The following is a 72,089-nucleotide window of genomic DNA, read 5'->3' as shown; positions in this document are numbered from 1 at the left end:
GGGAATCATTGAATGAATTTGAATATGTATTAGGCCTCAGATTTTCAGGAAACTACAGGAAAACATTAGAAGTCAGATAATGAACTGAACTGTACAAGTCGCCAAACTCATTAAAGACACAGGTTATGTGGACAGTCATTCACTTCCTTCAAGCCCCGGGTGCACTATACCTAGGAGGTGCAGACTTGGTTGTGTTAAATTGCTTTAACCAACATGATCGGATGATTAAGCATTCTCAGCACTGATAGAAGTGCACCTGGTTCTCAATATCATAGCATAGCTGCAGCAGGTTTCTCATAGTTAAATGCCTCTAGGTGTTTTTGGAATCAAGCCTAAATCTATAAATTCTGTTTAGATTTTCTTGTATATTCCTAGAGAGGAATGTTAGCCCTTGAAATGCCAAAATTGCGTAGTATGTGTCATTGGGAGTAAAGGGCACCAGATGCACAAGGGAAACACAGATTGGGGGTTATATCAGGGTTCCAATAGGTATTTCATTGTTCCTTTTGTTGTTGGAGGCTTCAAGAGTAAAGAGTTGGCATGTCCCCTTCAAACATTTGGACAGCTATTTTACATTGAGACTGTCTGTTTTTTCCTTAGAGCTGACAAAATCTTTCAGGAATTTTCAAGTCTGGCTTCTAGGTTGATTTGGTAATTTTCAAAAACTAACTTCACTTTCATATAAATCCGAAAACACGTAAATCAATACTATTAACATTCTTAAAGACTGCAACTGCCTTATCAACATAATGTAAAAGATGGATTCTTTGGACAAACCCGCCGAACATGGCTGTAAAGAAATCAGAGCGAAACTAATATCCAATTTCTCTGAATTATTTGTGAAAAGTGTTGATTTGTCGATGCCCAGTAGGAAGAGAACAAGTGCAAACTGCTCGCAGTAGCTACCATACACAAAATATTGTAAACACACACTCACCCAGCCCTTGGCACAGGACACTTGCCTAAGAGTGGTCTGTTACTTCCAAAGACAGGTTGAGGACTCAGAAAAACTGGAAGCAGGAAAAGGTAAAGTAGAGAATGGAAATCAGTGCAGGATCGGATCTCTGGTAATGGAGCATCAAAGGTGAAACTCTGTTTTCCGTGGAAGCACACTCTCAAGCGGGCAGCAGGCACAGGATTGAAGGTGATGCGCTGAGTGTTAGAAGAGTGCACAGCAGATGCTTGGCTGACAGAACTCAAGGAAATCAGCTCAAAATATCCCCACAATTGAATCTGAGACCAAGATCCGAGCTGCCAAATCTGAGCTAGCAGAGGCAGCGGAAAAAGAAGGATAGGGCTACGGATGATGGCTCTTGCACAACTCAGGGATCTAGAGTGCGTTGTGGGTTTTGGTGGGCACTTTCAAGATAGCAAATAGAACTGTGACCTCAGTGAGACAGCAACCACACTGGCGCGTGAGGTTGAGTTTATCGATATGTCCAATGGCCACATCCACTGCATGTGCAGGACCAGGGTTCAATTTGACATTTTGCCAATACAGCACACGTGGGGCACAATCAGAGGTATCATGCATCTGGACTGAGGGTTCCAGGCGCCGTTGGGTTTCAAATCAATATTAAAATATTTAGGATCTTCTACATTCAAAACCTGGATTGGGATTAAATTCTGGTTTGAGGCAGAGGATGTGGAACAGCTCTGTGGTTGCTTTCGTGAACCCATTACTCAAGAATTAGAGAACTAGGAAGAGTGGTCAAAGTCCACAGCATGAGAAGATGAAGCATTTCTTACAGCATTATCACCCAAATGCAGATTCTACATTTTGGACGGCACTGACAGGGTACTGCACCGAGGACAGAGAGGTCAGTCTGCGGGATCATCCCAGCAGGCACTGAAGTATGACATCCATACATATGCTTCCACTGGTGTTTCTGTAGACAGAGAACTCTGGGAAGAACTGGTAACATTGGGACATTCCCATGGCAGTAGAAAGTACAAGCGCACTCTATGTTGGCTGTTTTGGAGACACTTCAAAATGACATACAGAAGAATGCAGAGCTGAAAACCTATAGAAGCTTCATTTCCACTAGAGGAATTGCCCTGCGCCCTTTCAGAATTGTGAGATTAGTGTAATAAAAATGAGGTTGAACTAACTGAAACATTATGGTGTGTTCATCACAACAAAGGCATCACCAGGATTTAGTGATATACCAGACAACACACACAGGAACAGGGCATGGCATCAAGGTCTAGGGAAAATTGTCCTCACAGAAATACCATGGAATTGCGTACACCAAAGAGTCTAAAGTTTGCACTTAAACAAGCCCTATAAGTCTATATTAGATACATGATATTACCTGACCTGTAGAATAAAATAAGCATAGTAAAAGAAACAGGAAGAACCATTTTCAGTTCCAAAGAGATTAAAGGCCCAAAAAATAAGCTTTCAAACAACTAAACGGCAAAACGATACCAGAGGAAGCTCTGAAAATTGAGGTGAGGAAAACACTGATGAACCACCATGCCTCAGAATCACAAAAGGCAGAATACCAGAAAAGGGGAAGAGAAACTCTAAAGAAGAACCCAATAGTATCAGAAAACTCAATGGATGTGATAAAAACTGGGCTAAAGTCAATCCTAAGCAGACTACATAATGCAGAGGGACTCGTGAATGACTGTGAAGACAGGGGAACTGAAACACCTCCATCAGAAGAAGACACAGAAAAGCAAGTGCAAACCAACGCTAACATCAATGTTGAATCCTGGATTAAGACAAAGCAGGTAAGAATAGGACTCATAGGATTCCCAAATGGAAAAGAAAGAGATAAAATAATAAATTCTGAAAAGGAATTTGTAGAAAAATCAGAATGAAACTTGCTGAAAGCCAAGAAAGTATCATGTGTACGAATTCAGGAAGTACACTACGTCCAAAAGAGGTGGAATACCAATAGACCAACAAGCAGCTGTAGAATTCAAACAAACAAATTTCATGATCATCCCAGTGATGTAAAATGCACCTCGAGGAAAGCAACTTAGTCACAGCAGAACCTCCAGAGGGGTTTCAGCTGATAGCTAGTGAGAAATTTTGCAGCACGGGGAGGAGTGCCAGGACATAGACCATATCCTGAATGAGAAAAAGCTGCAATCTTGGGTAGTGTATGCCAAATGACCACCTTTTATAACAACGGCAGAGCTAGGGAATTTCACTGACCGGCAAACCTTAAAAGAATTCAGCAGTTTGAGACTGATCCTAAAACAAAAATTGAGAATCCTACCCTGAGTAGAAAAGTAGCAAGATGAAATGGAAATAACAAAACCATTATTGCAAATGCAAGAAGAGCCTCATTTGCAAAGAAGTAAGAAGAAGAAGGCAAGGAGGACATCAAAATCCTAAAGATGGGAGAGAGTAGCCGGAAATCATAGTTGATTTTATGCACTATCTTAAGTGAATCAGCTTACATGACTTTCTGAAGCAAATGGAGATTTGCATGGCCTAATGTGTTAGCCAAACAATCAGACAAACCAACAAACACCAAAAGGTTACAGTTGGCTGACATATACCAAACAACCATGATTATTCAAGACAAAATACTCAAAGTGATGTCAAGAATCATTCAGCACCCATCGACCTATTATCGCTGTTAGCATGTACACAACACACTTGAATTCCAAAAACAGACTCGTGCATTACTATTCATAGATACTTATCCAGAAGTGCATATCGTGAGCCAACCCAAATGACGGTTTTGAATATGATTGGTTCATAGAACGTGATATAGACTTACAAGTCTTCCAACAGGATAAACGAATGTCATATTCTACCCTACGTAGAGAAGAAATGGCATAAGCCTATAACAAAGACAAGTAGCTCTGCAAAACTGTACTAAGAGCAAAAGAGACAGACTTGAAAGGGCACATTGGGATTTGTTTCACTTCGAGGAATTTCAGCCCCCATGAAACAAATGGATCCATGTTCTGTGAGTGTGGATGTTTCAGCAGAAAGCAACAGACGGATATGTATTCTGGGTGAATGGATATTACACAAACATGACTTTACTTTAGTGGGTCTCCGTGTACTGTGAACTTTTAGAAAGTATCAAGACGTTTGAAAACATAAACTAAAAATGGACACACTTCCCTCCGTTTGTACTGTGTATACAGTCTGGCCCAAAGGAAAGCGGGAAGAAAAAAGGACGATTGGATGCCAGTGGATTGAATCACATTTCCTTTAGGAACCTCTACTCTAATGCAGCCCCTCCCCAACACTGAAAAAATGCAGCAACCATTGGGGATGGCAGTTACCGGATGCAATTCCAGATGGAATGTTGCTGTGTACCGTGAGGCTTGTTGTGGCTGGTGGATCCATGGTAACTGGGCAGAATTCTGTGGGTGGATCAGTGTGATGGAGGGTCTGCCGCCCTCTGTGGAGCTTGGCTTTGGTGTTTTGCTCGGGAAGCTGTGCAACTTTGAGTTCCTGCTGCTGCCCAAAGACCTGAGTTCACGGGTCAGTTTCCAGAATTTGAAAAGGCAGACAGTGGAATATCTGCCTGTCATCAGCTTACTGGTGAGGCTGAGTTACTTCCAGACTTGCCAAGTCCTGTTGAAGTCGACTTTATGGGAGACACGAAGAGAACCTGGCAGAAAAGCTGGCTGGATGGATTGAGCTGAGATGCGAACATATTGATGAGAGTTGTTCTGCTACAATGGAGAATACCGGCATGGAGGCTTCTCTAGAGAATTCCAGACTCGAAATTCTTTCATGAGAACTACTGAACCTCGATGATACTGGTAGAAATATATGGAGTGTCAACGTGCTCTTGAGAAAGTTACTCAAATCCCTGCTTCAAGAACGGGTCCAAGATTCCTGATGTCTATAAGAAAAGAGATGGTGGAGATGATAAAAGTGCTCATGTTCTTGGAAGAGGTCATGAGAATCCACAGGTCCCAAGGGGCATTTACAAACCATTCAGACCAAAATGCACCAAGCCCAGGTAAGCCTTTTCCCAGGTTTGGGCATAGCTATCAGGCACTTGCACTTCCCACCCCTCCACTCAGTCATCCATTTTAAAGAATCAGATCCTGAGCTGCAATGAAGCCAGTAGGAGAAGAGCAAGCCCCTCCTAGAATCAGAGTTCCTCCAACTTCACACTCTGTGAAGAATGCTGAATTACTTAAAAGTCAAATACTCTCGACTAAAATAGATAGGTATTTAATACTCAGCTCACACAAAGAAATGATGACCTTCCCGTAGATTCAGCAAATGCTGTGGTTAAGTCTTTTTCAGGTGAAGGGAGTGTGGTATGTGAGGGGAATCTTTGACTGAACTTGAATATGTATTAGGCATCAGTATTTCAAGACAGTATAGTCAAATATTATAAGTCAGATAGTGAACTGAACTGTAAAAGTCGTGAAAGACATTAAAGACACAGGTTATGTGGGGCGTCTTTCCCTTCAGACAAGCTCTGGGTGCAAGATATCATGGGGGTGCACACTTGGTTGTGTGAAATTGATTTACCCAATATGATCGGATGATTAAGCGTTCTCATCAATGATAGAAGAACACCTGGTTCTCAATTGCCTAGCATAGTTGCAGCAGGGTTCTCATAGCTAAAATGCCTCTAGGTGCTTTGGAATCAAGCCTAAATGTATAATTTTGTTTGGTTTTTCTTGTATTTTCCTAAAGAGGAATGTTACCCCTTGAAATGCCAACATTGGCCAGTATGTGTCATTGGGAGTAAAGGGAACCACATGCACAAGGGAAACCCAGGTTCTCGGTTATTTCGTGGTTCCAATAGGTACTTCATGGTTCCGGTTGGTGTTGTTTTCAACAATAAAGAGTTGACATATCCCCTTCAACATATTGGATAGCGATTTTACTTTATAACTGTCTATATTTTTCTTATAGTTGACATAATGTTACAAAATTGATAGGTCTGGCATCTAGGTGGATTTAGTATGTCTCAAAATCTACCTTCATTTTCTTATAAATCCCAAAACATGTAAATCAATTCTATTAACCTTCTTAAAAACTGCAACTGAGTTATCAACACAATGTGAAAATTGGAGGCTAAGAACAAACCCTCCCACCATGGCTGCATATTAAACAGAGCTAAACAAACATCACAATTCTGTGAATTATATCTGTAAAGTGTTGATTTATCGATGCCCAGTTGGCAGAGAACCAGTGCAACCTGCGCTCACTCCCACCCATGTACACAGCAATGTAAACATCCACTCACCCAGCCCTTGGCACAGGACACTTTCCAAAGTGTGGCCTGTTACGTCCAAAGACAGGATGAGGCCTCAGAAAACCTGGAAGCAGGAGAAGGCAAAGTAGAGAATGGAAATCTGTGCAGGATCTGACCCCTGCTGATGGAGCAGCAAAGGTTAAACTCTGTTTTACGTGGACGCACACTCTCAAGCGGACAGCACAGATGGGATTGTAGGTAATGCGCTGAGTGTTAGAAGAGTGCACAGCAGATGCTTGGATGACGTAACTCATAGAAATCAGCACAAAATATTCTCACAATTGATTCTGAGACAAAGATCCGATCTGCCAAATTTGAGCCAGCAGAGGCAGCAGAAAATGAGTTATAGAGCTACAGATAATGGCACACGCTGAGTCTCAGGGATCTGGAGTGCATTGTGGGTTGTGGTGGGTTCTATCAAGAGAGCAAACCGACCTGTTACCCCATTAAGAAAGCAACCACATTGGCGTGTGAGGTTGAGTTTTTCAATATGTGCCATGGCCACATCCACTGCATCTTGCAGGCCCAGGATCAATTTGGCATTTTGCCAATAGAGCACGTGTGGGGCTCAGAGATGTCGTGCATCTGGTCTGAGGGATTCAGTGGCCCTTGGGTTTGAAATCAGTATTAAAAGCTTTAGGATCTGCTACAGTCATAACCTGGACAGGGATTATGGATTGGTTTGAGGAAGAGAATTCAGTACAGCTCTGTGGTTGCATTCGTTCACCCATGACCCAAGGATGAGTGATCAAGGAATAGTGGTCAAAGTCCACAACGTGAGAAGTTGAAGCATTTCCTTCAGCATTATCTCCCAAATGCAGATGCTACATTTTGGATGGCACTGACATGGTACTGCACAGAGGACACAAAGATTGGTCTGCGGGATCATTCCAGCAGGCCCTGATGTATGACATCCATACATATGCTTCCACTGGTGTTTCTGTAGACAGAGGAGCTCTGGGAAGAACTGGTAACGTTGGGACATTCCCATGGCAATAGAAAGCACAAGCGCACTCTCAATTTGCTGTTTTGGAAAGACTCCAATATGACATACAGCAGAATGCCGAGCTGAAAATCTTTAAGCTTCATTTCCAGAACAGGAAGTGTACTCTGCACTTTCAGAAATGTGAGGTAAGTGCAATAAAACGAAGTTTTACTAATTGAAATTATATGGTTTGTTCATCACAACAAAGGCAACACCAGCAATTAGAGATATACCAGACAACACACACAGGAACAGGACATGGCATCAATGCCTAGGGAAAATTGTCCTCACAGAAATATCATGGAACTTTGTACACCCAATGGTCTAAAATTTTCACTTAACAAAGCCCTATAAATCTATATTAGATATCTGATATTACTTGACCAGTAGAGATAAAGAAGTAGAGTAAAAGAAACAGGAAGTACCATTTTCAGTTCCAAAGAGTTTGAAGGCCCAAAAAATAAGCTTTCAAACATCTAGACTGCAAAACGCTACCAGAGCATGTATTGAAAACGGAGGTGAGGAAAACATGAAGTACAACAGTGTCTCAGAATCACAAAAGGCAGTTATCCAGGAAAGGGGAAGAGAAACTCTAAAAACGAGCCAAATAATACCAGAAAATTCAAGGATGAGATAATATCAGTGCTAAAGTCAGTCCAAAGCAGACTTGATAATGCAGACGGACTCGTGAAAGACTGTGAAGACAGGGGAACAGAAATCCCTCGATCAGAAGAAGACATAGAAAAAGAAGTGCAACCCAATGCAAACTTTGCTGTTGAAGCCTGGGGTAAGACAAAGCATGAAAGAGTAAGATTCGTAAGAGTCCCAGATGGAAAAGCAAGATTAACAAAAAAGTCTGAAAAGATATTTGTAGAAAAATCAGACTGTAACTTGCTGAAAGACAAGAAAGAATGAGGTATACGAAATCAGAAAGTACACATACCAAAGGAGTTGGAAACCCAATACACCTACATTCAGCAGTATTATTCAAATCAACAAAGTTCATGATCTACCGAGTGATTTTAAATGCATCTAGAGGAAAACAACTTAGTCACAACACTACCTCCAGAGGGGTTTCAGCTTATATTTCGAAAGGAATATTGCAGGATAGAAGGAGTGACAGGACATAGACCAAATCCTGAATAAGAAAAAGCTGCAATCTATGGTAGCCTATGCTACAAGACTGCCATTCCTATTAAAGGCAGAGCTAGATAATTTCACAGACCGGCAAAACTTAGAAGAATTCAGCAGTTAGGAACTTAGCCTTAAAGGAAGATTGAGAATTCCACCCTGAATCGAAAAGTAGCAAGTAGAAATGTAAATAAGAAAACCATTATTGGAAATGCAAGAAGAGCAAAGAGTTGCAAAGAATAAACAAGAAGGCAATGAGGAAATCAAAATCCTGAAGATGGAAGTGGGGAGCAGGAAATCATAGGTGATTTTCTGCACTATACTAAGTAAATCATCTTACATAACTCTCTGAAGCAAACGGAGAGATTCATGGCGTAATGTGTTTGCAAAACAAAGAACAAGCAAACAGTCAAACAAATAAACACAAAAAGTGTACGGTTGGCTGACATCTATCCAAAGGAAACATGATAATTCAAAATAAATTACTCAAAGTGATGTCAAGGATCATTCAGCCTGCATTGACCCAGTATCGAGGCTTGCATGTAATCAACACACATGTATTCAGAACACAGACGTGTGCATTAATATTCATAAATATTGATTCAAAAGAGCATATCGTGACCTAACCCAAATGCCGATTTTGAATAAGATGGAGTCATAGTCCGTGATATAGGATTACAAGTCTTCCAACAGGATCAATGAATGTCATATTCAACACTACGTAGAGAATAAATGGCATACACCTATAACAAAGACAAGTAGCTCTGCAAAACTGTACTAAGAGCAAAAGAGACAGACAGGAAAGTGCACATTGGGATTGGTTTCACTTCTAGGAATTTCAGCCACCATGAAACAAATGGATCCATGTTCTGAGAGAGTGTGTATTTCAGCAGAAAAGCAACAGATGGATATGCATTGTGGGTGAATGGATATTACACAAACAAAAGATTCTTATAGTGGGTCTTTGTGTAATGTTAACTGTTAGAAAGTTTAAAGACGTGTGAAACCATAAACTTAACATGGACAGAATTCCCTCCGTTTGTACTGTGTATACAGATCTGTACAAAAGAATAGAGGGAAGAAAAAACTGATCATGGGACGCTAATGGAGAGAATCACATTTACCTTTGGAACCTCTCGTCTGATGCAGCCCCTCCCCCAACACTGACAAGATGCAGCAACCATTGGGGATGGCAGTTACCGGTTGGATTCCAGGTGGAATCTTGGTGTGTTCCGCCAGGATTGTTGTGGCTGGTGGATCCAAGGTAACTGGGCAGAATTCTGTGGGTGGATCAGTGTCATGGAGGTGGTACCGCCCTCTATGGAGCTTGGCTTAAGTCTCTTTTTCTGGAATCTGTTTAAGTTCGAGATACTCGTGCTGCGCAATGGCCTGAGTTCACGGGTCAGTTTCCAGAATCTGAAAGGGCAGATAGTGGAAGATCTGCCTGTCATCAGCTTACAGGTGAGGCTCCGAGGTACTTTCAGACTTGCCCTGTCCTTTAGAATTTGACTTTATAGGAGACATGAAGGAAGTTGGCAGAAAAGCTGGCTGCACGAATTGAGGTGAGATGCGAACACATTGATGAGAGTTGTTCTGCTACAATGGAGAATACTGGCATGGAGACTTCTGTTGAGAATACCAGGCTCAAAAGACATTCATGAGACATATTGAACCTCGCTGATACTGGCAGAAACATATGGAGTGTCAACGTGCACTTTAGGAAGGTACTCAATTCTCTGCTCCAAGAACGGGTCCAAGATTACTGACGTCTAAAAGAGAAGAGATGGCAGAGATGATAAAAGCGCTCATGTTCTTGGAAGAGGTCGTGAGAATCCACAAGTCCCAAGGGGCATTTATAAACCACTCAGACGACCAAGCACGAAGCACAGGTAAGCCTTTTCCCAGGGTTGGCCCTTGGTACCAAGCACTTGCTCTTCCCTCCCCTCCCCTCATGTATCCATTTCAAAGAATCAGCACTTGAGTTGCAATGAAGCCAGTAGGAGCTGAGCAAGCCCCTCCTTGTATCAGAGTTCCTCCTCCTTCACATTCTGTGCACAACAGTGAACTCCTCCATTGTCAACTACTCTCGACTAAAATAGATTGGTATTGAATTCTTCGCTCACACCTTGAAATGATGATCTTCCCCTAAATTCAGCAAATGCTGGGCTTATGTCTACTTTGGTGTGAAGGGAGTTTTGTAAGTGAGTGAATTTTTTGCCTGAATTTGGATATTTATTTATCCTCATTTTTTCAAAACAGTATTTGTAACTATTATAATTCAGTTATTGAAATGAAGTGTAATTGTTGGCATAGATATGTAGTGACACTTCTTTTGTGGACCGTCTTTTCCCTTTTGTCAAGTCCCAGGAGCAGGATATAATGTGATTGCTGTATTTTTTGGGTTAAATTGCTTTTCTCAACATAATTAGTCAATTAAACATTCTCATCTTTGATAGAAGAGCACATGATTCTCAATAGCCTAGCAAAGCTGCGGCAGTGTTCTCATATCTATAATATCTCTAAGTGCTATTGAAACCAAGCCTATGTAAAAATACATAGTTTGGGTTTCTTTGTGGTTTCCTAAATAATAATTTTTCCCCTTGAATCGCCAACATTGACCAGTATGTGGCATTATTAGGAAAGGGCACCACATGCACAATGGAAACCTAGGGTTGTGGTTGTTAATGGTTCTAAGAATAATTTCATTGTTTCTGTTAGTGCTGGAGGCACCAAGAGAAAACTGTTGACCTGCCTCCTTCTTGACTTTTGGCTGCTAATTTATATTTTCTGGGCATTTTTCTTATTTGGATATTTCAAGCTGGTACCTAAATTTGGCAACTCTGTCTTATAGTTAGATTTAGTATGTTTCTAAAACTGTATTTATTTTGATACATTTCCCATGTATGTAATTTAATTCTGTTTATTATTTGAAAGTCTGCAATGAGGTATGAACACATTGTCAGACCTGGAGTTTTCGGACACATCCTCCCACAATTGATATACAGAAAATTAGCTAAACAAGAATCAAGTGTCTGTGAGTTATGACTAAATTGTGTTAATTTATCCATGCCAAACTGGCAGAGTACCAGTGCAAACTTTGCTCACTCTCTCCCATGTATACAGCAAGATAAACATACACTCTCCCAGCCCTTGGCCCAGGAACCCTGCTGAATAATGCCCAAACATCTCTTACTTCAAAAGTCAGAAAGAATTCTCACATAACCTGGAAAGAGTAGAAGGCAAATTAGAGAATGGAAATCAGTGCAGGACCTGACCTTTGGTGAGGGAGCAGTAAAGGGGAAACTGTGTTTTACTGGAATGCACACTCTAAAGTGGACAGGTCATTTGAGACGGAAGACAATGTGCTGAGGGTTAAAAGAGTGCATAGTGGACGTTTGGTTGACATATCTGAAAGCAATAATCACAAAATTTCTCTGCAATTCATTCCCAGACCAATACTCCACCTGTTAATTTTGAGCTAGGAGTGCCTGTGGAATCTGTGTGTTAGGGCTGTGGCTGATGTCACAAATTTATTCCCAGGGGTTTGGAGATTGTTTTGGTCTGTGGTTGGTACTATCTAGAGAACAGATCTGCCTGGGTCCTCTCTTAATATTAAATCTGCTGGCATATGTGTTGTGAATTAGCTTAGTAACCCAGGGCCTTAGTCACAGTCTTTCCACATCCACGGTATAATTGCTCATTTTCTCCATAAAGGAGAAATGGGTCTCATTCAGAGCCATCTTCATCTAGTTTCTAGAATCCAGGGCAATTTATTGTTGAAATCAGATTCTATAGCCCAAGGATCTGCAACTTTCATAGGCAGGATTGAAATTTCTTATTGTCCAAAGCAGAGGTTTTTGAAATGCCCCATGCTTGCCTTTGAGTTCCAATGCCTTATTGCAAGAGTTCTTGGAGCAGAGATCTGCTGAACAATATGTGAATTTGAAGCCTTTCCATCAGACGTGACTACCACATGCTAATGCAACAATAGTTGTGGTGCTGACCCAGTACTACACTAAGGACCCAACTGTGGCACTGCACGCTTCAACAGGTTCTAATGTGTGACATCATTAGATTTGTTTCCACTTTTGTTTTTGTTTGCAGAGAACCTGAGGGAACCCATTATAAAATTTTGACTTTTCCGTGGCAATAGTAAGGATGAATGCACTTTCATGAGAGTGTATTGGAACCATTCCCTATCCACATATCCAGCCGGCAGCCCAGAAACCATTTGGAAGCCTCTATTCCAGCAAAAATTACTAGTCCCAGGACTGTCAGAGCTATGATAAGCATTTAAGCAAAATGACACTCTGCTAACTTTACTAGAATAGGTTGTATTCACCACAACAAAAACCACACTAGCAATCATAGATATAACAGGCAACAGACACAGAAGGAATGCATGGCATCATTACATACCAAAAACAATCCTCACAGCATTAATATTAAATGTGCACAGAAATGATTTCACTTACAAAAGCTGTTCAAGTCTATAATAGATAACTGATAATCCTTAACCCATAGCGATAGAGAGATATAATAAAATTAAAAGAACCATTCCAAATTTTCAAAAGACAGGAGTCTCCTGAAAGAACATCCAATGTATTAGACCACCAAAATTTACTAGAACATGACTTGAAAAGGGAGTACATTAAAACACTGAAGGAAATCTTGAGTCTATGAGTACAAATGCAGGCTAGTATAAATGGAAAGAGAAACACTTTAGATGAGCCAAATATAATCAGAAAACTCAATGGTGAGAATAGCTAAGCTAAAGACAGTCCAAATCGGACTAGATAATGCAGAGGAACAAATAAGTGACTTCGAAAGCAGGATAACCGCAATCAGTCAGTCAGAACACGACATAGAAAAGCAATTGAAAACCAATGCAAGCAATGCAACTGAAACCTGGGATAAGAGAAAACATACCAGTCTATGACTCATAGGGATCCCACATGGAAAAGAAGAAAGACAAATGGTTTGAAAAGATATTTGAAGAAATCAGACTGAAATTTTCTTAAACCAAAGATAGAACCAGCTATCTTAACACAGGAAGCACAGAGGGTCCAAGCATAATGAACCCCAGTAGGCCTACAACAATATATATTCTAACTTAAATGGCCAAAGTTGATAATAAAGAAATGATTCTAAATGCACCAAAATAGAAACAAGTGCATTGCAAGAGAACTTTCTAATGTCTTCAGCTGATTTCTTAATAGATAGATTGGTAATTTTTTCTTCCCTCTTTCATTTTGTGTTGATCCCCATTCCAAGAACTGATGAAAGGCAGATTCCTTCAGTCTAAACAAGATGAGTTGGCAGAGATTCTATAAGTGTTCAAGTTCTTGGAAGAGGTCATCATAATCAACACATCTCAAGGGGCTTTTTCAGACAATACAAGAGACCATGCACCAAGCCCTTTTTATAGTTTTACCAGGAGTGGCCCAATGTATTAAGACTTGCTGTTCCTTCACACTAAACCAGCCATGCAGGTATACCTTCAGTCTGCTACTGCAGTTGATTTGGAGCCAGGTCCAATTTTACCAACACTGTAGGGAGAACCTGAGCCTGCTACTGCAGGAGACACAGCACTGTGTCCCATTTCACCAATCTTTCAAGGAGGCCCTGAGCCTACTCCTGCAGGAGACTCAGAGCCAAATCACATTCCACCAGCTCTGTAGGAAGACCCCCAAGCCTTCACTTGCAATGGATCCAGGAATGTGTCCAATTCCACTAGCCTTGTAGGGAGACCTTGAGCCTATTCCTGCAGGAGAACCAGATCTCTGTCATATTCCACCATCCCTCCAGGAAGATGCAGGGCCTCCTCCTGCAGGAGACTCAGGAATGGGTCTAATTTCACCAGTTCTGCAGGGAGACACTGAGCCAATTCCTGCAGGAGACCCAGGACTGGGTCCCATTCCATCAACCCTGCACGAAGACCTTGAAGTGGGTCCAATTCCACTAGCCTTGCTGGGTGACCCACAAGCCTGATCCTGCAGGAAAATTAGAGATATGTCATATTCCAGAAGCCCTGCAGGAAGACTGAAAACCTGCTCCTGTAGGAGACACAGGAATAGGTCCAAATCTACCAGCCTTGCTGGGAGAGCACAAACCTGATCCTGCAGGTGTTACAGAGCGAGGTACAATTCCAACAGCCCTGCAGGGATATCCTGAGGCCACTTCAGCAGGAAACACATGACTGGGTCACATTCCAATATCCCAGAAGGGAGACTGTAAGCCTGCTACTCCAGGAAACCCAGGACTTCGTCCCATTCCACCAAACCTGCAGTCAAACACTGAGACTGCATCTGCAGAAAACAGAGTGGGTCACATAACACCAGCCCTGTAGTGAGACTACAAACCTGCTCCTGGGGGAGACCAAGCCCTTCACAGAGAACATGAGCCAGCTCCCGCAGAAGAACAAGAGTTGTGTGACATTCTACCAGCTCTGCAGGTAATCCCTAGGCTTGCTCCTGCAGGAGACAGACATCCCAGTCCAATTCCATCAGCCTTTCCAGGGAGAACCCCGCTTCCTCTTCTAGGAGAGACAGAACTAGATCTCATTCCACCAACCCTGCACGGAAACACTGAGCTTGCTCCTGCAGGATACCCACAGCCAAGTCATATTCCACAAACCCTGCAGGGAGACACTGAGTCTGCAATTGCAAGAGACCAAGGACTGGGACGAATTCCACCAGCTCAGCAGGGAATCCCTCACCTGCTCCCATAGGAGACTAAGAGCCATCAGTTCTGGTGGGGTCCCTAAGCCTGCATCTGCAAAAAATACTACAGAGTGGAGTCACATTCCACCAGCCCTGCAAAGAGAACAGAACCTGCTGCTGCAGGAGACACAGGACTAGGTCCCATTCCACCAACCTTGCAGGGATACCCTGAGCCTTGGACCAAGGAATGGGACAAATTCTGCTAACCTTCTAGGGAGACCATGAGCCTCTCCTGCAAGAGAACCAGAGATGGGTCATATTACAGTATTCTTCCAGGAAGACCCAAGGCCTGTTCCTGCAGGAAATGCAAGAACAGGCCCAATTCCTCCAGCCTGAAGGTAGTGTCCAAATCTGTTCTGGCAGGTGACCCAGAGATGGGTCCCATTCCACCAGCCCTGCAGGGAGACTCTGAACCTACTTCTACAGGAGACCCAGGAATGGGTCCCATTAAACCAACCCTGAAGGGAGACACAGAACCTACACTTGCAGGAACCACAGAGCCAGGTCACATTCCATCAGCCCTGTAGTGACCCCTGAGCTGGGTCCAATTACACTATCCTTGCAAGGAGACCCTGTGCCTACTCCTGAAGCAGAACCAGTGATGGGGTCATGTTCCAACAGCCCTGCAGGAAGACCTGGAGCCTGCTTCTGCAGAAGACCCAGGACAGGGTCTGATTCCACCACCCCAGCAGGGAGAAATCTAGCCTGCTCCTGCAAGTGACCAAGGTCTGAGTCATATTCCACTAGCCCTGTAGGAAGAACATAAGACTGCTGTTACAGGAAACTCAGAGCCATGTGCCATTCCAGCAACACTGCAAGGAGAGTCTGAGCCTGCCCCTGAAGGAAACAGAAACCCAGTCACATTCCACAAGCCCTGCATGGATACCTGAGCCTGCACATGCAGGAGACCCAGGCCTGGGGCCAATTCTACCAGCCCTGTGGAAAGACCCTGAATCAGCTCTGGCAGGAGACTAAGAGCCATGTCACATTCCACCAGCCCTACAGGTAATTTATCAGCCTGCTCCTGCAGAAGACCCAGAGCCAGGTCACATTCCATGAGCAATGCAGGGAGACTTAGAACCTACACCTTCAAAAGACCCAAGAATTGGACCAATTCCAATGGCACTGCAGGGAGACCATGAGCCGTGTCCAATTCCACTAGCCCTGTAGGAAGGCCCCGAGCCTACTCCTGCAGGAGAACCTGAGATTGGTCATATTGCAACAGCTCTAAAATGACCCAGAGCCTGCTCCTCCAGGATACCCAGGACTATGTCCCATCCACCAGCCTTGCAGGGAAACCCTGAGACTGTTCCTTCAGGAGAACCAGAACTGGCTCACATTTCACCAGCAATGCAGGGAGACTTAGAGCCTGCACCTTCAAGACACCCAAGAATTGGACCAATTCCAACAGGACTGCAGGGAGACCATTAGCCAGGTCCAATTCCACTAGCCCTGCATAGAGACCCCGAGCATGCTCCTGTAGGAGACCCAGCACTGGGTCTCATTCCACAAGGCTTGCAGGGAGAAACTCTGCCTGTTTCTGCAGGAGACCAACAGCTGAGTCACATTTCACCAGCCCTGAAAGAAGACCCCAATCCTGCACCTGCAAGGGACCTAGGACTGGAACAAAATTGACTAGCCCTGTAGAGGGACCCTGAGCCTGCTTCTGCCAGAGAATCAGAGATGGGTCATATGCCATCAACCCAGCAGGGACAGTCTGAGCCTGCTCCTGCAGGTGATACAGAGTAGGGTGAAATTGAAAAACCTTGCAGGGACACCATGAATCTGCTGCTGCAGGAGAAAAAGGATGGAGTCTCATTCCACAAGCCTTACAAGGAGACCCTGAGCCTGGTCTTGCATGAGATCCTGAGCTGGATCCTGCAGGAGACACAGGACTGGGTCCCATTCTACCAACCCTGCAGGGGAACCCGAACCTGCACCTGCAAAAAACACAGAACCGTGTCACATCCCACCAGCTCTGCAGGGAGACTGTAAGACTAGCCCTACAGGAGACCTAGAGACAGGTTACTTTACCAGTCCTGCAGGGAGACCCTGAGCCTGATCTTGTAGCTCCTCCTGCACCTACACACACACTTCTATGAGACCCAGAGCCAATTCAGGGTCTGAGATGCCTCTGCAAACACCAACACTGTCATCTAATTCTCAGAATCAACCCACTCCCAGACCCAAAATTTACTTCCCTTCTCCTGGCATCATTTTTGTTTGTTTTTTCTGTAATTTCCTTGTTTTCTTTCATGTCATTTAGAGTATCATCTTTTTTTATGTTTTAAGTTTACAATAATAAAATTTAGATGTTTTTCCATTTTAAATTGTGCAATTCAGGAGCATTAAGTGCATTCACAATGCTGTGTAACCATCATCACTGTCTAGTTTCAGACTGTTTCTTTCCTCATAATAAAACCCTGTATCCAAAGCACATATTCTCTTTTCTCCCTCCCCCAGCCCCTGACAAGCCCTAATCCTATTTCTTTCTGTGTGTCTTTCCCTACCCTGGATGTTCCCTATCAATGAAATCATACAAAAGATGGCTGTTTGTGTCTGCTCTCATATTTTAACAAGGGACTGGTGTTTTTTTTTTTTTTTTACTTGAAGTAGCATTTTGGTTATTTGAAAGGGAAACCCAGGTGGATTAAACATGAGATGTACAAAATGAAAAATTTAGTAACTATGTGCATAATCTCGAGATAGGCACTGCTATTCTATGTGTGAAACCAGAGCCAGAAGGGAGATGCTTAGCTCTTCCTGTGGCAAAACATAACCTACAAAATAAAAAATAATAATATTCAAAAGCCATGAAAGACAAACCACAACCTGGAAAAATCATTTTTCATAACCTAAAGTCAGAGAAAGGTTTCACATCCCTGTGGTCCAAAAACTTCTTGAAACACTGTGTTCTAAACAGAAACAGAACAAACACATGCAATTCCAACAAGAGGCAATGCAGGTGGCCAGTGTATATTAGAGGTGCTTGACCTCTCAAGTGAGGATGCACACAGATGTACACACTTTGGAGACAGCATTGGTCACCATCACACTGGCAGGACTTTAGCCTGGTGACAACCAGCTCTAGTGACAACATGAGGAGGCAGAGGCCACAGTAGATACCCTGGAGGGAAGAGTGAGCAGACACTCCTCTCTGGGAGAAGAGTATGCAGGATGAATTACAGTTCCACAAGTTCACCCCTTTCCGAGTAGTGCTGATGCTTAGTGTTGATCATACTAAAATTCTTGCACAATTTTTCAAAGATGTCTTTCCAAGGATGTTCATCACAGTTCTGGTTTAACTAGTAGGAGATTGGAAGCAACACTAATGTTCATGGAGAGGGGGTGGGATTCATCAGTTCTGGTTCACATGGAGGAATGATTGTTGTGCAGCTGGAAAAATGACTGCTAGGTCTTTACCTGATGTCAAGGAAGCCCTCAGTTTGGATGCTTGTTAATCCATCATCTACATCCCAGATTCCATCTATGACCACATATGTGTCAAATCATCATAGATGTAAATGAATCTTGTGGTGTGTGAGAGACAGAGGCAGAGAGAATAAGAGAGATAGAGACTGAGAGATGTTCACCAAGCCATTCATGACGGTCACTTCTGGGTGTGGGATTTGCAAATCTCTGCACTTTTCCTTTAGGCAACATTTCAAGTGTTCATAATGTATCTATATTGCTTTACTAATTCTAAGGTATTTAAAGCATATGTTACTTGAGATTCATTCATATTGCATCCACAGCATAAAGTTTATTATTTTTATTTAAAGTATTTGTTACAAGTACAATCATCATTTATGAGAGTAAAATGATAAATTCTAAAGAATTAAGAATCAGATAAAGAACAAAACCTTTTGGTGACTCAGACACAGGCCAGCTAGTTGGCAGCAAATGGCAGGGTGGGACATGTTTTTCCAGAAGGTTGTGTATGTTCTGAATCAGCATCCAATAGAGGCAAGGAAAAATTACAAGACATGTACGCTGGAAACTACAACAGCTTGTTGAGAGTAATTAAGAAAGACCTAGCCCTATTTTAAAATTTGAAGGAGCCAAAATGACAGAGTAGACAGACTCACAGCTTGACCTCTCCCACAAATACACAAAGAATTACATCTACAAAAACATTGAATTGCACAGAAGCCTCCTGAAATCTGGCTGACTGTCTCTCATTTTGAAATACAGGAAGATTCTCACAAAATATGGTAAGGAATAAAAAGAAAAAAGAAAAATTCAGTGCAGGACTGATCCTGCAGGGAAAGAGTAGCATAGGAAGAAAGGCACCCTCACACTGGGACACAACCTCTCTAGCTGGGAGATCAACTAGGAAAGAAGCAGAGCTTCCAAGGTTTGGAGGAGACAGTGGCAACTGCATGGCAGGCAGAACTGGGGAACTGACACAGAGGGTCCCTGTGATGACCAGCACTAGACATGAGCTAGCAGGGATGAGCCAGGACTGTCTACTGGAGTCAGTGAAGAGCCCAGGCAGAGGGCTGGGTCACACTGCAGAGAGGCAGCATCAGGAAACTAGAGGGCAGTGTGAGCTCTGGCTGTGTGTGTGTGTGTGTGTGTGGAACAGAACAGACTGAAACCCTCATAAAAAAGCACCAATGTTGGTAAAATGGGGAAGGAATGACGCATGGCTGTGCCAAAGTCACTTTCTCCACTTGGCTCCATTGTTGGTGTGTTCTCATGAGAAGAGAAATGGGGCTTGGTCATAGCCAACACTGCTGCACAAAGGCAGAGCTGAATGTTGAATCCATATCCTGTGCCATTGCAACTTCACAGGCGGGACTGAGATTTGTTTACAGCCCCAGGCAGAGAGGGTGGATTTGCTCTCTCTGGTCACTTTGTGGATCCACACCTCTGGGACTTACAGGCAGTGAGTGGAGTTGTGACTCAAGAAGGGTGGCCAGTGAGGGTATTTACAACAGGGTGGTGTATGGTTCCATATGTGGATGCGGGATTGGGGTTTGAGCTGAACCTGTAGTGGACCACAAATTCATGTGTGTGACTACACACTTGCTAAGGCAGGTCCAAGGGACTGACACTGCTGGATCTGCACTGATGTTTCCTGGGGCTCAGAACCTGAGGGGCACCAGAGTAGGTGGCTGACATTCCCATAGCTAAGGCAGGGATAAAGTCAACATCAACAAATAGTACTTTGTAAGTCTGCATAACAGGTGACAGACAACACCACAGAGGGAACTCCCCAGTGGACATCTGCCTATTTTTCTTCACAACTGAAGTGCTCCCACACTGCCTACTACACACCACAGCTCAGAAACGGGTCTAGAAGAAATACATAGAGCCAGAGAAATATAAGTAAATAAAGAAGCTGAGGAACCACTTTCAATTAAAAGAACAAGAGAAATCCCCTGAAAGAACAATCAGTAAAATAGACTGATAGTCTACTAGACTTCAAAAAGGGAATGAACAACACACTGAAAGAACTAAAAGAGACTGTCAATAGAGACAGAAAACTTTGAAAAGAAAATTTAAACTATAAAGAAGAGCTAGTTAAAAATAGAAAATTCAAATACAGGCAATCAAAAGCAGACTAGATAACGCAGAGGAATGAATAAATGACTTAGGAGACAAGATAAAAGAAATAACCCAATACAGCAGACAGAAAAGCCAATAAAAACCAATTAAAGCAAGATAATATACAGTGTGCCAGCCTATGCATAATAGTGGGTCCCAGAAGGAGAAGAAAGAGAAAAGGGGATTGAAAAGATAGTTAAAGGAATCATGACTGAAAACTTTCCAAACCTTAAGAAGGAAAGAATTATCCAAGTACAGGAGGCACAGAGGGTCTCAAACAAGAAGAAACCAAACAGACCTACACCAAGACATATTATAATTAAAATGGTTAAAATTAAAGATAAAGAAAATATTCTAAAGGCAGTGAGAGAAAAACAAAATGTTAGTTACAAGGGAGCCCCATAAGCATTCAGCAGATTTCTCTACATAAAAACTTCTGACCAGAAGGGAGTGGCAAGGTATATTCAAAGTCCTGAATGAGAAAAGGCTGCAAACTAGGATATTCTATTTAGAAAGACTCTCCTTTAGAACAGAAAGAGAGAGAAAGAATTTCACAGACAAGCAAAACTAAAAGAATTCAGCAGTACTAAATGTATGCTAAAAAAAAAAAAAATTGAAAGTTCTAATCTAAATAAAACATAAACAGGAAACTATAGAAATTAGGAAACCATAATTGGAAATGCAATAAATACAGTGAATTGCAAGGGAAAACATGAATATATAAATAAGTCAGCAAGTCAATAAAGAAAGCAAGAAAGAAAGAGAGAAAGAGAGAATAGCAAAATCATAAAAGGTGAAAGAGGAGAGCAAGAGAATATAGATTTTGTTCCCTTTCTTTTTTTTTTTTTCTTCTTTCTTTTTGTCTTCTTTCTTTTTAGGATGCACTTGGGCCTACATGACTATCAACTAAAACCAAACAGATGAAGTAAGGGGTTACCATACTTGAAAGACAAGATAACCACAAATCAGAAGTATATAAAGAGTCATAAAACCCAAAAAGAAACCAAGCTTATAGAAAAGAAATTTATCAAATGACAAAAATAAAAAAAAAAATAAAAGAAAGAAACAAATAAGAAATACCAAATCAACTGGAAAACAAATTTCAAAATGGCAATAAAACCACATCTATAAAATAACTACTATAAATGTCAATGGACAAAGTGTTCCAATCAAAAGAAAAAGTGAAGGAGGGGGAAAGATGGTGGAGTAAAAAAGATGCTCAGAGCTCACCCCTCTACCACAAATTCACCAAAAGTGACATCCACAGACACACCCACCACCCAGAACACCTGCTGAACTTTGACAGAATATTGCCTTCTTCAAAAGATAAAATTTTCACAAATCTGGTAGGAGAAAAGGAGAAAAGAAGAAAAAGGAAAATAGTTCAGGACCATTCCAATGAGGAGGGAGCTGCAAAGGAGTAATAGCATTAATACACTGGGTCTACCCAACTCCAATGGCGAGTTCAGCAAGATGGAGAGGGAACATCTGCTGCTCGGATCTGTACAGAATAGCCTTTGACTGACAGAACTAAGTTAATTGGGCACAAAGAGCCCCAACGATCCCCAGCCCTAGACGTGAACCAGCAGAGGTGGGATGGGACAGGCTGTCTGAGTCGAGCAGAGGACTCGGGCTGACTGTACAGAGGAAACCTTGGGGGACTGCAATGTTCTGTGTGCCATGGCTGGGAGAGTATACAGATTAGAACAGCCTGGGTCCCCCATAAAATCCAAAAAAAAAAAAAAGGCAAAGCAACACTGCTGGTCTGCCCTGGGGGGAAGGGGATCCGTAGCCATTGTGTCCACAGACCCACAGTGCCATTATTGGAGACTTCTTGGGAGAAGAGAGTCAAGGCTCAGCCATAGCCACCATATTTTCTGGTTCATGGTTCCCAGGTGAAGGAGGGGTCAAAAACCGAATCCCTACCTAGGGGCTCCACAACCTCATAGGTGGCACTGAGATTTGTTTACAGTCCCAAGCAGAGGGGACCATTACACACCGATGCCTCTCTGAATTGGCTCTTCTAAGACAAATGGACAAGAAGCAGTGTTCTGGAACAGAGCAGGGGTGAGGGCTAGTGCAGCTGTTTTCTCTGAGTCCACCTATGAAGCATGGACCTAATGCGGCAGGGGAGCTACCTGCCAACTACCTTGCACAAGTGTGGTACTGGGACCAGGCATCTGGTGGGGGTGCAGACCACACACTTACTGATGCTGGGACACAGACCAGGAGCACGACTGGAGGGCCTCTGGAACCAGCAAGTGGAGTTTTCACAGCAGGATATGGGCAGGAGTGTGACAACCACAGGAAAAAAGGAGCTCCTGCTCAATATCCAGGGCAGACTCAGGACACCAGAACACTAGCCACACCACCAACAAAGGGGATAACAGGCAAAAGGCATGGAAGGAAGACTTGGCAACCACCCATAATTAAAAACAACCTTATGACAAAATTATTGAGTGCATATTCTTGGAGAAAGGCCAAGTTAGTGGAGTAGAAGGATACTTGTATCTTATCCTCTCCAATAAATACACCAAGACTGACATTCACAGACACACCCACCCACTCAGAACATCTGCTGAACTTTGATAAAACATTGCCATCTTCAAAAGACAAAATGTGCCACCAATCTGGTAGGAGAAACGGAAAAAAGAAGGACGAAAATGCAAAATGGCTTGGGTTTGGTCCTTTGAAGAGGGAGCAGCAAAGGAGGGATAGTGCTGGTTGACTGGGTCTCCCCCTTCCCAACGGAGAGGTCAGCAGGATCGACAGGGAACCTCTGAGGCTCAGAAGTGTACAGAACCGCCTTGACTGACAGAATTAAGTTACATGGGCACAAAGTGTGTCAACAACCCCCAAACCTAGAAGTGAATCAGGGATGGGAAGGGACAGGCTGCTGGATCCAGGCAGACTCTGGTTGAATGTACAGTGGTAACCCTGGGGGACTACAGTGTGCTGTGGACAACTGCTTGGATTCTATACAGAGCAGAACAGCCTGGGACCCCGATAAAATAAGAAAAAAATAAAGCAAAGCAACATTGCTGGCTTGCCTGGGGGAAGGGGAGTTTTGCCTTTGTCTCTGCTGACCCACGGCAACATAACTGGTGATTTCTCAGAAGAAGAGAGATGAGGCTCAGCCACAGCCATCATACCCACCCAGGCAGAGGCAGGGTGGAAACCTGAATATGTACCTGGCAGTTCTGCAGCCTCATAGGTGGGACTCAGACTTGCTTACATCCCCAGACATATAGGAAGGTTCTGTCCTGGTGCCTCTACGAACTCGCACCTCTAAGACAAATGAACAAGGAGCAGAGTTCTGGCAAAGAGCAGGGACTAGGGCTGGTGTGGCCATTTGCCTCAAGCCCACCTACAGAGTGTGGAACAGATGTGGAGTGGGGAGTAGCACTGAACAGGGGAGCAACCAACCCAACTACTGTGCAGCACTGCTGCACCTGGACATGGCATTGGGAAGGGGCACAACCTGCCCACCTAACATGCAGGAGAGCAGCACCAAGATGCAGCATTGGGAGGAGATGTGACATGTCTACCTACAGGCACTGGGAGCAGCACAGACCAAGGGTGTGACCAGAGGGTCTCTGGAACCAACGAGCTGAGTTCATGAAGCAAGGCAAGGGCAGGAGCTGTGACAACCACAAAAAAAATAGGAGACCCCATTCAATAACCAGGGTAGGCTCTGGTTAACATGTTAACGGCCACATCCCTAACCAAAGGGATAACAGACAAAAGGCACAGAAGCAAGACTTGGCAACCACACATATTTAAGAAGGACCTCTTGATAAAATTATTAAGGGCACACAATCTTCACGGGAACATACCCTCTTCTTTTTCTGTTCCATTTTCTTTTACTTTTTAAATGTTACTTCTTAAATAATTTTTATATTTCTATTTTTAATCCCTTTTAAAATTTTCTTTTAAAATACTTATATTATTATCTTTCAATTTGTCCAATTTCATTTTTATCTTTGTTCTGTTCTTCTGTTATGATTATACTGTTATCAAATATTTTCTTACTTTAATATTTTAAAAATTCATCCCAACTCAATTGTTATCTTGTTTCAATATGTTCTTCTATTATTGATTATACTGCTTTTAAAACTAATTTCTTTGTGCTTAGTTTTATTTCTGCATCCACTTTCTATATATAAATAAACTCTTAAGGACCACAGTAGATAATTGATACTCCATAAGCCATAGTGCCAGAGAGATATAAGCAAGATGAAGAAGCAGAGCCACCTCTCTCAATTAAAAGAACAAGATAAATCCCCTGAAAGAACAATCAATGAAATAGACATTGATAGTCTACTAGATGATTTCAAGAAGGAGTGATCAAAATACTGAAGAAACTAAAAGAGATTGTCTATAGAGACAGAGAATATGTCAAAAAACGAAATTGAAACTCTAAAGAGGAGCCAGCGAAAATTGGAAAACTTATTTCCTGAGATGAGAGTTGAGCTAAAGGCTGTAAAATGTAGGCTAGATAATTGAGAGGAATGAATATGTGACTTAGAAGACAGGACAACAGAACAGCTGAGAGAAAACAAATAAAAACCAATGAAAGCAATATAAGGGACCTATGGAATAACATAAAGCATGCCAACCTACTCATAATGGGGGTCCCAGAAGGAGAAGAAAGAACAAAGGGGATTGAAAAGGTATTTGAAGAAATCATGACTGAAAACTTCCCAAACCTAAAGAAGGAATCAGATACACAAGTGCAGGAAGCACAGAGCATCCCAAACAAGGAGGACCCAACAGACCCACACCAAGACATATTACAATTTGGATGACCAGGGTTGAGAATAGGAAATGATTCTAAAGGCAGCAAGAGAAAAACAAAGAATGAGATACAAGGGAACCCCCATAAGATTTTCAGCTGATTTCTCTACACAAACAGTACAGGCCAGAAGGGAGGGGCAAGGAATATTCAAAGTCCTGAATGAAAATATGATGCAGCTTACGATACTTTATCCAGCAAGGCTATCCTTTAGAATAGAAGGAGAGATAAAGAACTTCACAGACAAGCAAAAACTAAAAGAATTTAGCAACACTAAACCTATGCTAAAGGAAATATTGAAAGACCTACTCTAAACAGAAAAGAAGCAGGATGCTACAAAAAGGAGAAAACCATGATTGGAAAGGTGATTGCTACAATGAATTACAACAGAATAAACATGAAATCATAAAAGAGGACATCTAAATCATTAAGGGTGGGGGAGGCGAACAAGAAAATGTACAGGTCTCTCTCTCTCTCTCTCTCTCTCTCTCTCTCTCTCTCTCTCTCTCTCTCTCTCTCTCTTTTGTTCTTGGTAGGATGAGTTTGAGCTTATATTACTATCTGTTTAAAACAAACAGGTATAGTAATGGGTTAATATATGAACAAAGTAAGGTAACCACAAGCCAAAAAGTTACAATAGAGTCACAAAACTAAAAAGACACCAAGATAATAAAAAGGAAAATTATCAGACCACAAAAAGAAAAAGAAAGTAACAAAGAGGAAATACAAAATCAACTGCAAAACAAAGTTCAAAATATAATAAACACATATCTATCAATAATTATTATAAATGTCAATGGACTAAATGCTTTAATCAAAGGACATAGAGTGCAGAGTGGATAATAAAGCAAGTATCTACAATACACTGTATACAAAAGACCCACGTTAGGTAGAAGGACACACATAGATTGAAAGCGAGAGGATTGAAAAAGATATTCCACAAAAATGGAAATGACAAGAAAGCAGGAATATCAACAGTGATTTCAAATAAAATAGACTTTAAAACAAAGATTATAAAGAAAGATTAAGAAGGACATTTTATATTGATTAAAGGAGTCATAGATGAAGATATTACACTCATTAACATATATGAACCCAATATAGGAGCACCTAAATACATAACAGATAAAAAGGGAAAATTTGATCAGAATACAGTCATGGTAGAAGACTTTAACTATCCATTAACATCACTGGACAGATCTTCCATACATAAAATTAATAAGACAATGTAGAAATTAAATGATAAAATAGAACAATTTGTCTTGGTTAATATTTTCAGAACATTATATTTCCCTAAAATAGAATATACATTCTTCCCAAGTGCACGAACCACATTTTCTAGGATAGATCATATACTTTGGCACAAAAGAAGCATTAACAATTTGAAGAAGATAGAAAATATTTGAAGCAACTTTTTCTGAACACAATATCATAAAAGTAGAAATTAACTACAGAAAAATAAAGGAGAAATAAATGACAGCATGGAGATTAAACAACATATTACTTTAAAAAAAAATGGGTGGATGATGAAATCAAAGAAGAAATAAAAAAAAAAAACACAGTGAGACAAATGATGATGAAAACACAACCACACAGAACCTATGGGATCCAGAAAAGGCAGTGCTTAGAGTGAAGTTTATAGCGAGAGAATCAGGCCTACCTCAAAAAAGAGGAAAAACTGCAATAAACAATCAAACTTACCACCGAAAAGAATTAGAAAAAGAAGAGCAAAAAATAACAAAAGTAAGCAGAAGGAAGGAAATAATAAAGATCAGGGAGGAAATAAATAAAATAGAGATATTAGAAACATTTGAAAAAATCAAGCCAAGAGATGGTTTCTTGAAAGAGTAAACACAATTGACAAAATTATGCTCTATGCTGGAAATTGACACAAGAATGCAAACTGACTATAACTCAATAAAATAAAAATTAAAAAATAAATATATTAACAAAAGAAAAAAGAAAAGGTAGTTTCTACTCACCAGACTGGAGGAGGGGACTGCACCCCATGTGGGGTCACACCCCATGGGAAAGCCTGGGGTCAGGATCGGAGGAGCAGGGTGCTGTGGACAGGATCTGTCACAGGGTTTCTGCAGGAGGGGAGGGTGAGGCATGTGAGCAGGCTGAGGACTGGCCATTTGAGTGAGTTCATGGGCTCTGGGGTGGAGGGGCTCCCCCAAGTGTCTGGACTTGACTCTGGGTGAGTTGGGCAGGTGGACAGTGGCTCAGTGTGAGTCCAAGTCCAGTGGAGGGGGTAGTGCGTTAGATCTAGAAGGACTCCTTCTGGGGTGGGAAGGCCCATAATGGAGGCAGGAGGCCAAGCCCAGGTGACTGAGAAAAGGGTGTGTCCTGCATTGGCCTGCAGGGCAGACGAAAGCATCCAGTCTACAGAAGGTGGAAACATGGTCCATACAAGGGCTCAGCTCAGATGTCACCCCCTCAGAGGAGCCTTCCTTGCCTGCACAGTCTACAGGGACAGCCTCCTCCACGCACATCTCCAAAGCAGACACCTGCTCCATCTCCTGCATAGCATTCAGGAACCGGGCCCCTGCTCCAAGCCCAGCTATGGTTCCGCTGCCCTGAGGAAAAGCCCTCACAGGAGCCATCAAGCCCTGCACGACCTGGGCCCCACCTCTCTGTCTCTTCTGCCACCACTGTCTCCACCTGGCTCTCTTCTCCTCCTCTCCTGCACTCCCCCAGCCCTGTGTGCTCTCCAGAGCACGTGTCCCTCCTAACATGCTGTGTGTGTTCACTGTGTCTCATCCACTGCATGCCTCCCACCCAGGTCAGTATCCAGTGCACAGTAGGGCTCAGTAAGTAGAGAATGAATGACTCTTACCATCACTGCTGGGAAGACCTTTGTCTGTGACCTACAGTGATCACACACCCGTCACACATTCGCTGAGGTTCTACTGTGTGTTGGGCGGGTTCCATATACCGGGCACAGCAGGGAGTGAAGCAGGCAGGTCTCCATTCTCATGCAGCAGACAGCCTGGTGGGGGACACAGAGAAAATTAAGTAAAATATACACAATGTCCGGAGGTGATATGTTCCATGGAGAAAAATAAGGTCAGGGAGGACATTTGAGCAGATTCCTGGAGGTGTTCAAGAAGCAGGCGGAGAGAGATCCTGGCTGAAAGAGCAGCCAGTGCAAAGGCCCTGAGGCCACAGTGGGATGCGGGTGGAGGGTCTTAGTTATCCGTGTGAGTTCTTAGTCCTGCCTTGAGTACGTATGTTGTTTTATTTGTAAACCTTGATTTCACCTTTATAGCAAATTAAACTGCATCATCAATCTGCATAATTTAGCCAATTCTGTTTCAGGTGTTGTGGGCACAATGGCGGGCTAGTTACTTGGGTTGGTAAAGAATTACCAGCGTCTGAGAAGGGTCTAGGAAAGTTTAATAGGGACACTGCTATAGGCAACATCAGGCCACACAGGCAAGAGGTGCCTACATGAGGGCCAAGGTTGAGTGTGTGGGGTCTGTTATTGGGGGGGTGCTGTTCACACAAGGAGGAGGGGGCTGCATGATCAATTCTTGCACAGGTACCTGGTTGGTTGTGAGATCTGACAGGGGCTTCTCTGAACAACAGGCTTTACCACTTTAATAAGGGCAGGATGTGAGGCCTCTCTTCCTAGGGCAATGAGTTTTCATAGGGTAAACACACAGCAAGAGAAGATGTTTTATAGCTTGTGGAAATTCAGGTGTGCAAAGGGTCCTGCAGTGGGGAGTGGGAGGAAAGGTGCCACTGGGCTCTAGACACACAGAGAGCCCATGGGTGAGGGCGTATGACTCTAAAGAGTGCCACCTGGCTTCACACCAGGGACTTTATGTGAAAACAGGAGAATCTAAGTTGTCAGCACGTGTCTACTCAGTGACCTCCCTAAGCCTAGCTCTGTCAGAAACCAGGTGGCTGTGAAATGAACATGAAGTTCCCCACCCTGAGGAACCCAATGAATGAACATCTTGACATTCTCAAGCCCCTTACCCTGCACCACCACCCCACCGCATCTGGGTCTCAGGCTCTGACCCTGATATCAGTGGCACCTTTGTTCCCTATATCCAGCTCCTCTGGGCGTCTCTGTGATGAGCTGTTCCATGTCAGCGAGCCCCAAACTGAGCTCTGCCTTTACCCCATGAATGCTTCCTCCCTGTGAAGCCCCTTGTGAAGGAGCCACCACTAGCAGGATCCTTCAGCCCTGAGTCTCTGCCTTCCCCACCCCTCCGACTTCCCCCAGCCCATGATCCCCTCTGGAGGTCCCTATTATCCTCTCCCTCCCACTTCAGTCTTGGGCTGCACACCAATTCCCTCTTCACAATCTCCCACAAGACAGGTCCAGGTCCACTTGGGGACACTGAGGTGACACAGGCGGGTGTCGCTAGGAATGAAGAGCAGGATACTGTAGCAGAGGAGAGGCAAGGGCTCCCAATCCACCAGAACACAGGCTAAAGTGGGGGCAAGACACCCATAAAGGGTGAGGCAGGCATCACACTGCAGCCCCGCCCTCTGCTCCCCCAGGGTGCCCTGTGTTTCCTGCTTTGGCCTGGGGGACTTCCCCCCTCACTCTCTGTTAGAGGGGTGCCCATTCATTCATTCACACCCTCATTCACCATGTACATGGGTCCTGCTCAGTGCCAGGTCTCAGCTGGATGACAGCTCATCCTTGGGGACACAGCTCAGATCTCACCTCCTCCATGAAGCACTTCTGGATTCCCACCCCTCCTGAAGTTCCTCTGGCCTCAGTTGGGACCACTAGGGCTGAGACCACACTCTGATTACCTCCCAAGTCTGTGATCTCTGTGAAAGCCCTGGGCTCAATGTGGAAAGAGACTCAGAAAAATGGGGCCAAAAGGGGCTAAGAAAAATGTTACTAGTTCTCTATTACAGAGAAGGGCACTGAGCAGAGAGAGGGCAGTGTCCAACCAAAGCTACAGAGGAGGGTCTCAGTGAGCCCTCCCTTGGCCCTGTTACTAGTTCTCTGTTACAGATGAGGACACTGAGCCACAGAGAGGGAGCAGAGCCCTGCTATAGCCTTGGCCCCACGGCCTGTGTCCTTTATGACTAGCTCAATGCTGCCAGCAGTGGTGTGGGCCTGGAATGGAGGTTGAAAGCAGCCTGACCCCCAGGACCCCTTCATACACAAAATCAGTCTCAGGAAACACCCCTCAAGACCTACTCTACACCCCTGGGATTGGGACCTGATTGCTGTTCCTGGAAGCTGGCTGGGCTTCCCTGTGAATTGGCCCAGGAGATGCTTGGGACAGACACAGGGCCCCTGAGGCTCCCTGTCCCCAGATGAGCAGCTCTAGTCCCCTTGACTGTCCCTGGCAGAGGCCAGATGACACGAGGTGTTGGTCGGGTAGCCAGCTGTGGAGATGAGGAAATGGGAGCAACATGCAGGTATATGCAGAGGTTCAGGTATTCACTCAACAATCATTGATTCAGGCCTTGCAGTGTGGCTGGCCTGGGCCCAGGCCTGGGTGTCCAGTAGTGAATACAGTCAACCCCTTGAGCCTTCTGGGAAAGCAGTGCTCAGAGAAACAGGCCCTCAGAGCCCCCATCCTGTTTCCCATGAACAATCACACTGAGATGAGGCTGCAGCCATGGGTCCCAGTGGAGGGTGAAGGGAGGAAGGAAACCCAGAGTGGGCACTGACCATGAGCCTGGACACTGGAATCAGATGGCCTGGGCTCTGTAATATGGGGTGGTCACCTCCCCTGTTCTCTCTGTGCCTCAGTTACTTCTGCAGAAATGGGTGATAACGCCTGTCCCTGCCCCACAGGTTTTCATGAGGAGTCAGTGATCTCTTATGCTTGTAGGACAGTGCCTGGCTATGGGTCAGGATCCTGCTCACCTCACAATAGTCTGTCCCACTTTAAAGATGAGAAAGCCAAGGCTAAGGGGGTTATGAGACCAGCCTGTGCTAGCCCCCTTCTCATGCTCTGCTGTCCAGGTCTCCTGCTTTTACATCATCCCTCTGCCCCCATATCCACCCAGCAAAGTAAGTGCTGAGAATCTGAGCAAATCAGAGTATGAATGGAGGCACACCCTCTCCCCAACTTGAGCTCTTGGGGCGATGGGCAGGATGGGGATATCGGGCTCCCCCAGACTGTCTAGGAGGCCCAGCATGTCCGTCACCTCATTTCCACTCAACACGGAGGTGTGTGTCCAAGGGCCAGAGGGCGATGGACTAACCCATGGTGGGTGGATGCTAGGTAGGTGTGGGAGGCACAGAGTGGCCCCTGGAAGACAGTGTCCAGGCAGCCAAGGTGTGGGGAATGAGGTTGCCCAGAAGGGGCAGAGGACAGAGTCCAGCCTGGACACCACCCCCTGCTGGACCCTGATCTGGGGTGAGAATTGGGACAAGCCAGGGCCCCGCTAGGGCTCCTCATCCAGCAAAGAGGTGAGGAAAAATTAAGGAGACAATGGAGGCTGACCCCACCATGCTCCCTGTGTGAGGGCGCTGCTTCCAGGATCCTGGAGGTTCCTTAGACCCTTGTGAAGTGGCTGCTGTTTCCAGCCCCATGTGGGCAGAAGAACTGAGGCAAGGAGGACACAGTGACTCAGTACAGAGATAGGATTCATCCAAGAGTGTGTGCTGGGCCTCTCGCTGAGAGCAGCCTCTGGGCATCATGGACTTAGGAAGTGTCTTGTCCTCCCTCTTAAGGCTCCTGGCATGTTAGGCAGGAAAGGTCCCAGTGCCCATACCTGGGCCTCTCTGGGTGATGCTGACATGTGGGATCATGATGGTCCTGGGAAAGGAGAGAGAATGTAGGCTGGGCGTCAGGTCTGCATCAGACCCTAATGATGCCCCTAATGTTGTGTGACCTGGAAACTCCCTGACCTCTCTGTGCTTGGCTTTCCAGCTCTGACTCAGAGGACTGCTGTGCTTGGCAAACAGTAGGACCTCAATCAGAGGAAAAAGCCAGCCCTTCCCCAGGAACCTCTCCTCTTACATGCCCAAAGCTAAGCCCATGTGCCACACATCAACAGAGCTGATACTTGACAAACAGGGCAAGTGAAATCCAGCAACACCTCCCTCCTGCCTGAGGCCCTTCCCTCCTCAGTGAGTGGCTCAGAGCAGGTCTCTGCATCCCAGAAGCCTGAACTGAGCCTTGTGACCTGGAGGAGTCCCTGTTCCACACAACTTTTTTTCCAGGTGCTTCCAACAAGACACAAGAGCACCTGGTCAGTCTCTTAGCTGCAAGGTCCTCCCTTTGCAAATTCCCCCATCACATCCGGGCTAGAAGATGTGAGTTCCAGGGCACATGACCATCCAAATGATGACTTCAGGAAAACATCCCTGCCCACACTGCACTCTTCAGAGCCCACCTTCTAAAAGAAGGGGTAGTGACCCACGGTTGTGCACAGTTTTATCAGAACACAGCCCTCACCCACCCACCATTGGAAACATGTGAGAAGCAGAGATTCCCAAGTGCCTGGACCCCTGTCATCCAGAAAGCAGAGGTTAGGGTAACAGACAGAAGGGGAGAAAGTACTTTCATACTATGTATCTGATAAGGGGTTAACACCCAAAACATATAAATAACTCTTACAATTCAACAGCAAAAAAACAAGCAATCTGATTTAAAAAGTGGGCAGAGGAACTGAATAGACATTTTTCCAAAGAAGGCACACAGATGTCTAACAGGTACATGAAAAGGTGCTCAACATCACTCACCATCAGGGAAATGCAAATCAAAACCACAATGAGATATCCCCTCACACCTGTCAGGGTGGGTGTCATCAAAATACAAGAGATAACAAGTGATAGTGGTGGTGTGAAGAAAAGGGAAACTTCTGCAATGTTGGTGGGAATGTAAATTGGTGCCATCACTCTGGAAAAGAGTAAGAAGACTCCCCCAAAATTTAAAATTAGAACTTCCATATGATCCAGCAAGTCCACTGCTGGGAATATATCCAAAGGAAATGAAATCACTATGTCAATGAGACAACTGCACCCTCACGTTCACTGTACCATTATTTACAATAACCAAGATATGTAAACAACCTAAGTGTCCATCAACAGATGAATGGATACAGAAAACGTGATGCATATATATGTATATATAATGGAATCTTATTCAGACATTAAAAAAAATGAAATCCTGCCATTTGTGACAACTTGGATGGACCTTCAGGGTATTATGCTAAGTGAAATAAATAAGACAGAGAAAGACAAATACCTATGATCTCATTTATATGTGGAATCTATAAAATAAACCAAAACCCATAGAAACAGAGATCAGGTTGGTGGTTGCCAGAGGTGAGTCAGGGGGTGATTGAAATACGGGAAGATAATCAAAATGTACAAACTTCCAGTTAGAAGATAAAAAAGTCCTGGGGACATAATGTACTGCAAGGTGACTGTAGTTAATAACACTGCACTGTGCATTTGACAGTTGTTAAGAGAGTACCTCTTAAAATTTCTGATCACAAGGAAAATAGTGTGTGACTATGGGTGATGACAGACGTCAAGTAAACTTAATGCAGTGATCATTTCACAATATGCACATGTAACAGGCCATTATGCTGCACACCTAAAGCCAACAAAGTTATGTGACAATTGTATCTCAGGAATACTTATCCCAGGAAGCGGGGGTGCGAGCCTGGATTACCTACTGCAGGAGCTGCCTTTGTCCTCCAACAGCAGAGGGTGGTAGTTGTGACAGGGACTGTAGGTCCCTCAAAGCCTAGAATGTTTACTGTCTGGACCTTCACAGGGAGAGTGTGCAGACCCTGCCCTGGAAGACGGTGGTCATGGCAGCAACAACGGCCTGCCTGTGTTCAGGCTCAGCCCAGACAGCTCCTGTGCTCTGCTGTCACCGCATTTACTTCCCTCCACACCCTCAGAGGGAGAGGCTTCAATGTTCCGATTTTACACATGAGAAAACTGAGGCTCATTTGCTTTGAATTATTGACCGAGTGGTGGGGGAAGCTTTGAACTCCAGTGTTTTGATTTCAAAGCCACATCTCAGTCCTGATTTTTAGAAGGTGGAGGTCCAGGCACTGGGGACCCTCCACCTTCCTCACTTGTAGTCTTACTCCAGGGCTGCCATCCCCGAGGCGTCTGGGTGAACACATTTAATCCGCTTACTCTGCACCAGCTGAGCCCTTGGCTGCCAGTCTGTTGTCGCTGCCTGACACCAGCTGAGTTTTACAAGTGAACCATCACCCCCTGCCAGCCCACCTGCCCTGCCATGTGGGGCAGACCCCTCCTAGCCTGGTCATTCTAAACCCTTAGCTCACACATTTGCACAACTGCATCGAAAGGGCCCTACTCCCTGTGTGGAGGTATCGACAAGGGGAAGGGAGGGGAGTTTTGGGTGGCCCCTTACTCTGAAGGTGACACATGACAGGGACATGTTCATGTCCATAATGGCACTCAATTTGAAGCTAAGAACATGGTCACAGCGAGGGGTAAAAGCTGAGAGGCTACAAGGCTGCTGAGAAAGGGGCTTGACTATTGAATTGTAAATGTGTAATTTAATTTAAAAATTAGCCTCCTGGGTGATAAGAATTTGTCCTTAAGGCCAGAATTGGCCACCTGACCCCTGGGAACCCCTCAATTCCAGGATGTAATCATCTGAGCATGGAGGGGGCTTAAATTGGGGTGCTGTCCTCTCAGTCATGGTGCACCTCCCCACATGTGCAGCCATGAACTGCAGTTCTCACACATCAAGGCACCTCTCATGCCCTGCCAAGGAGGTCCAGGTCATAAGGAAGGGATGACAGACTGTGAGGTCACACGTGTGCCCCTGCAGGGGTGAATGTTGTATAGGGCAGAGCCCCCCACTCTCACCTCCAGGAGGGGTGCTGGAGGGAGCAGGACTCCTGAGCCCCTAGGCTTAGCAAGCATCCTGGCTGAGGGTGGGGAGGCTGTCCACTCTGAAGTCATAGGTCAGATGGTAGATTGGGGTCCCACCCCCACAGCTCACCAGTGAGACCGTCTAGTCTGTTTCTCTGTAAACTGGAACCCAGTCACCCTCACCCTCAGAAGTGGGGGCAGCCTGTGTAAATTACAACACAAAGCCCTGGGCTGTTTCAGGTGCCTGGGGGTGTCCAGGCCCCTAGGCCGGGCAGGTGGGAGAGGAGATGTATGGGTTAGCAGGTGTGAGAGCAGGGCTGAGACTTGGCTGAGTGCATGCACTCTAATATCCAGGAACTGCGAGCTACCACTAGCAAATCTGTTCACTGAGGCCATGTGTACTCTCCCTTGTCATTTACAATCCCCTGTTTGAACAGAGGCCTCTGGAGTCTATTAGCCACATTGTTGCCTGTCACCACACTGTTGCAGTTCCAGGGTCTCCATTTAGCCAGCTTGAAGGAATAGTGAAACTTTTTCTTAAAACCAGTGACAGAAAACCAAAGTGGCTTAAAGAAGCAAACAGGGCAGGAGAGAATGACTTACCTAAATGAGACATCCACAGGGAGATAGCTTCAGGCAGGGCTGTACCTGGTGCTCAGTGACATCAGCAGAAGTCATCCTTCCCCACCTCTGGGCTCTGCCACTGGTGTCATCTTCACATGGCTCTGCCTTTACGAGAGCAAGATAGTCACCAACTGCCAGAGGCTGACATCACCACCCCTCAACTCCCAACTGAAATAGAACTTCTCTGCTCCCAGGATTCCAGCAACTAGGCCTGACCTCCGTGGAGCCTGATTGGGCTGGTGCCCAGCCCTGAGCCAATCACAGTGGCCAGGGAGGATGGAAAATGCTGATTGGCCAGATCAAGGCCATGTGACCATCCTCTCCAGGAAACCTGTGAGCTGTTCACCTGTTTTCAGGTTGGGAGAGTGTGATGTCTCCCAGAGGATCCTGCTACTAGCACAAACTGCAGGTGGCACAATGAGCTGAAATGAGCCTGTCTGCTTGGTGACAAGTGACAGGTCACTTAGTGGTTCCCTGCTCCAGGGAGGGAGGCATGTCCAAACAATATTGGGGCTTCAGAGCCAGAATGTAGTAGAAAAGCCTCCCAGTCTCCCAAAAGGTGGGAAAGTGAGCAGTGACACTGGAAAGGCACTCCTCTCTGTGGCCCTTGGCTTTCTCCTTGTTACAGTGGAGAGTGCAGTGTTGCCCCTGACAGCCCACTTCCCTGCTGGGAGGCCTTTGCAACAGGTGGAGAGTGCTTGGAAAAGCCCACTTATTCTGAGGAACTGTTATTGCTCCTGGTGGCATTATTATTTTCATGTCACTTGTGAGGTGGGCCCTGAGGGGTCCCTGATCTGGGGGCACAGACACCCACAGAAACTTGACCCAGTATTGCTGTTCATTCAACAATGACTTACCGAGAACCTACTGTGTGTCAGATTCCCAGGGTAGAGCAGTGGTGTTGACAGCACAAGCCCCTGCCTCACCTCATCTCTGCATCCCAGGTGGGGTCACCAGAATGGGAGTTCAGGAAGCAGAGGATGTGGCCGAAGCCTTGTGGGAACCCCTGGGTTTTTCTCTGTGCTGAGGGCACTAGCAGCACACCGATTGTGGGACTCAGTACCCGCAGGACCCAGCATTGATGGGTAAAGGAGAGGGGCATTTCTACAAGCACATCCTCACTAACCCCAGGCTCCAGAGGGCAGCTACACTCTGCTCAACCCAAGGGGGCATATTCCACCATCCTGATCAGCCTCTGGTATTACTCCCCGCTCAGATGCACTTTTTCCTGTGGCAGCTACACTCAGAATATGTGTTTGTTTCTCTCCCATGTGGTTAAGTGGACTTCAGACACATGATAGTGATGGAGTGGCTAAGCCTCTGGGCAGATTGCTGGGTGACCCGCGGAAATTGCTGCACATGGTGAGCTCCCTTCTGCCAACCAACGGGCCAGGCCCCACCACTGTTCTGTCTGTTCTACCTCACTTAATCTGCACAGACACTCTGTGCAGGACATCCTGTTATCCCCCATCTCTGCTGACCTTGGGTGGACAAAGCTTGGGTTTGAGAAAGTTGCCCAGGTCACATTGTTGACAAGTGAGGAGCTGGGGATTTGCACCCTGGTCCCAGGAGTCTGGATCATGGAAAGGCCTGGGTGGGGCAGCTTATTGCCAAGGGAAGTCCTGCCCAAGCCTCTCCCATGAGACCCCACACAACAGCACATCTAGCAGAGTCAGCATTTCCTGGACCAGATGGACAGAACCTCAAAACTTCTTTGCAGATTGCTTCCATGTTCTTTTGCAAACACAGAAAGGCCACAGGCCAGGGAAGGATAAGGCCAAGAGTGTTTTCATTGGGGAGAGTGAAGGACAAGTGTGAAGACACACAGCACTCCCAGCAGCCCTCTCGGCAGAGCCTGCCACTGGGTGAGCAGCTACCATGACTACCTACCATAATCCTGTGAGGTTCATGCCTGTACAAGCCTGCCTGTGAGAAGAGCAAAGTGAAGCTCAGAGAGGTGTGGGGACACTCCAAAGACAAACAGATAAGGTGGGATCATCACCACCATGCTGTGCTGGGACAGGCAGTCACCTGTCACACTGCTCATGCATGGCCTGCTGCGAGTAGTGAAGGCCTGATAGGAGCACAGGAACACTGTGGTGAAGGTGATGTTTCTACCTGGGACAGCTGGTACCGGGAACTCTAGCTGATTCTTCATTGTGCCTGCTTTGAGTGTCAGCATGTTGCAGCCTCATTTAGGGGAAGGGCTGCCTCCTTTCCTCACCAGTGCACAAGGAAGAGCATGTACACACTGGCATCACCATAGACCACCGGCAGGATCAAGATCTGGAGCTCAGAGCAGAAACTGCCAACACCAGGAACTGGTGCAAGAGGAGGACCTGAGTGCCCCCTGAAACATTTCTAGTTTTAAAAACATACTTAATTAGGGGGAAGTGATAAACAGTTGATCCCTTCAAAATATTCGGTTATCCAAAGAACAACAGCACCTCAGCATTGTAAGAGGATTAACTCAGTCATCAATAACCATCACTATAGGTATGAGAAAACAGTGTTAGGAGTTACAAAAGGGTCTCAAGGTCATGCAGGTCAGAACTGAGAACCGTCTAAAGCATGTGCTGCATGATAGTCTCTCTAAGCTACCTGAGGCTTGGTCTGCTCCTGACACAGGGCAGATGGTTTGAGAAAACCACACTCCTCAGGGGACCCCAGGGAGTTGACAGAGTTGAGTTTGGGTTCCTGATCATCTTCTAAGTTTGGAATTTTGAGATTCTTCTGCACCTGTCCTTCCTCCAGAACAGAATCTGATTCAGGCGGGATTCCAAGGACTGAGGCATGTGTCAGGCAAGAGAGCAGGCATGGCTGGATGAGAGCATCGCCAGTGCCATCAACAAAGAGGCCAGGGCACTGAGATTTCCAGTGATTTAGCATCCTGGCTGGGAGGGGTCATGTGTTCTACAGTGAGTTCTGAGTATCCTGCACCGCCCTCGAGGACCTGCAGGGGGCGCGCGAAGCCAGCGTGTCTTAGGTGGCGGTGCGCATGCGCAGTTCGCGTAAGCAGCCAGCGTCTTCCCTGGGGGCGGAGCTTGTTTTCCTCAGGACTGAGCGGGCGGCGCCATGGAAGCTCAGGGACAGCGCTGCCTGCGTGTCCGCGGGAGGAGGACGCTCCCCGCCCGCTGTCTGAAGTTACGCCGGTTTCCCACTGCCTGCGCCCGCTTCCTGCCGGGGTGTGTGTGGAACTGACCGAGCTGGGGCCCCGGCCGGCTGGGCAGGAGGGGACGGGTGCGCTGGCGGGCACGCTTCGACTATTCTCCTCGCCCGCCGGGAGCGGGTGAGTGTCCGCGTCCATCCGGGCCGCTGGAGTGTCCGTGCCCCTGGTCCTCACTGCCCGGGTCCCCGCTCCCCCGTGTGATCAGGGGTGTGTACACTAAGGGTCAGGAGCGGGGATGCGGGTGTAATGGGAAAGGGGCTGTGAAAGTACTGAAAGAGTTAAAGAGAAGTGTGTAAATCACATTATGTTAATTTTTATATTTTAAGTGTGTCAAAGTCAGAGTTTATCGTGCTTTTACTTTCTTGTCTTTAAAGGCATGCAATCATTTATTTTATACTTAAAATATGCTTCTCATCTTATCTCGTTTTCAAGTCAAAATACTGCCATGGTTGACATTTTCTCATAATATAGTGACAATCTTCAACATGTGTGAATATAAACTCATTGAAAAAATCTTGCAGCATTCCATGGTGAGTAGTCTTGTTAAAAATAATATCCGGGCCATTACTAAATTGTTACAAAAATATAAATTTTTTTTGAATCACTTTTAGAAGTTCCACACACACTGGTATTTTTAAAACACCAACCAGTGCATAGTGCTTAAGACCATTTAAGATGAAATATATTCAAACCTAAAACTTTAGAATACTCAAAAGGCAGGATAATGGCTGCTTTTTCATTGCAAATACATTTTTTCTTCATAAGTGCAAAATACGAAAGTATTCAGCTAAATTTTGTATATCTTTATTCAAAAAGTGAAATTAGAATATAATCTCCTTATTTTTTATATTAAGGCTATTTCCCATAAAAATTGGTATTTTTATCTGTAGGATCTTAATTGTCCATTCATTTGTTTTTTCTTTTGGTTTCTTTAACAGAGAGTGCATTCTTGTGTCTTTTTAGAGTTTTTAATTCTGCTAACTTATTCCAAGAGACTTTCTGACACTGATAGTAAATAAGGGGAGAGTCCTTATAGTAACTGTGCATCTTTTCATGTAGTCAGGATTTTTTTTTTTTTTTGGATAACATTTTTTTACAATTTCCACTTGGATCACAATATTATCCCATTATGACAACTCAATGAAAAATTGTAATCTGTTTACACCAAGACACTTATGTCAGCACAGTGTGCTTGCTGATATGATTTTACATTAGATTATAATATAATTATTTTATTTGATTTACATATATACTAATACACATTTTATATATGTACACACATATATGAATATCTACTAAATGCCATTAATTTGCATGGGGTGGTAGCTGATAACATGTGATCTTTCTGACCATTGGCTATTCTTATGTGTGTCTAACGTACTTCTTAGAACAGATACTAGAACATCACACCTCTCATTATACAGTATTTTAAAGGTTATATTTTACTTTACTTATTTTTAAACATTTTTATTGAGTAATAGTCATTTTACAATGTTATGACAAATTCCAGTGTAGAGCACAATTTTTCAGTTATACATGAACGTACATACATTCATTGTCACTTTTTTTTTTTGCTGTGAGTTACCACAAGATCTTGCATATATTTAAGATTCCACACATGAGTGATCTCATATGGTATTCCTCTTTCTCTTTCTGTTCTGCTCCACCTAGAATAACATTCTCCAGGAGCATCCATGTCTCTGCAAATGGCGTTATGTTGTCAGTTTTTGTGGCTGAATAGTATCCCATCATATAAATATCCCACATCTTTATCCAGTCATCTGTTGATGGACATTTTAGGCTGTTTCCATGTCTTAGCTGTTGTAAACAGTGTAGAGAAATCAGCTGAAAACCTTATGGGGGTTCCCTTGTAACTCACTCTGTTTTTCTCTTGCTTCCTTTAGGATCATTTCTTTATCCTTGACTCTGGCTATCTTGATTAGGATGTGCCTTGGTGAGGGTCTGTTTGGGTTCTTCCTGTTTGGGACCCTCTGAGCCTCCTGTGCTTGGATATGATTCCTTCTTTAGGTTTGGGAAGTTTTCAGTCATGAGTCCTTCCCATACCTTTTCAATCCCCTTTGTTCTTTTTCCCCTTCTGGAACTCCTATTATGCATAGATTGGCACACTTTATATTACCCCATAGGTCCCATATATTGTTTTCATTGTTTTTTATTTGTTTTTCTCTCAGCTGTTCTGATTGGGTGCTTCCTGTTGTCCTGTCTTCTAGATCACATATTTGTTCTTCTGTATTTTCTAGTCTGCTTTGCACAGCCTTTAGGTCAGCTCTCATCTCAGCCAATGAGTTTACTAATTCTACTTGGTTCTTCTCTATAGTTTCTATTTCATTTTTGACATATTTTATATCCCTAAACCCTATTTCTTTTAGTTCCTTCAGTACTTTGATCACTCTTTTCTTGAAATCTTGATCTAGTAGGCCATCAATGTCTATTTCCTTGATCATGCTTTCAGGGGATTTCTCTTGATCTTTTAATTGGGAGTGGTTTCTCTACTTCTTCACATTGCTCATATCTCTCTGGCACCGTGGCTTAAGGAGTATCAGTTACCTACTTAACCTGGAGATGGTGTGCCCTTAATGATTTGATCGAGAGGTCTTTGTGTCTTCGCCCTGCTTCGCGAACTCAGCTTGCTGTTTCATAGGCCTTCTGTTGGCGCCCTCATCTGTGCTGCTCTCAGTGGCTGTTGGCTAGCAGATTGTGCCCCCTCCTAACACTAGGTCAGGAGCTGAGCTCTTACCCAGTGGGCGGGAAGGTCACTCCCCCTCCTGATGCCACAGTCAGATGCTGTGCTCAGGGGGAGGCAGGTGGGCAGATTACACCCCATCCCAGCACAGTGTTCAGGTGCTGTGCCCTCTCCTGGTGCTGGTCACTCCGCTGCTCTGTGCAGCTGCCTGCTCTGCCTCGGGTAGGCGGTCTGTAGGTGGGCTCGGGGAAGACCGCGGAACTGCCCCGCCTACGCTCTGTGCCAAATCTGAGCTCCTTGTTTCTCTTGGCAGCACAAGTTCTCTGAGGTGTCAGGGTAGAAAGATCCTCCCTGCCTCAGGCTATAAACAAGTCTCAGTCCTGCCTAGGAGGTTGTGGAGCCCCCACGTGCAGATTCAGGCCTCAGCCCTGCCCCCGCCCGGGCACTATGCACAGGAGGAGATGGTAGCTGTGGCTGAGCCCTGCCTCTCTTCTTGCGAGATGTGCCAGTAATGGCACAGGTCTGAGGAGACAAAGGCTAAAGCACCCCTCCCCCCAGGGCACATTCCTGTTTACAGTTTTGTTTACCTTCTGAGTTAAAATTTACCTGACAATGAGATGTATAAATTAGGCTTTTGAGGTTCATCCTTGTATCAGTAGTTGATTCTTTTTTATTGTTGAATAGTATTCCATTATTTGAATATACTATCATTTGTTTTACCCATCCTCCTACTAATAAATATTTAGGCTTTGGATATCTTTTTTTGCAAGCAAACATTTTTTTTAAAAAATGCAAATATAATATACATGCTTAAATGTGAACACATCTTAAGTATGCAGTTCAGTGATTTTTCACAAAGTAAATACATCTATGTAACCTTCATCCAGTCAAGAAACAGAACATTGCTGTTCCACTTTGGGTTTCTTCCCAGATACTACGGCACCCCTTTGATGGACTCACCATCCTAAATTCTGCCACCATGGATTGGCTTTTGTGCTTTTGAAATTTTTGGTCCCATACTTTCCACTCAAAATTATGTAAGATTCATCCACTAGTGTTTTCTGTAAACTAGTATATTTATTTTTATTGCTTTAAATTATACAACTTGTATGCATGTGCCACCACTTATGGTCATGTATTGTTGAAAAGTGTTTGGGTCATTTTCTATTTGGGGGTATAACAAATAGTGATTATGAGAATTTTCTGGATGTCCTTTGGTGCTCAGAGGTAGAAGTTTCTGAAGGGTACACACATGGCCTACCCTTGGTAATAGGGTGTGGGTGTGTGTGTGTGTACACATATACACACACACATATACATATATAACTTTCATTCAAAAAGCCTATTTCCAAAGTATTTGTAAGAATTTATATTCCCACTGGCCATGTGTAAGAGTCCTCATTGCTTGTTGCCCTCACCAATGCTTCGTATCACTTAACAACTAACTATACTAGTGGATGTCTAATGGTGTTCCAATTGTGGGTTTAGTACGTATTTCCATTATTACTAAAGAGGTCAGCCCCTTTTCATAGCTTATGTGGATTTTTTTTTGTGTGTGAGAAGCACCTGTTCAATTTTTTTGCACATTTTAATATTAAGGTTCTGCCTTTTTCTCCACTGGTTTTTGTTCTTTATATGCCCTAGATACAAGTCTTTTGTTGGATATAGGTATAGCAAATATATTTTCCCACCGTGTGGCTTAGCTTTTCACTTTCTTAATGGTATCTCTTGATAAAAATAATTCTTAATTTTACTGAAGTCCAACTTAAAACTCTTCTTTTATGTTTAGTGCTGTGTCCTGTTTAAGAACTCTTTGCCACTTCAAAGTCATTAAAATATCTCCTACACTATTTTCTAGATGCTTTATTTTGGTGGGGGATTAGGTTATTTATTTTAATGGAGGTACTGGGAGTTGAACCCAAGACCTTATGCATGCTAAGCACACATTCCACCTGAGCTTTACCCTCCCCCAGATGCTTTGCTTTATGTTTCAAATTTATTAGATTTATAATCTATCTAAAATTACTGTTCATGTATGGTACAGGGTTTAATTCAATACTGTTCCATTGGTCTATATGTCTAACTTTAGGTAGTTATCACATAGACTTAATATTGTTTTATAATAAGTCCTTTAACATTGTTCTTTAATATCATCTTGGCTATTGGCTCTTCACGCTTCTCTATGTATTTAGAATCAGTTTGTCAAGTTCTACAAAAAAACAGTAACAACAATTAACTTTTGGGGATTTTGATGTGCATATATAAATCTTTGAAACAGTTGAAGGGGAACTGACATCTTTAAAATGTTGAGCCCTCCAATCCATAAATTTGGATTATCTCCCCTATACTTATTTTTATCACTGCTGTAACAAATTATCACAAATTTTGCAGCTTAAAGCAACACAAACTTATTGTTTTATGGTTCTGTAGGTCGTCAGGAACAGGTATCACTTGGCTAAAAATCAAGATGTCAGCAGCACTATGCCCTTCTGTAGGTCAAAGAAAGAATGAATTTCCTTGTCTTTTTCAGCTTCTAGAGTTCACCCACACTTCTTTACCCATGGCCCTTCCTCTATCTTCAAAGCTAACAGCTTTACAGCTTTATAATCCCTCTTCCAAAGTCATATCTTTCTGACCACAGCTGGGAAAGATTTTCAATTTTTAAGGACTCCTGTTGTTAGACTAGGCCCATGTAGATAATCCAGGCTAATCTCCCTGTCTCAGAGTCCTTAACCTGATACATCTGCAAAATCCCCTTTGCCATGTAAAATAACATATTCACAGATTTCAGGATTAGAGCATGGATATAGGTAGGGGTCAGTGTGGTGCACTATTCTGTTTATCAAACTGTTTAACATTTGACACTTTATGACTAACGTACAAGATAGAAGACCCTGATCATGTTTAGAATGCTTCCTCTGCAAAATATTGGGCACTGAGTTTATTTGAAAGGACTGAAAATAATATTACCACAGGAATGGTTTCCTAATTCTACTGACATTTACTTACTTTATACTTAAATACCCAAAATGGTCAGCCAGGAGTGGGATCTTGGCAAATAAAATAAAAGTATAATTCAAGCTTTTATCACTGAATTTACTAGCTAATTCTATTTTAGAAACAGACAGAAAATAAAACAATTTAGAGTAAGTCTGCTTACTTATATATTAAGTGAACATAAAGTTTTAAAAGCATGTCTGAATATGGGATAAAGTGAGCATCATAAAATGTAATGTTAATATTTAGTACCTGCAAATCAAACTCCCAATTTATAAACAAGTTCATACTGTATAGCACAGGGAACTATATCCAATACTGTTTTGTAGTAACTTATGGTGAAAAAGAGTATGAAAATGAATATATGTATGTTCATGTATGAATGAAGCATTGTGCTGTACACCAGAAATTGACACAACAGTGTAAACTGACTACATATATATATATATTTGAAAGGACTATATATACCAAGAAAAAAATTAGATTGATAACCAACAAAAAATCTGTCAGTAATATAATGCTAGAGACACTGAGACACAAAAGAAAATCTCAGGCATACATCTGTTTATAGAGTCATAGAAAAAATAGTGCCTATGCAAGTCCCTAATAAGCATGAGAAAATAGGAAAGGCAATATAAAAGTTCAAAATGCTTTGCTATGTAAGAGCTGCAAGATGACTCAGACACAAACTTAAGTGGTCAAAATGTTTATATAATTAATGATAACTTAAAGTAATTGAGGACATCATTTTAAATGAGATTAAAATAGCTGCACCATTTTCATATTACTAAGCAAGTCATTTCTGTTTACAATAGGTTTATATTATTTTTATATGTATTTATGTTTTATAAAGACATCAACTTAGATCCTGGCTGATAACTGACAGTAGAGCAACTGATTGACTTAAATGGGTATCATAGGCTTATCAGATTTCATATGCTTTAAATATACATTAGTTATTAGCTGTCAGGAAGAGTTCAATTTTCATTTATTCTAACATAGCTGTGTCACAGGCAGGTTACTCTGTATTTACAATGGAGGATCTTGATAGATATAAAGATATCAAGTCTTATTGATCTTCATAGGGGTGCTTTTATAAGAAAAGGAGAATAAAATAAGAAAAATCTAAAATACTACTTTTTTTATAGTGTTCTAACAGTTTTATCTTTATTTTTATTTTTTTACTGAGTTATAGTCCGTTTACATTGTTGTGTCAATTTCCGGTGTACAGCACAATTTTTCAGTCCTTTATGAATATACGTATATTTGTTTTCATATTTTTTCACCATGAGCTACTACAAAATCTTGAATATATTTCCCTGTGCTATGCAGTATAAACTTGTTTCTATTCTATATATACTGTCAGTATTTACAAATCTTGAACTTCCAGTCTGTCCCTACTCACACCCTGTAAAATACTATTAAATCAACATATATTTATGAAGAACTATGAAAAATGGGAAACTATAAGTTGTTTCTTTAAATTGGAGCAAAGAGAACTACTTTAACTGGGAAAATAGTTAAAATCTGGCAAGTTTTATGATTTCATGTTCACCCCTGACAGCTTTTCTTTCCTCCTTTCTCCTTCAATTTTTTTTGGGCCTTCTAAAGAATTAAATTAAAAAAAAGAAAAAAAAAGAAAGAAAGAAAGAAAAAAAAGAAAATTAAGAAACAGCTTTGCATCTAAAATAACCTCCTAACTGGAAAGATTGTATACTTTGTGAAAAATTTACAGCTGCCAATTTATGATCTATGTCTCTGTCCACACTGTGTTACTTGTTAGGAAGGGTCTTAAAAAAAAAAAAAAAGTAAAGAAAAATAGCAAATTATAATGGCTTTTACATTTTAAATTCTTTTCTATGTGTTTATAATCTGCTCTATCATGAGTTATTAAGATAAACATTATCAGCTTTACTCTACTTTCCTATCATGCACATTGTGACTCTGAGAAGCACTCACGCTCTAACTTACCATCTGCAGGTGGTGTACAGGTTAATGCAGTTCTTTTGACAATATATGGTTTTGTAGTCTAGTTGTCTAACTACTACATAATGGAAAAGATGTAGAACTACTGGTACCACTGCCCTCGGTCTCTGTCATTTACCTTAAACATACCTGGAAAAGTAGATTCAAAAACTCATTGGCAAGAACATTTTTCACACTCCAGATCTGATATTCTTCTAGAGTTAAGATGGCCATTCTGAAAGAGAAACAATATTTAAGAACATCTTAAATCTTCATTTTCTTATATTATTTGAATAAACTGTTTTATTAAACTTGCAATGGTCATTTGCCTGAAAGAAAACTAATGATTTAGTGTAGATGCTATGTGTTCATCTAAAAGTAGGCCAGCAAAAATAAGTTCAAAAATAACCAAACTCTGAAGTAATGAGTCATAACGTGGGCAATTTATCACCAAAAATCTTCCTCCAGTAAGACCTGGGAAATAACTCACAGTATCTTCTGGTTCAAGGTGAAGTTTACTAACAGAACCCACAAAAGGTTCTGGGTAGAGAAAAAGGATTATTTACTAACTTTGAAAGCATTTTTCCAAACTCTCTGGATTATGCCCTTTGACCCTAACAATTTTCTAAGATCTTCTTTAAAACATCTGGCATTATTAGACTTCTTAAGAGATTTAAAAGAACTAAATATATATAATAAATGAGTATCTATATTAACATTCCCTCAAAATAAAATTTAACATTACTTTCACAAGTTGAGTAAAGCAGTATTTTTTTTTTCGTGTCAAAGTGTATCAAAATTTACATTTATATACAGTAGACAGTATTTCTTGGGAGGCAAAAATATAACCAAATGCCTCTTACTTCATCTTTTGAACAATCACCTTAACAGTCCTAGATGAATAATAATGTTCTTAGCTTTTATTACTTAATTATATTTTTATTATTTAATGATTTATTATTTAATGATACTTAATATTATTTATTAATGATATTCATGTATTCATTCAATATATAATACCATTTATTATAAGAAAAGATTTTAAAGCACTGTGATGGTACTTATTGGCTTTCATGATGCAACTTCCATTAAAGTATATTAATACCAATGTAATGGTACAAAATAATGGGTAATATTGTCACAGTCTAGTCACCAGTGAATATGGGTAATAGGTTTGGTTGAAAGGTCCAAATTCTATTCTAAATTTTTACCATTTCATTATTATGGTTACACGGAGATGGAGCAGCTAAATGATCTTTTTTTTTAATGTTCAAAAGTACAGTCATAAGAAGAAACTCGGTCTTACACAAAAATAGACAGCAATGATAACCTCCATACTTATCAAACACCCAGAAAAAAGGCGATGGAAATTGTATCTCTACATAAGGTATTTCCTAAAAGAAACTTTCCTATGTTTCGGTTTTCATATATACCAAATAGAAATGGCTACCTTAGTTTTGGGCAGAAAAGTAAATGAAGATGGTTATCTGAATTGCCAAAGATCAAGCCCTGAAAAATTCATTTCTATTATTTATTTCTATTGAGTGTCAGTTAATAAGACTATGATGATTTCTTCTGGATTTGTGATTAAAAAAATGTTACTTATTTTTCTAAGCCTGTATAAGAGCACTATGGTCTACATCCTACCATCTGCTACTTGGTACATGTCAACATTTGAATAGAAAGGGTCAAATTAGCTCATATGTGTCTCACATATATGGATTATCTTCAGTTTCACAGGGATACATAGACATTAAGGCAAACCTATTATAATATCTTTAATAAATGTTGTGAAACTAAAAAAATTCAAGGCTTTATTCTTTGTAAAGTACATGCTCGTTTCTGCTATTATACAATTATTCTGGCTGCTATTAAAGAACTTAGGACAGACCCTCACCAATATTATTGAAAAAAAATTTTTTTTTAAACAATATACACCACCCAGATTGAGATAAAAAATAATTTCCATCATCCCAGATATCCTATGGTCCTTCCCAGTTAAATCACCCATCTCCAAAATCACTATTGTAACACTTATTAACATTAGTTCTGTCTCTGTTCTAGAACTTCATATAAATTGAATTGTACAATGTGTTCTTTTATTCTGTGGCTTCTTTTGCTCAATATAAGTTTTGTCTTACCATAATGTATTAAAATGGGAGAAGTAAAGATTATAAACTACAGATGGCAAGAGCTGTCTCTACTTAATTTTTATAAAATGCCTAGCTTATAAAATATAATTTTTTTATGTAAATAACACTTAATGGAGTTGTTTAAAGGTGGAATGGGCTTTCCTTAGGGACAACTTGGAGGTATTGTAACGACAGGTCCAAATAAGCATTCAGCAGGGATGATGTAGAAGAGATTCAAGTATGTATACGTAAGGTATGTATAGCAATTCAGAATATAATGTATTTTTAGAAAAGAATAAATTAGTCTCTGCTAGACTCAACTTTGTGGTATCATGCGCATTCTATGTGTCTTCTACAATGTTGGATACATCCACGTGTAATTCCTTTAAAACCAGAAACCCAAATCAGTAGTTAGGAAGGAGAAGGTATCATTTTTATTAGCCAGTAGCTGAAGTATAAAGTATTTTCGGTCAAGGTTTTTCTTTTTTTTTTTTTTTTTAATTACAGAAATAGATTGCTTGTTTACCTTAAAAATTTATGACAATTTTCCAGTGGTTTCAATTTTTTTTACATAATACATTCAGTTTATTAAATTTTCTAAGGCAAATTCTCTTCCCAATTTTGCATCTTTGGCTATGAATATTTTGAGTAGCATAATATAGAACCTAGAAGTAGTAAGAAATCTTTTTCTCAACCTCTTTTAAAAAATTCTTCACTCTATGTTCCTGTTGGAAGTTTACATGCAAGAAGATGTATGCAATCAGACTTTACCAGGATATCATCGGTGCAGTTGTCCTTCCAGACCTCTAAATGTGCAACCACGTGTCTCTCAGTTCAACCCTAGAAAGAACTCCGTCACCGTCAACATCAAATACCTTGAAGCAAACTAAAGAAAAGAAACTCTTATGGAGAGAAATTACTTTCATATTCTGAAGTATAATACATTTTATTACAAGCTGCCCTAGTAAAATTACTTAGTTCCTCAAACAACTACATTCTGGACTAAGTTCTTATTTGGAGGACACTGTGTCCTTAAAGTCCTTTGAACTTGTAGGAATTCCTGTACACTTCACAAGTCTCTCTCCTTATATCATTAGCCCGCTTAGAGAACTCTATCCTTCACCTAAATCTGAAGTTAAATTTCTTGCAAACTGAAAAAGGGCCAAGTTACTATACAATATCTCACAGATTTTGAGAAGGTAATTCAACCTTTTAAATTAATTTCTAATATTTAAAACTGATCACTTCAGAGTTGATTCTTACAATGCTGAAAATATTCCATCTACATTAAGAATCAACAAAAAGCTGGTACAGTAAGCCCCCTGTATCCATTGGTTCTGCATTCACAGGTATAAACAATAGATCAAAAAAATATGTATATATATATATAAAATATATATATATAACTTTCCCAGAAAGTTCTCAAAAGCAAAACTTGAATTTGCTATGCACTGACAACTATTTACATATCATTTACATTGTATTTACAAATAATTACATTATATTAGGTATTACAAGTAACCTAGAGATGATTTAAAGTATACAGGATGATGTTCATAAGTTATATGCAAATACTATGCCATTTTACATAAGGACTTGAGCATCCATGGATTTGGTATCTGAGGGGGTCTCAGAACCAATCCTCAGCAGATAATGAGAGATGACTGTATAAAGATTTTGCCTCTCCAATATAATTAATGTGCACCCAATATTTTTGCCTAAGAACAATTTCAAATCTTCAATGAAGTTTATATACAACAAGCTAAAAATCCGAAATATCAGCACTTTGCTAATTAACATCAACATCAGCAAAGTTGCTAGTTAGTCTAGTTGGTTAACTTCCACTAGTCCACTGGCAAAAAATAAATTAAAAAAATTTAAGACAATAATTAACCTCAATTGAGAAACAAAGACTTCAGCCTCTTTAATACCAGAACTTTAATGTGAACAAATAATCTATCACAAAGCCAGGTTAGAGTAATGGTATACTATCAGGGAAGATAAAAGAAATCTAAATTTTTAAGATTAAATAATTATCTACTTCACACACCCGTGTGTGTAATAATTATGTATTAATTATGCTATTAAATTAACTGAGTACATCACAGTACAACATTACTAAAGAATATTGAACTAATAAGTATCATACCCAAAATACGCAGTATTTGTGAAGCTGTATTTTAGAAATATGCAGAGATAATGACCCTAGTGAATATATAAGAATTAGGTTCCAATTAAATGTAAACTGCTGCATTTTCCTAACCAAATATGGTTAAGATTTATTAATGTAATATGCTTATAAATTACGCTATAATATTTTAGCTAGGTTTAAAAGATAAATTTAGTATTTAATAAAATTGTTTTATCATAAATTTAATTTTGGTAATAAAATATCAATATACACAGTGCTAGAAAATAAGTTGGAATTCAAGTTAAGCAAGACAAATTTTCTATATAGACTACCAGAAAATATTTTCTATATGCTTAACATTTTCAAACACATCATGAATGATGTAGTTCATTTACCATGAATTGTACATTCATCTGGAAAATCAACCATTATTAATAACAAAGATCTTAAATTACTCCACAGTAAAAAAGAACAGATGATTGAACCTTTACACTGACCTCAGTAAAACCTCAGCAAGAGATTGCTATTTGCCAAAGGGATGAAAATTCAAGCTTTAATCAGATGATTTTTTACATGAATGGATGCTAATTTTTTTCTCTGTATAGCTTCCAAATTTTGTGATGTTTAACACACTTACATCTCTGTCTTTCAGCCAGAGGTCCTCTGCAACAAGCTGATAACCCACAGGATATCTCCTTAAAATCTATGTGGCTGTCATGATTTTCACCAAAAGCGTTAAATAAACCTGTAAAATAGGAACACAGAATAAATCACAGCCAACAAACTTCCTGTTAATGACATGCTTATGAAAGGAGGCATGACTCGCATAAACTGACTTAGTTTTTAAAAGTTATCAGTAGTTTCCACTGTCTTAGGAAGTTTTTATTTCCCCCCTGGCATAATTATAACCAAAATTTAACTTCCTAGAAGAAAAAACTATCATTTAGTGTTTGGTTTTGTCTGCCTACCTGTCTCTATCTTATATTAATTCCAAAAGTCTAAAGTGATTGTAGAATGTAAAAAATAAAAGTATATTTTAAAAATGTAACTGGAAAAAAGTCAGAGACCACAATTATCCTAATTTGGAAAGACTAAGAAGAAAAAGGAAAAAAGAAGAAGAAAAGTTGAACTCTATCAAAGATATACTGTGTTGTTATTAACAAGCTTCATACAGCTCCTTCATGAAGCAAAGAAAACTAACACACTATATTATAAGAGAAAGAAATTCTGTACTGCAGTCTTCATTGTACCACTTAATCTGTATACATAAATATATTAAATTTCAGAAATAAAGGGTAATTTATAATCTAATCCTGCGGATTTTAAACTTTTCATAAAAAATAAATGGAATCATTTTGTTTTCAAATGAAATGATTTCTCAATCTCTAATTCTAAAAAGGTAAAAATATAACTGCACTGCTGAAGTGGAAGCCCTGTCTGTTCTAGCTCCCCTAACAAGTATTTCTAAAACACACTAGAAACCTGAAGAATACAGACTATTTCAAGAATCTAATTCTGTGCCCTCAAAGAGCAGAAAATTGAAGCTAAGAAGTAGTTAAATGACTTGCTAAAAGTAAGAAATTTTTTTAAAAAGGTCTGAATCAGAAGCAGAACCCAAGCTTTCAGATTTCAAATACAGTTTTTGTGATTATCAGCCACAACTACTCCTTGTAAACCTCATTTAATATATATATATATAGTAGTGAAAAGTTTAGAGCTAAGTGGGGACCTTAGAGATGGTCTAGTCCAGTGGTTTCTTAATTTTTTAAGGGTGGGGGAAGGATACAGCAGTGGAACCTTCTTCTATATAAAAGAAATACAATAGACACTACTCAGCTGAGGAAGAGGTGGGGTCATGTGTGGAAGCTAGAGCTTTGCCTATTCAGTGTCCACCACCCTGACCTTGCACCAGATGCTCAGGCACCGCACTGGAGCACAGTTTCATAATGATTTTCTTGGTCAAACCGATTTTATATATGAGAATATTCAGGTGCAGAAAGGTAAACCGACTTACACAAGGCTCCAAAGGTGGAACAAGGCTCACGTTTTTAGCAAAGAACATTTGTAGAAAATAGGATTCCCACCTTCACTCAGAGATGGACAAATTGTTGGTGAAGCCAATGGGCCAAATGTCTCTAAATCAAGTCATCCAGTTCAGGATTGAGCCCTCAGCAACCAATAGCATTTCTCCAGATGAATGATGTCTGATTCTTCCACTAACAAATCAAACAAGATTATAAAATCTCACTCTTCTCTTCTGGACAATTAATTAGTTCATCCTGATAATGTAAGTTCTAAAGATACATTTTAATTTCCCAGTTAAACTGTTAAAAAACTACCTAAAACAAAAACTCTGAAAGACAAATATATTGTATATAAAGTGGCATGAAAATTAAATTCAAATTAACATAAAAGAGGCTTTAAAATGGGAAAAAAACTTGCAATTTCCCATTAAGCAGGCTGTTTAATTCCAACATGTAAAATAATAAACTAAGATATTTATTTTTTGCTTCCCACACTTTTATCTGTATTCACTTTGGTGATTTTAATCTCTATCTTGGATTTGAAAATTCCTGATCATAGTCTCTCCTGGCTACACAGGTAACACACTAATAGCAGGATCTATGTTTGAGTTATCCTGTCACTATGGTAACCATTTACACTTTTAATACTTATTAAATAAATTTACAAAGGGGATAGACCTAAGCTTCTCCTTCTTGGCCCTAAAATTCTTACTACCCCTCCTATAAAGGCAGGAGCCTCCTCTGTAGGACAGAGTGTAAATGTATCTCCTGAGAAGGATTCCCCAACAAGGGCTGTCTTTACAGCATGCTTTTAGATAAGATGTTTTTATGGGACATTTCAATAAAAGGATCAAGGACCTAAGCTTCCCAGTATGGTGGGAGTTGTGATGGGCATGGGAGGATGCTCACTTGGGAGGATGAGATGTTAAAGACACTAACAGTGAAAAGGACAGGGCAAGATGAAGGGCGATTGGGAAACAGGACCACAGAGATGTGACATCTACTTCCCACTGTCATCTAAGTGATACCTACTTGAAAGAAATATTTTTACAGTTAAATTCTATAATGGGGGGTTATTTAAATGAAGCACACATATACTCAATGAGTAGATCACATAATTTTTAGAGATTCAGAGTGCATTAGCATTTTCAGAGTACTTTTTACATCAATAACTAGTATTTATAAATTCCTGTGCGCTAAATAATTATGTGGAATTATTTCCATTTTGCTTTTAGACTTACTACAGCTTAACCTATTCAATGCACTGATACAGAGTAATTTTTCTAATGAATAAAAATGATAATATACAACTTGTTAAAGATTCTTTAATTTCTCCATCACCAGATTTATGAACACTTAGGCCTATGGGTCAGGCCCCGTTTCTTGCCAGCTTTTTCACCAACACCTTACATTTAGGTTATATTGCATTACCCAGAGGTCGGGAAATGTTCTTTCACACATCCATGTCTTTATTAGGTCCTGTGTCTTCTGAGGAGAAACCTTCTCCCCACTTTCACATCCTTCCATTTTACAGCCTAACCACTAATCCTTCTGTGAACACCTTCTAGTGCTTTCCAACCTCACCAGCTACCCCAGGGTTTTAACTTCTCTCTTCCACAACTGTCCTCCACTGTATATAGTATCCAATATTCAAGTGAAGTATGAGTCCTCATTTACAGGTCTGTGGCCTCTCTAGATTATAAAGTATTTGGATTCAGAAACCTTGTGCTTTATCACTGTAGCTGCTAGAATTCATTTCATAGGACCTGATACATAGTAACCACACAATAAATACTTGCTGAATGAATGAATGAATGAATGAATGAATAGCCAAGGCAATCTTCACAGCCAAGGCTTCCCCATCCCAGCTCAGTATTCTTTCTGTTATATCAAAGAGACTCTGCCCCATGAAACAATAGACCCTGCACATTTTAACAAATGTATACAATTATTAGGAACTATTATTAGAACAGAGACTAGCACTACTGTTCTCATAGTTATGTCACATAAGTAGTGTATTAAAGCTCATTCTGATTTGTTATTTATACAAATCAGCTATGTCTGTCACCAGTTTAAATATTAGTAATTTAGAAAACAAAAGTTATTGATTTATCCACTCATCAAAAAACATTATGACAGATCTACTTACATACCTCTTTTGTCAGTTTATATACCAACTGGAAAAGAAGGGGTGTACAGTCAACTCTGAGAGTATAATTGCCTGCAAAATAAAATAGAGAGTATTTTAATACCTCCAAATGGACTTCAAACCTGTATTTAATTCTAACTTTATTTTCTAATTATAAACAAGATATAACATATTTCAAATTGAAGGCATCATTCCTGGAGAATTAAAAATAGGGTGGACCCTACAGATTATCATATTCAGTGAAGTATGTCAGATAGAGAAAGGCAAATATCAAATTATATCACTTATATGTGGAATGTAAACAAACAAAAAAATGATACAAATGAACTTATTTACAAACCAGAAATACATTCACGACATAGAAAAGAAACTATGGTTACCCAAGGGGAAAGGGGGAAGGGAAGAGAGATGTTAGGAGTTCAGGACTAACAGATATACACTATTATATATGAAACAGATAAACAACAAGGACCTACTGTATAGCACAGGGAATTATATTCAGTATCTTATAATAACCTATAATGGAAAAGAATCTAAAAACAATGTATATGTGTATGTATATGTATATGTATATGTATATAACTGTGTAACTTCACTGTACACCTGAAACTAATATTACAAATCAAATGTACTTCAGTAAAAACAAATAAATAAAATTTTAGAATAGATAGATAGGTAGGTAGATAAATAGACAGACAGACAGTCTGGCTAAAACTAAAACACAAGGTGGAAATAACTCTTCAGGAGCCAGAGAGGCTGCAGCACACACTCAGGATAGGAGACTGCAGAGGCAGACTCTGCTGCTAAGGCTGCAGCTCCTGCAGTAACAGTAAGGGCCATTGCTCATTATGGCAGCAGTACCTAGGGGTCTTTGGCAAAGGAAGTGGTAAGGCCATAATGTTCACGTTTTTATTCATTCATTCAATTCAATATCAAGACGTTAGACTAGAGCGTGTCAGTAACTAACATGTGTCCTGTGACACTTACCTAGAAATAACCATAACACGATGAAAGCCTACAGATGCACATGCCACATGTCAGGGTCAAAAGAAAGTCTGTAGTGGGTGCTTATTTCAGAGTTGTTCCAATACATACAGGAACTATTTCTGTATGAAATACTTTAGCCCAACTTTTAAAAATAGCTCCACAGGAAGAATGTCAAAAGTACTAAAGTTTTAAGTAGTAATCCAAGATAGGCCAATGGTAAATATACTAAAGAAATTAGGATCAATAGCTTAGTTATGAATCATATTGATTCATTTGAATCATAATAATGTTCTCTCTGGTAAAATGGAGAAATGGAGGTATTATTGAGGCATCTCATAGAAAGAGGATAATCCTAGTTTATGAGTTGGAGTTGACAGACTTAAATACTGGTATACTATTTAATGACAATCTGAAATAAAATTTACCTTCTGTGTATGAGTCTGCATTGATATATGCAACCTCTCTCTCCTGGAGTGTTTTCACATTCTCCTGTAGTTGAAGCAAAGCAGTCACTTAACTCACGGCATTTACAATTGTGGAAATACAAGCAAAACAAATTAATTCAGTAAAAGAGTGGTTTGCAGATACCATTATAAATCAAATGCCTATGCCTTTGACCATAATTTTAAGAAAATGCTATTAACTGCTTGATAATATTAATGCAATTAAAACAAGAAAGAAAAATATTAGTGATGCTGTAGCCACTTTTCATAGCAAAAGCACGGAGACCCAGAGGAAAGCTGCCCCTGATCCCCTGCACCATAATATGAAGGGGGAAGGCTCAGAGATGCTCAGCCTCACCCTGGATCTACTGGAAGAGAACTGCTCAAAGTAAGGCCTGGAAATCTGTACTTTTAAAAGGTGTCCCTGGCAATCCTTACAGACATTAAAGTATGAGATCCCTTGACGTTGGGGATCGAAGTAACTTTACCATATTAAAAGTGAGGAAGTTGGAAATTTTATTTATCAAGAATTTTCTGAAAGAGAAGATATTGATGAAAAAGAAAAAGAAAGGAGGGGAGGATAGAGAAAAAACTAGAGGGAGAGAAGAGTGGCTATTAGGACAAAGACAAGACATTTCTCTCTCACACATACATGCACACACGCACACACATTCTAGAAAAATACAGCAGAAGAAGACTAATGCCATCACACACATGGGAATATGCAGAGAGAACTCTTTTCTTCTCTCTGTTTCTCTCTCTCTCTCTCTCTAGCTTGCTACCTTATAAGAGCAGTTACAGTAAAAACATTTAAAGCTGTGAGTGGTCATCCCACAAATGAGAATTCTCACCTCTGCACTTGGCCACACGGGATAGATGACAGCTGATTCTGCTGCAGAGTTTCCATTATGACAGAGCTACAGTAGAAATAAAAAAGATTCCTTAAATATATGTAAAGGTAAATGTGCTGCTGAATATGATCAAGAAGCTAGTAGAAAATGGGAAACAATATTCAAATTGTCTTTTAACTCACATGAATTTAAATTAATGTAAGGCATATTATCTTGTATCTTGGGTTTATTTTATCTGTATTCTAAGCTGCATAAATTATAAAAAGACACATGTATTTCAATATACATGTATTCACAAGAAATTACATATTTCTAAAAGTAAATGACCTTAATGAATAAGATCTGATTCATGTAAATAAGTGTATTATGAAATGCATGTTCATAACACCAACATAATAATAAGACTTTGCAATATACATGGAATCAAATGTGATACAAGTAACTGTGATTTTATTCCCATACTTATTTGATTCATATTATTATTTTAAAGTATGCAGAAATGAGTCAGAAGGAAAGCATTTTAAAAACCAGACACAATGATAAGAAACATATGACATTCTTCAAATCAATTCTATAAAATTGGGACTCATAAATGATGAACAAAACAGAGGATAGTCACAGGAAAGTGCTTTTTGGTGCACCTGCCTTTAAAAAAAACACACAAGCCTACCATGAACATGTAAGAACTTAGAGTTACTGGACAGAGAGCTTAAGGGAAGAAGATGAAAGAAGGGGGCCTATGAAAGACACTTTAAAATAAAGCATTAAGAGCCAGTGACAAATGAAAATTAATCATAATTGAATTAAAAATAAATCCTTGAAATTTTAGAGTAATTCAATTTACAAAATCATTGTATTATACTTCCCAATCAGGCACTTTTGTAAATGGTAAAATATACCTATGGTTACAATTTAGTACGGAATCCATAAAGGAGAGACTATAATCAGAGTATAGTCATCTTAAAAGAGCATGTTGTTTTCCTAGATAGAAGAAATCCAAGGAAACTGTAAAAACTTGAAAATTAATGCCAAGGATCTATATCAGATTTTCAATAAGCTAATTCACTTGTCAGAAGCAGCTTCCTAGGTTTGACTATTTTCTGAGCTTACAGATTTTACTTACTTATCACAAAACAAATACAAATAGAAACTAAAATATTTTAAAAATAATGAAAAACTTGGTTTGTACTTAGTAATTAAGAGGTTGTTCTGTTTTACCAAACTGATGTAAAAGCAAAAGCAAACTCTATTTCTTAAATTTTCTTGAGTATTTATCCAAATTAAAACAATATCAGGTAATGGAACACATCTGTGATTACCCTGAGATACATGTTGACCAAGAAGATACGTTTTCTGTCTTAGTTACCTCAGCCCATTTGTGGAACCCAGAAGTCCAAATTTTTCTGCATCCCAGCTGGCAAAAATGGTAGTTCTTCTCGGTCTCCAGCCTGTAATCATTGTTAACATACATGGTTAGGTACATCTGCCTAAAAACAAAGGAAAATTCACTCAAGTCACTTTCTGTCATCACTTGCCAAGGAAACATTATTTACCTCTACTAATCAGTTTTCCAAAATTCTGGACAACTTCTTATAAATCAGCAGTTCCACTGGTTAGGTCAGTACCTCCAAATACCCAGAAGTCCTGATGATCTCCCAGAATAACACACCTGTTTGGAAAGGAAGGCATTCAAAAGAATGACAACTTAGAATGTATTATAAAGAGCAGTAATTCATGTTTTTAAATTAAACTTCCTCCTGCTTGAGTTTCCTCCATAGAAAACCATCAAGGTAGTGTCTCCTTTTAGAATTTACCTTTTTTCCCCACATTTAATTATATCACATCAACCAGGAAAAAAATATTAAGAGTTGATTAAAATTTATCTTCTCTTACTCCTGTAATCTTTGTAAAAACAAAATGTTTTAAGACATTTTAAAAAATCCACCAACTCACCAAGTTTCACAGATCCTCAGGTAGTTCTGATTACATCGTAAATGCTTGTGATTTTCTTGATGTTATGAACATGCATTTTAACCTTCCTAGAATTTCACAAAGGGAACAAATTACTTCACATAGAGCATTATGTCTAACAGGTTCCTTCCAATGTTTTATTCTAAGTCTCAGAAGTACAAAAAACTGTTTAATAGGATGATAAATTCCCATATGCCCACCATCTAAATTCAATCGTTAATACTGTTGAACTATTTGCAAGCGAGTTGCGCAAATCATGACAGTTCTCTCCTATGTGTTTAAGAATGCACCTTACGGTGAGATTAAAAAAAAAAAAATCAGTATTTTATATTTTTCCTCCCTCATAACTCTATTGTTGGTACTTATTTAAACTTCAAAATCATTATTCAACGTGAAAAAGAATCTTGTTCTTAGCAATTTAAAAAAAAAAATTGTGTATTTGTCCATTTAGAGCTCAAATCAATTAAAGGATATAAGCCCCAGGTGCTTTTTTTGATATTTTGACCAGGGAAAATTTGTTTCTGACTTTTCTCTTAAACTGTTACTGAAGCTACATACTGTTTTCCTTGTGTCTGTATGTGTCTGTTTATAAATCACATTTTTCATTGTGTACCTCTAGAGGGTATTAATACATGAGATAATAAAGTCTATGTTAAAGGAACTCAGTTCTAATTGAGTTAAATAAACACTTTTTAAAAAATTCTTATAAAATAAAACTGAACTTCTAATATCTTAAGAGTTTTGAAATTTTAAAACAAGCTTCTTACAGAACTTATAAAATACTTGCAGAATCCAAATTCACATTGCTAAGGCAAATCATTAACCAACAAGGCTCATTTAACCATTTTAGTTTAATAAAAACAGCTATCTCCTCTCTGATTCATCAGTGTGAAGTTTCCCTTTCCCTCTACATTTCAAGCCAGTCAAACTAAAGTTCTGATCATGCCATGCTGTTCCCCAACCCTGCACAAGCTGTCCTCTGCAGCTGGCGTTTACTGCCTGTCTTGATTCTGTGGAAATCTTAGTTTGTGTAAAATTAAGCTCAATGAGCACACGGTCCGTGGTCATGCCTCCTTAACACCAGTGCTGTCCGGGGTTAGTAACAGTAACGACTATGCTGGTAAGCGCACGGGGCCATGTAGCAGTTAAGCGTTCACCACTGTGACCATCTAACCCACCCCCACAGAAGTGACCAGTGAACTTCGCTCCTTCCCCTCTTCTCTCCTACTCCTTCCCTTAAGTTAACCTAGGGTTTTGCATGCATAGCGTTTTGACAGTTATCTGAAACACTGTTTTAAACCCTCAGTTGAAAAGGGAAGACAAAATGTTACACCTGGCCCGGAGAAGGAGAGGGGTGGGGAGTGGCCCAGAGGAAGCCGAACGGGACGCGCGGCCTCGGATCACAACACAGCCCCGTTCCTTCCCGAGTTTCGCAGCCGGGAAAGCAGAGGCCTGGGGCCCGGACCGCCTCGGGGCCTTCGGGGGAGGCCGAGGGAGGGACGGAGACCCGCGCAGGGCTGGGGAGGGACCCGCAGGGACTCACCGTCTGTGCAGCGGCTCCTGACCCACGGTGGACGGGCGGCGGTGGCGGTTGAGGCTGCGGTGCCGGCTGAGGGGGCTGAGGCGGCGGCGGCGGCGGTACCGGCTGAGGGGGCTGAGGCGGCGGCGGTACAGGCTGAGGGAGCTGAAGCGGCGGCGGCTGCGATGCCGGCTGAGGCGACGGCGGCTGCGGTGCCGGCTGAGGGGGCTGAGGCGGCGGCGGTACCGGCTGAGGCGGCGGCGGCTGCGGTGCCGGCTGAGGGGGCTGAGGCGGCGGCGGCGGCGGTACCGGCTGAGGGGGCTGAGGCGGCGGCGGTACAGGCTGAGGGGGCTGAAGCGGCGGCGGCTGCGGTGCCGGCTGAGGCGACGGCGGCTGCGGTGCCGGCTGAGGGGGCTGAGGCGGCGGCGGCGGCGGTGGTTGAGGCTGCGGTGCCGGCTGAGGCGGCGGCGGCGGCGGCGGCTGCGGTGCCGGCTGAGGGGGCTGAGGCGGCGGCGGCGGCGGCGGTTGAGGCTGCGGTGCCGGCTGAGGGGGCTGAGGCGGCGGCGGCGGCGGCGGTTGAGGCTGCGGTGCCGGCTGAGGCGGCGGCGGCGGCGGGTGCGGTGCTGGCTGAGGGGGCTGAAGCGGCGGCGGTACCGGCTGAGGGGGCTGAAGCGGCGGCGGCTGCGGTGCCGGCTGAGGCGACGGCGGCTGCGGTGCTGGCTGAGGCGGCGGCGGCGGCGGCGGCTGCGGTGCCGGCTGAGGGGGCTGAGGCGGCGGCGGTACCGGCTGAGGCGGCGGCGGCTGCGGTGCCGGCTGAGGGGGCTGAGGCGGCGGCGGCGGTGGTGGTTGAGGCTGCGGTGCCGGCTGAGGCGGCGGCGGCGGCGGCTGCGGTGCCGGCTTAGGGGGCTGAGGCGGCGGCGGCGGCGGTGGCGGTACCGGCTGAGGGGGCTGAGGGGGCTGAAGCGGCGGCGGCTGCGGTGCCGGCTGAGGCGACGGCGGCTGCGGTGCCGGCTGAGGGGGCTGAGGCGGCGGCGGCGGCGACGGTTGAGGCTGCGGTGCCGTCTGAGGCGGCGGCGGCTGCGGTGCCAGCTGAGGGGGCTGAGGCGGCGGCGGTACCGGCTGAGGCGGCGGTGGCTGCGGTACCGGCTGAGGGGGCTGAAGCGGCGGCGGCTGCGGTGCCGGCTGAGGGGGCTGAGGCGGCGGCGGTACCGGCTGAGGGGGCTGAAGCGGCGGCGGCGGCGGTACCGGGTGAGGCGGCGGCGGCTGCGGTGCCGGCTGAGGGGGCTGAGGCGGCGGCCGCTGGAAGGACTTGAGGGACTCGAAGGCCTTCGCCAGCTTTTCCAGGGTCGCCATGGCGGCCTCCCGCCCCGCGGGGACAGCCCACGGAGTCGCCAGGACGACTGGCGGCTCCGGTCAGCAGCGGTGGCAGTTAACGGGGCTCGAGGCCGCCAGCAGGTGCGGACCCCAAGCGCGCGGCCATCTTGGAGCCGTCCCGACAGCCCCCGCGGCCCTGCGTCCTGCCACGCTCCGCCGGTGGGGCGGGGCCGGGCCGCGGGATTGACAGCCGGAGGCAGCGGCCTCCGCCAATGGCTGCCGCGCCCGCCCCTTGGGCCCAAAGAGCCGCCACGGCTGCTGGAGTCACTTCTTCCCGGCGAGGGTCGAGGGGTACTGCAGGGAGATCGGGAGGGCGGTTCCGGGGCCGGGTTGCGTGGCACGGCGAGGAGGGTGGGGAGGGCGGGGTGACTTGTGATTGAGGGTCTCTCTCGGCGAGGGGCGTCCCCGGACGACGCCTAGCGGGTGGCGGGGAGGCGGGGCAGTGGGCTGGGAGCCCGAGACCCCCGCGGGGCGCTTGCCCACCCCGCGGCGCGGGCGGAGGGCCGGCTGGCCGGACAGCCTGCTGTAATATGCTGACTGTTATATATTTGGCCTTACCCTTGTTAGTTGCCTCAAATCACTCCTTGTTCACCTTCATGATCATTACCATAGATACACTTCTTACAATCCTCGTACTTACTATGTTCCCTCATGCTACAGGGCCATACACATGCTATTCTCACTCTCAGGAATAATCTTTTACACATCAATGCCCTACTCCCCTCAAGAGATTTGCCTATCTAATTCCAATCACTCTCAGTGCTCAGCTAATTTGTGAATTCATAAAGCCCATTACATTAACATAATTTCTTAACACCATGTCATTCTCCTTTATCACATTATTAAAGTATGCTTTATAATAACATAAAAACTCTTCCATGCATGAAGGTAGATATTAAACAATTAAGTTCACAGTATAAAGTTGTAAGTACATATACTGTATATTATGAAAAATGTTAAGGAATAACATACTATCGTTAAATTCATTCACAATTTTTCATAGAAATATGGAAATATTTATTCCAAGTTGGATCATCACTATATGTGTGTGTGTATATATGTATATATTTTTCATCCTTCATTCTCATTATAAGTTCTGATAAAATATTGCCAACAATTAACTTTTATACCCCAAATTACCAATAAAGGAATAGGAAAGAAGGGAGAAAAGAAGAAAGGAAAGAAGGAAATTGAGGGGTTTTAGAACTCTTGAGATTGAGACATATTAGATAAAGACTCAGATCTGTACATTTATGTATGATAATTATTTTCCTAAAATTATATAAAAACATAAAGAAAACTGAAAGCTAAATATAAAATTATTTACAACCCAAATTTGAGGTTAATTTATATCTTCAATTGATATGCATTTTTTAAATTTAATATTACACTGTTCCATTGCTATAATATAATCAAATTCATAAACAGAAAACTATATATGATATATACATCCTCTCACCATTGATAACATCTCTGAAAGCATTTTTGAAGTAGAATACTTTATATTTAAAGTTTTTATCATTAGAAAGTCTTTGAATATTTTAACACTATTAGATTTAATTTGCTTCATCGTATTATTTTTTCCATTACATGAGAAATAATATCTTATATGGTTTTGATTCATTCTTTAAGTAATTTGTTAATATTGTATAATAAGTGAATTCATGGAATTAAGGAAAGAATTTATTTTAGGGCCTGATATGTAACAGTTTGACTACAAATCCTTCCTTCCTTCCTTCCCTCCTTTTTCTCTTTCACTCCCTCTCATCTTCCTCTCTCCCTCTCTTCCCTACTTTCTTCTTATTCCTTCCTGATTTTAATAATCAGATTTACTAGCTAGCAGGACCATTTTACTACCTCTGTAGATCTAGTCTCCCACAATTATAGCCATCTTATTCTACATTATATTAGTGTGATAAGCACACATATATATTACTTTTATCAAATATGTAACATAGTTTTGATTTTAAGTTAGTTAGCTATTTAATTCAGATTGTCCATCATTTCTTAGAAGTCATGGAGTATTCTTTCCAACACTTAAATGAGATATGTAACCAATGGAATTTTTTCAACAGAATAGTGAAACTGAATTTTAGCAGTGACATGCAATAGTTTTGTGGATATTTATTGATAGAATTTTGTAAGATCTCTTCTGTAATGTATACAGTATGTACATTTTTTCCACCTGTCAAAGAACTCCAGGCTTTGAAAAGAGAGGTTCTAATGGATCATGTGTTAAACTGCATTGGTTGATTGATCCTTATAAAAGCATGTTTAGTCATTGCTGTTTTTGGTAGTGGTTTTACCAAAAAAAAAAACTGACAAATTTAATTGTGATATTTAACAAATAATTCATAGATTATGTGTTATCACATAAAATAGAATGAATAATTGAATGCAAAAAATTCAACATGACTACTTCTACTCTATTGAAGTGTTCATATTGACAACTACCGTCTCCTTACACAATAGTTGCATTTAGTTAAATGTCTTGAAAAACATAATTTGGAAAACTCAAGGTCCTCGGGTGCCAGAACCTTTAATGTGCAATTCATTTTCACAATTTATGATTCTAAGAGAGTTGCTCCAAGTCAAGAAGAGGGAATCTGTTAATCAAAATTGGCAGAGAGGTACAGAGACGATTGCTTCCAGGTAGTTTTCTTTTTTCAAAGACACACAGGCATTGTGTGAACAAGACACTTCTGTTGTTTCTGTTTTAGAGTTAAGATTTTATTGCTGAATTCTGATCAAAATAATTTATACATTTTAAATTTGCACTGAATGAAGGGAAAATCTGCACAATATGGATCAGTTAGATTGAACTTTGTATTCTCTTTTGACAAGTGTGTGTCCCTATACTTTTGCATATAGATCAAAAACAATACTTCAAGGCATTCTCACCAACAGCAAGCAGATCTCCAATTTAGAGTGTCTTGTCTTGCTTTTAATTTGCATTTAGAGTGTACCTTATTCTACTTGGGAAGTTGTAGTCTCACTTCTGTAAGTGGAATAGTGAAGCTGTTTATATGTGAACTTGTTACATGTTGGTATTATTGTGTCTGTTGGGGGCTGGGAAATAAGTAAGCTTAATAAATTGATTCAATTTTGAGTGTGTTTGAATTTAATGAAACTTAAATTGTACTGATTGATTCTCAACACTTTAATTACAGGTTAATTTCAGATCACTGAATTGTTTTATTTACATCAGGGCATCACACATAGGATAGAATGATATGTTGTAATATTCTGGATGCAGTTATTTTGGTTTTCACACTAATTAAAAGTTTTACCTCCATCTCCACCAAGGACAAAGGGACAAGAATACAGTTGTTTAGAAAATGATACATTTGTAGGCCATCTGCTCTTTGCATAGAACTGCATGAGCATTTGCTTATAAAAAGGAATTACGCTCCTCTTTTTAGTGTGCAGATTAAAGACAAGCCAGGAGAGAAAATATTAATGGAGACAATGAGAGGGCAAAAGCAATATGATTTGTTAATTACTACAGGAATGTAAAATGCAGGTGGAAAGGTACATCAGTGAAGGTTAACCTAAATCTTGAATTGTGAAACAAGCTATAACCGTGTAATTAAGCTGAACTATTTACAATTGTTCAAATGCTTTGAATTTTTTAATCTCAAATCCTTTGCTCAGAATGTTCTTCCCTGTGTCCTATTAGCTTGTTATTTATTTTGAAGATTTTTCAGAATTGCTCCATATTATCCTTCTGTAACTCCTCTGAATTACCCTCAGTAGAATTAAATGTTTCCTCCATTGTGCTCCATTAGTAGCTAGTACATACCTTTATCATATAACTATTCAGATACTTGTATATCTCTTCAGCTTGACCTTAATCGCCTAGAAGTCAAAGCTTTGTTCTATTTTTTCTGTATCTCCATTTCCTAGTGCATGCTCCCAGATTTTATTCCTCTTCTCAAACCTTACTATTGAATCTATACTGGAAGTATCTTCTCTAGACACTCTTTGGGGAACCTGTTTTTATGACTTATAATTGCAGCCCAAGATATCTCTCATTATACCTCTAACTTCAATCTGATCACCTCCTCTGAAGTTTGACCTATACTCAGCTTTCCACCTGACATCTCTGCTTTAGTGCCAGAAAGGGTGTCTCTAACACATTTTGCAAACTCATCTCACTCCTTCCATAAACTATGTCCCCTATTTTGCTGCTTAAGCTCAGATTTTAGGGGCCATCCTTGATATTTCTGTATTCCTTAGTCCTCACATACAAAAAATCACCAATTCCTGATAATTATATTTCCAAAAAACACCTTCTTGATCTTCAGCATCAGGGCCACCACCCAGCATCTTCTAATATCTTTCTCTCCTTTTATTCACTGAATTTCAGTTGCACTGGACTCTGGTGTACTGAAGACTGTGACTTTTACCCATCTCAGTACTTAAATGTAATGATATTCTATCAGAAAAACATGAATTTGAATTCTTGGGCATGGCTATTTCCTTCTCTTCACTCAGCTCTCAGGTTGATTTACTTCTTTAAGGACAATATTGGGCTGCATATTCTATACAAGAATCTGCTACCCAGATTGTTTTCTTACAAAGCACTTGTCTCTTAGTACGTAAAATGTCATTATTTTGTATTCATGTCTGCCTTTATTATATAATATTCATTTCCCCATTCTAATTTAAAAACCACGAAGATAGTAATCATCTCACCATTATGTACCAAACATGTAGAACAAAGCCAAGCACATAAGAACACCATAAATATTTGTTAAAAAGATGAATGCATAGATTGAGAAAGAGAAACACCATAATCAGAAGGATAGAGGATGCTATAATGCAAGTTTTGTGGAGGCAGGCATATTTTGTTTTAATCATTATATCCCTTTGTCTAAGGACATTCTGATGTGTTATATGTATTCAATATTTGTTGAATAAATGTAAGAATTTAGAAAGCAATGCTTAAAGCAGTTTTGAATGACAACATCAATGTCAGGATATAGATTCAAGAAAAATAAAATTAAATTCTTCCACATGCATGACACACTTCAGTTTTTACAAAATTTCTGCTAACTATTTTCACTGCCTTATCAATCAGTAAATAAAAGGGGTAACAGCAGTTTTTTGGGTCACTGTATAAGATAATGTAATCAAGGTAATGAAGAAGCAGAAATAACTTAAAATCAAGGAACACAGTAATAAACTGACTAATTATCAAAATGACTTTCATGGAGAAGAAAAAATAACAAAAAGCACTCATTATAAATTTTGATCTGTAAGTAACAAAGGGAAAAACAAGAATTTCAAAAAAAAATTAAATATACATTTAATGGTATAAAACTTCTATAAAAATTGGTTTTCTGTCACTTTATACAATAGTTATCCAACTGCAAAACTCTACAATAACAGCTTTCACATTTATTTCTTCTAAAGTCAATGCATTAGGCTAATTTCTCCTATCCCATTTCTGTTTCTTGTCACTCTCTCCAGGAGACAATGGAAAAGACTTCTAAATAACTACAGCATTTGGCCAGTTCCCAATGGAGGGAAAAATGAACGGCGTAAGGAGCTAAAAATCATCTATAGTTTGAGTGTTAACTTTCAGATGATAAACAACCCTCAATCTATTTTAGATTCTATTTTAGAAAGAATGAGAGGAGTAAATATGATATAACTAAATATCCATCCAAATAAATTTCAAAAATACACATAAATAGATTTTTAAAAAAGTTAACATAAAAGCATAATTTAAATTACAACTTAAACAAGGCTTAAATTTAATCCTAATTAAGCTGCACATTTCTTTGTATAATGTTCAGTGTGAGGATCTGATTAAATAAGTGTTTTCTTCTAAGTCTTCTCAAAAAGCAAGGGCATTATATTGCTTTTCATATGCTTAATGATATCTGTTTTGTAGTGTACTCTGATAGACACTAAAAAAATTCCTTTTATGGGCCACAAGATCCCTGACATCACAAGGAAATGATTCATTTACAACTTCGGTAACAGATGAGTTTTTTAAGCAGTGATTTGGGGCTATTGTTAATAACAAGGTACATGAAAGCTTCTTTATAAAACTAAAATTGTATAATAATAATAAATAATACCATTTAGTAAATGGTAAATGTATTATGTAAATTGTTTCATGGAATCCCACACTGGGGACCTGGGCCTATTATTTCCCTTTGAATAACAGATTCTTCCCTAAATCATTTGAAATCTGTTCCCTGTAAATTTTAAATAGGATAACATTATTTCGTTATAATAGAGTAGTTTAAATTTAAGCACAACCATTCTGTTTCAATTATAGAAGTGTCATTGGGATTTAATTACACAATTTGAAAGACTGAGAGCAAAAACTACCTGTGTGCTCCTGATCTGGGAAGGAAGGCCTGGCTCCTCTAGACCAGGGTCTCTGGACTTTGGCATTATTGCCATTTTGGACGGGATTGTGCTTGTGTGTGTGTCTGTGGTAGGGGGGAGTGAGGAGGGATGCTGACTTGTACATTTTATGACATTTAGCAGCATCTTAGATGAGATCGCAATAGCATTGCACTCCTAGTATGACAATCAAAAATCTTTGCAGATCTTACCAAATGTCCCAGGGAAGAATTACTCCAGGTGGAGACCTACTGCTTAAAAAAATAAATAAATAAATAAAAAACTCTGAGCAACCCACCTGGCCACTTAAAAGCATAATCCTTCAGCCTCTCTTCCTTGGATACCTGGTGGAATCAGTGCCGCAGCTGTCACCCATTCCCTACGAAAATCACTGCCTTTGTCTGAAGTAGTAAAGCTGAGATACTGCACTCAAGAACTCACTACCAAGCAGTGAGCAATCTCCTCTCTACAAACATCATGGACTCAAGTCAGGAGCCCTTTATCCTTTACCCTCTTCCTCCACCATCTAAGGTAGATGGAGGTAGTAACCAGATGTGCTTTATTCAATCTATGGTTTCTGCTAATAGCCACATTAGAGAAATGAAGCTGCTTTTGTTGGTTTAAAAACTGACCCCATGCATGGAGGGCAAAGAGAGCCTGAAGAAAGAGGTAAACCACTCCAGACTGGTAGGTGGCAGGTTTAATAAGCATGGGAAGTTACATATGAGTTTTGTCTTGGGTGGCTGTGGGACAAATAGACTTCTGAACCTGCCCACCAGAATCTTAAAAGTTTATTTGGAGGCCTTTACTGGATTCAGTCACATGTACTTTCCAGATGGTCTGCATCATACATTGCTCTCTCAAGGCTGTGTCCTTGAAAACAGCTCCAGCTGTGGGAAAGGTGGTCAGAAAGTACATGGAAAGGGCAGGGGAGCGGTTGAGGAGCTCTGATTGGTGGGTCCAGCTCATGATTCAGCTGAAGTCATATCCTCTCATTGATGACCTCCAATAGCTCTTTGTTTCATTTTTGAAGCTCAAAGATCAATCTTTACCTAAGCCTTTATTAAGGACCTGTATGTGTTAATAAGCAAGGACTGTTGACATTTTATATCTATTTAAAAGACCATGGTGATGTGTCCTTCCATGGATTGTGATCACATGTAACCATAGGTCCACAGTTTCTGCTCTGGAGAAAATAATAAATAGGAACAGTGCAGAATCCCACCTTTAGATGAGCAGCTACTTTCAGATGTGGCTGACAGAGGACAAGGCCAATAAGCAGGCTAGTCCACTCTCATCCATCCTTTCTAAGAAAGAAGCAACCACAGCTCAGGGTCTCTAGAATTTCTAGACAGGTGAAGAAAGCCACATTCTGACAGGGGGCATGAATAGTGAACTTAATATCTAGAGATCACTTGATATTTAATTTGTCAGGGAAAATTTATTGAAATAATTTTGTCCAATTCATGTTGGTCAGTGTTGTATCAGTTATTTTGTGTTGAATGAAAGAAACACCTGGAAACTTAGCAACTTAAAAAGATAACCATTACTTCTGTCAGGTTCTCTGGGTCAAAGAAAGTCATAGACAAGCCCAGATTCACAGAACTGAGATGCAGAATCCATCTCTTGAATAGGAGGTGCTATAAAATATGTTAGTCATTTGTTTTGTAATTTTTCTTAGATGTTCTGAATTTCATTAATTTTGCAGTTAAAACAATTAAATGAGGTGTTTTTCAAAGTAAGAAAATATCCTTAATTTTGGCAGGAGCTATGAAATTTATAATATAGATTTGCACAATGTTTATAAATGATTCTATTTGAAGAGCAGGCATAGACAATTGTATTTTATAAAGTGCCAAGCCCAGGAAAAATGTACTGCTTCTAGGAAAATTGACTTCAAGCCTTTTTTCTACTTATTTCTTTTTCTTCCTTTGTTCTTTCCACTCAAATTCTTGATACTTGGATGTCTTCACGTGGTAGAACAGAAGTAGTATTTTTTTAAATAACATTGAATAAATATTTTACTATATCCTCTTACACAGTTTCCTGTAATATTAATCTATAGGTTTATTTACTTTTAGGGGAAATCATGATTCCATTAATGTGCCCAGGATCTTTTAAAGAGGGTTTTTGGTTCATATTCAGATAACAGATGCTCTGAGGCTATGTAAACTACATAACTTTCTCTCTGCCATGACAACAATTATAAGCACTTTGCTTCTGGCTTATTTCCATAGCTTTTAATATATAAAAATTCCAAATTATATCATTTTATATTTGGTGTCTGTGTATTTGCAAACATACTATTCACATGGAGATTTTGCTTATAAGCTTAAAAATGACAAAAATATTTGTATAAAATTATAGATTTAGGAGTCGTATAAAGTTTGCTATTCTATGATCATATATATATTACATATTTTTCTCTTAAAAAGATAAGATATATTCACAAATGTACTATCAGACTGTAGATCTAAGAATAAAGGCTTATGCCACAAAGAAAGCACAGTACAAAAAAGGACATGAAGAAGGGACATAAGAAAGTTTGAAGCCATTAAGTAAGAAAGGACAATAGAAAAGAGGATGAGGAGGAGAATGATATAGAGTAGTTTAAAAAAATTGCAAAAAAGCAATGTATATGTTTTCTTTCCTCTTTTTCATAATTTTATGTGCTTTTACTGTTTTCAGAGTAAGCCACACAGTAAAAGAAACCCACATTCTACTGCTGAATACTCAAGCATGCTTTGAAAGAAGCCATGGTTTAAACTGTGTGGGACAGCAGAATAATTCGGTGGACCTGAGCTCAGATCTAGTCCTACCCTGACATTTGCCATCTGAAATGAGCTGGGGAAGCCTCCCTGAAACTCATTTTCTTCAACAGGAAATTGAACATGATAATAGTTCCCTGTTAGTGTCAATGTAAATTTTGAAGTTTTTTTTAACACAATCTTTTTTTGAGGTGAGTGGGGGCCAAGGTAATTTGGTCTGTTTGTTTGTTTGTATAATGGAGGTCCGGGATTGAACGTAGGACCTCGTGCATGCTAGGCATGCACTCTACCACTGAACTCTAACCTCCTCCTCAAATCTGAATTCTTGAAAAATTAAAATATGTGCAGAACAGTGTAATAGTCCAATAAATGGTAGATATTTTACAAATATACACCAACATATTTTTGAGGAAACACTTTCTATTCTGTTTCTGTTATACAATTTTTATATTTGTAGAAAATAAATATATGCAGATACTTGAGAAGTCAACCTCTCAACCTTTGCTCAACCTTTAAGCAAACAAGTCTAGACTGTTTAAAATTTTAGGGATGTCAAAAAATTTCAGTTGCATCTTGCTGATATTTATGTTTTTTGACAAAATCAAGGGTTTAAAAAATGTTAGTGTAAAGTTGATTCACCAATACTTAAATACTTAAAAAGTGCTTTTTTCCTCTTGTTCAACTGGACTGGAACTCAAAGCTTTCACAATTCAGTTCT

The 72,089-nt window shown here is 41.2% G+C and overlaps 1 protein-coding gene across 1 annotated transcript; it reads right to left on the bottom strand.

Annotated features, from left to right (window-relative positions):
* Positions 1-39,781: 39,781 nt before the first annotated feature.
* Positions 39,782-66,340, bottom strand: LOC141577249 (uncharacterized). Its single transcript, XM_074361409.1, has 12 exons — positions 66,285-66,340; positions 60,888-62,606; positions 59,327-59,412; positions 58,927-59,042; positions 58,740-58,821; positions 57,374-57,439; positions 56,505-56,568; positions 55,097-55,164; positions 53,004-53,135; positions 51,557-51,664; positions 49,560-49,674; positions 39,782-46,891 (listed from the first exon to the last, which is right to left on the bottom strand). Exons 1-3 carry the CDS (start codon positions 66,338-66,340, stop codon positions 59,343-59,345), a joined length of 1,845 nt encoding a protein of 614 aa, XP_074217510.1. The 3' UTR covers positions 39,782-46,891; positions 49,560-49,674; positions 51,557-51,664; positions 53,004-53,135; positions 55,097-55,164; positions 56,505-56,568; positions 57,374-57,439; positions 58,740-58,821; positions 58,927-59,042; positions 59,327-59,342.
* Positions 66,341-72,089: the final 5,749 nt, after the last annotated feature.

Source organism: Camelus bactrianus, chromosome 3 (assembly GCF_048773025.1).
Source record: "Camelus bactrianus isolate YW-2024 breed Bactrian camel chromosome 3, ASM4877302v1, whole genome shotgun sequence".
NCBI classification, from domain to species: Eukaryota; Metazoa; Chordata; class Mammalia; order Artiodactyla; family Camelidae; genus Camelus; species Camelus bactrianus.
The sequence above is the reverse complement of the archived record's forward strand: the minus strand, read 5'-3'. Positions and strand labels throughout refer to the sequence as shown.

Bases quoted from the DNA above. Each gene is read 5' to 3' on its own strand.
- LOC141577249 (XM_074361409.1), bottom strand. From the start codon at position 66,340: ATGTCAGGTGGAAAGCTGAGTATAGGTCAAACTTCAGAGGAGGTGATC. The intron at 62,607-66,284 runs GTTAGAGGTATA...CTCAATCACAAG, and splicing joins GAGGAGGTGATCAGATTGAA to TCACCCCGCCCTCCCCACCC. The intron at 59,413-60,887 runs GTGAGTCCCTGC...GTGAAATTCTAG, and splicing joins CAGGAGCCGCTGCACAGACG to GAAGGTTAAAATGCATGTTC.